Source organism: Aplidium turbinatum, chromosome 5, assembly GCF_918807975.1.
Source record: "Aplidium turbinatum chromosome 5, kaAplTurb1.1, whole genome shotgun sequence".
In the NCBI taxonomy this organism is placed as follows: Eukaryota; Metazoa; Chordata; class Ascidiacea; order Aplousobranchia; family Polyclinidae; genus Aplidium; species Aplidium turbinatum.
This window is the reverse complement of record NC_137476.1, coordinates 31,410,010-31,462,868: the sequence shown is the minus strand read 5'-3', so window position 1 is coordinate 31,462,868 and position 52,859 is coordinate 31,410,010. Positions and strand designations below refer to the sequence as shown.

General features: G+C 37.7%; 2 protein-coding genes across 2 annotated transcripts; one reads left to right on the top strand and one right to left on the bottom strand.

The window, feature by feature from the left end:
• The first annotated feature begins 22,845 nt into the window (after positions 1–22,845).
• On the top strand, positions 22,846–31,637 carry LOC145770721 (tetratricopeptide repeat protein 22-like). The gene is made up of 11 exons (XM_082582418.1): positions 22,846–23,044; positions 23,182–23,302; positions 23,863–24,018; positions 24,330–24,520; positions 24,764–24,960; positions 25,521–25,669; positions 26,444–26,578; positions 27,588–27,716; positions 28,391–28,552; positions 29,940–30,049; positions 30,883–31,637. The coding sequence occupies exons 1-11, from the start codon at positions 22,905–22,907 to the stop codon at positions 31,139–31,141; spliced, it is 1,749 nt and encodes a 582-aa protein (XP_082438544.1). The 5' UTR covers positions 22,846–22,904; the 3' UTR covers positions 31,142–31,637.
• LOC145770722 (uncharacterized) lies at positions 31,623–46,231 on the bottom strand. Its single transcript, XM_082582420.1, has 3 exons — positions 45,765–46,231; positions 32,846–33,438; positions 31,623–32,531 (listed from the first exon to the last, which is right to left on the bottom strand). The coding sequence occupies exons 1-3, from the start codon at positions 46,164–46,166 to the stop codon at positions 31,802–31,804; spliced, it is 1,725 nt and encodes a 574-aa protein (XP_082438546.1). The 5' UTR covers positions 46,167–46,231; the 3' UTR covers positions 31,623–31,801.
• Between the last annotated feature and the right edge of the window lie 6,628 nt (positions 46,232–52,859).

The following is a 52,859-nucleotide window of genomic DNA, read 5'->3' as shown; positions in this document are numbered from 1 at the left end:
CCAACGTATTGTGACTTGTGAATAAGTTCAAGTTTAGAGTTTTCAGTAAGAATATAATGAAGTGCAAAATTCACCTCGGCAGCAGTGGCCGAGTGGTTAGCGCGTTCGGCTCGCAGTCGAGAGCCTGCATGTTCGACTCCAGCCACCCGCACTTGCTGTTGTTTCTCTGGGCAAGAAACTTTGCGATAATTGCCTCTACCCAGTGATCGATTTCGAGTAATGGGTAGTACCAAATTTAAGTCATAAGTAGATTAGACAACCGGAAACAGACATTGTCGTCAGCTGCAGCGTGGGTCAGGTGTACGTCGGAAGGCGTACACCGATGCATAGCGCTCAAGTCCGCTTTCCCGCAATGCAGGATAAAGATAAAACAAACAAACAAAACCTCAAAAACTAGATTTGTTAAACGATTAGCATTTTAAAAAATAAGATGAAAATTAATCTAAGTTTGTGTTGGCAGAATTAACACATTTTTCATGATGGCAATTGACCTACATGTCCATTGTCCAATAGATGTATTTTCAGAAACATCTTCCATATGAATATTGGCAATTGGCATAGTATATAAAATTAAAATAGTAATGAAATGCCATATAAATATACTTACAATCATTTATTTCATCAGACATGCCCAAAATATGCTATAATATTAATAACAGAGCTTTCCGCACAATTATATGATGGCAAAAATTTGCAGTCTAATGCAAAGAAAACTTAGACAGTATACACGCTTGTATTTCTTGCAGTCATTAAACTAGATTGGATTTGTCCATTTGATCATGTGGCTTGGTAATCTGCATCCAAAACACATTGTAAAGTCAATATTAAACAGCTATCCATCACATTCTGTGCGTAAGTTCCTTTTCAAACTGTTCAGCAGTAAATGTACCATCCAGTTTTTTAAAGTGTTTGTTGAAAACTGAATAAGCGCTCATTTCATTCTTCGAACGGCGTTTTGTTGAAGTGTTGATATAAATTAGTAAAAATGAAGATGCAATAATGTAAACTATTCCAAACTCCAATTCCACAAATAATCCAAACAATATCAACCAAAGTAAAAGTTTTAATACAAACGGCTTTCCAAAAACTGGAACATTCACCAAGGTATTACTGATAAAATGAAATAGCCAACTTTCTGTTATATAGGTCTGCACAGCTTTTATCCAGATCAGTAAAATATGTGAACGATTTGAAACAGGAGGACGAGTGAAATTAGACGTGGCAGTTGTAACTTTCGTTTTTTTGTTTTCTCTGTATTCCAACAAACGTTTTTCCATGTTTAGGATAAACCAAACTTTTCAAAAGCAATCAGTTACTCAATTAAAATAAATTAAAAGTCAGAATGATACTAAAAAAATGTTAGCATCAATTTTCCAGATCTTTAAAATAGAAACATGATGTGTGTGAAAACCATGTATTATATGTACTATATAATGCATATTTTCAGTATTAAGAGAAAAATAGTTGACACCATGTAATTCGATACACTATTCCATTGAAAGCCTTGTGGATCTATATATACTGTGGAAATCATCACACCAGCTGAGGGAACAGCGAACAGTATGGGGGTGCAACCTAGTTCGTACCCTGAACAGTTCGTACCCTCAGGTCCTACCCTGAAAAGATCGAGAGAAAAAATTCAAAAAAGCCGAAGTTGCTGTTTGGAGTTTCCGCCAACAAACAAACAAACTGAAAAGATCGATAAAAAAATAGAACAAAGCCGAAGTTGCTGATCGCAGTTTCCGTTTTTCTGAAGTTTCCGCAAACATTTTAAAATTCCCGGTAATGATCCTAAGAGTTTGCCGAAGTCGCTGATCGCAGTTTCCGCAAACATTTTAAAAGAGTTAGGGTTAGGAAAAGATAGAGAGAAAAAATTAAAAAAGCCGAAGTTGCTGATCGGAGTTTTCGCAAACAAACAAACTGAAAAGATCGAGAGAAAAAAATAGAACAAAGCCTAAGTCGCTGATCGCAGTTTCCGTTTTACTGCAAACATTTTAAAATTTCCGAAGTCGCTGATCACAGTTTCCGCAAACATTTTAAAAGGGTTAGGGTTGAGATCGGAGTTTCCGCAAACATTTTAAAATTTTCGGTAATGACCTTGAAAGTTTTTGTTTGTTTGCGGAAACTGCAATCAGCGACTTCGGCTTTTTTTAATTTTTTTTCTTGATCTTTTCAGGGTACGAACTGAGGGTACAAAGTGTTCAGGGTACAAACTAGGTTGCATCCACAGTATGGTACTGTACATATTAATCATTGAAGGAAATATTTAAACAAAACAATTACCAACTTAAGTAACGTGCTTGTGGACTCATTCAGAACATTTGAAAAAATCAAACTGAATGTTGAGAAACACTGTGCATTGTGCAAGTATGCAAAAATGTTGACTACCAAGGCCCTACTCTCTAAATCAACTTCAGAAACCAGCACATTCTCATTCAGAATATAACATGAGAAAATTCATAACGCGTATTACGTTAAGAACATTACCTATACTGTACAGTGTACACTGCTATGATAACTTTGCAACTGAATGGCTTTTCATGTGTGCAGAAGTGGAGACGATTTTATATTTAGATTTTGCTAGTATATCGTTTTGTATTCGTTTTTAATGAATGCTTTTAAGACGTTCATTGGTCTAATTCTATGTCTACAGTAATTGTCTATTGCACACAACTCATCAAAAGAGATGCTTTGGTGACAAGTGCTGACTGCTGAAGTTTGCATGTCAGCAGTTTTAATAGCAAAAATCTAGAAAGTCTGATGTGATAAGCACATGCGAATGTACATAAGAACATGAAATACCAGTTTTTTCTAACTATCTAAATAAATATATTACTTATATACAAAGAAAAGTTGTTTTAGGACAGATAGAATTATGACTATTCTACATCATTTGAGTGTAAGAACAGCTTTCTACCACAAGCAGTTCTCGAGTTACAGCATTTTCATGAAATTTGACTCCCGCATGACCTTGATGGGGGAGTTGGAGACTGGTTTTTGCCCCCAACTCCCCAAAAAACTTTTTGGGATGTTTTTGGATCATTTGCCAGGCATTAGGACCCCCCCATTCGTAATTTAAAAAAAAAAGTTTTTTCAGCCCACCCTAACGCGTAACCTGGAAAAATTATTAACCACGATTAATCGTGTTTTTGATAGATTGAATCTTTATCCTCAAACTGGGAAAGCTTCTTGCAGAGCTTAAACCTGGCAGTTCCGCATACTTGTAGAGGCTTTGAATCACTGACACAGGCCCGGTAACCGAGATTGACAAAGTGAAGTTTTCGATTGTTGAAGTCTAGTTGCGGGGAACTATTCCATCCATTAGATGTCGCTAAATGGAGAGCAGTCCTTAACGTACGTTGCTAAAGCGCACACCCCGAGAGTGGAACCAGCGCCGTTTGATCTTGAAGATTCTTTGTTCCAGAAGTCATACCAGTAAACATCCTTGTTTTTGTTTTATTATCTTTATCCTGCATTGCGGGAAAGCGGACTTGAGCGCTATGCATCGGTGTACGCCTTCCGACGTACACCTGACCCACGCTGCAGCCGACGGCAATGTCTGTTTCCGGTTGTCTACTCTATTTATAACTAGAGCTCGACCGATATATCGGTCAGCCGATATGTATCGGCCGATATCAGGTGTAGCCGATATATTGTATCAGCTATTTTTCGCCGATAAACATCGGCCAGCAAAAGCACACTTAAAACTAGCCATATATACATGCCTTTAGAAGAAACACAAGTTGCTCAAACGTGCTTGCATAGCACGAACAATTGTTGCAAGAATATAATTTCTGCATTCTAGTGCGCGCATCTAAAAAATGTTAATACTGTATCCCTTAGCTTCCATTCAAGCAGGAAAATTTTCAAGTTTTACGTTGCTTCAACGATTGATGACATTGAATCAACGTAACAAAGGTGAATTCTTTGCTAAGAATCGATGGGAGCACGTGCAACTTAGTTCAAGTCTTACGTCACAATGTCTGGCTTTGATCGAGTAATATTGATAAGGCAAGGTTGATTACAAAATTAGATTATACAAGTAGGCTATTACAGCAAGATGAAGCAAAATTTGTTAAGTTTTGGTATTACAGTAAGAAAGAAAAGGAAAATTTACTTTTGCTCACATAACACGCAAAAATATACCTAAAAAAAAATGCCCAGTGAAACTTTGCACAGCAGAAAATAGTAGCGGTAGTGTAGAAGTTTTCCGACTCATGCCCAGAGCATTGTGACGCAAAAATCCACACGACCTCGTTCGGTGGAAGTTAATCAGTTATGCGGCGTATTGCAGCTACACGGCGCTTTGACTCTCCAAGCGCACCTCGTTGGTCTGATGAAAGCCTTTGCTAAAATTTTAAAAAGCCTTCCAAACCGTAGCCATAGCTCTTAAATGGCAAAGAATTCAGACCGGACAGTCGGACACGTTTGTCCGCCGTCAGCAAAAACGAATTTTGAGGCCTGGGTTGTTTCTTTTTTGTTTGGTGTTTTTTTGTGATTAGTGTTAAGAACGATTTTTCCATTACAGCAACTAATGCATAAACTTTCTTGGACTGGTTTGTTGCTTAATAACTTTGTTGGTAACGAATTTTTCATAGCTGATATATACGGTATCGGCCGATATATATCGGTATCGGCCTAAAAATTTCATAAATATCGGTATCGGCCTGAAAAAGTGATATCGGTCGAGCTCTACTTATAACTTAAATTTGGTACTACCCATTACTCGAAATCGATCACTGGGTGGAGGCAATTATCGTAAAGTTTCTTGGCCAGAGAAACAACAGCAAGTGCGGGTAGCTGGAGTCGAACATTAACCAATCAACCAACATGGGCTTACCAAGAAAATCAGCTACGCCATCAGCAAAATTTGCAATGACAGTGACAGTTGTGTCAAAAAACTAATTCATCTACTTGTTTTAAAGTATCAGGTTTGGTGGCCGTGCTTAACTATATTTATCGATGCATACCGGTATACCGCAATATTAGATCTTTTCATGCACATTTTAAACCATTAAGGTTTTGCCACTTTTTCCTTTTGTTGGTTTTATTACTGTATTTCTTCTTCACGATATTATTTCTTTTGCATCCTGACAAAGAAAAATAAATTGAATTGAATTTGGGAAGAATTGCCACTTCAACCCTCCCTGCTTCAACCTTACTTTTTTTTATAAATATTGCAAATAAATAAAACAAGGTTTTTAAAACTTTAATTTAAAATCCTAAAAAATAATTAGAAGAAAGACGCTCAAAAAATGCCAAAACACAAAACCAAAAATTTCCTGCTGGAAGAAACACCTAAATTTTCGAATTTGTCAGTAAAACGTACATATGGCAACTTTACAATTTCAGTGTTGCCAAATTTTTAAAATTGCCAGATTTTTTTTTATTTTTGTCCTTTTCTATTTTTTTAAAATTTAATAAACTTTTCCGTAGCCAACCAATGAAGCGTGACGTTGAAAACAAACCAGTTCAAGAACTGAAATCGCAGTAGTGAAGCACAGTTTTTGAACGTTTTGATCGAACAATCGCGCATTTTAGTCGTACATTTTGTACTAAAATTACTTTTTTGACTGAGTATTACAATTAAGTTATTTATTTTTAGAAAAAATTTGAGTTTGCTACAGGGCCTTACAGTGCCGGATTAACCATTTGGCAAAGTAGGCACGTGCCTACAGGCCAGTCAAAAATCCAGGCCACTTTCTTGGATGAGTGTAGAGAGAATTTTGACTGTTATGAGCAGCAGGCACGTGATCGCAGTGGCAGCAGCATACTGTATATAAATCTGAAAGTCGGCGAGCACCAAAGCGGCAGAAGCATGTCAGTGATGGCGCTGCTACAGATGATGTGGAAGGGATGTCGGACCAGCAAAAATTTTAAAGCAACACGTTTTATGTGATCATCGACCAACTGAAGAGTGCACTACAGAAACGTATCGATGCATATTCCATGATGTTGCAGAGGTTTGGGGCTTTAATTGAGTAGCCTACGATTCCATGTCTATTAAAGACATCGATGTTGCTGTTGCAGGTCTGGTTGGTGTGTATTCAAAGGACCTGTCTTCCGACTTTCCATCAGAATTTCGTCAGTTTATGTGCTGGTATAAAGACTAGAAAGAGCAAAGACGCGATGAAACAACGGCAACAGGAAGTGCCCAGAAGATGTTTAAAATGCTGCACACTACTGGTGTTTATAATGCATTTCCGAACACTGAAATAGCACTTAGAATATGCTTGTCTCTAATGGCTACGAATTGCTCGGGGGAACGCTCGTTTTCACAACCGAAACGAATTAAAGACGTTAAACGATCAACAATCTGTCAACAACGTCTTGGTACACTGGCACTTTTGTGTATTGAAAGTCATCTAGGCCTACTCCGTAAAATTGACCTCCAAAAACTAGTTAACGCGTTTTTAATCGCAAAAACGGCAAAGTTTTTATTTAGTTAGGCACATGACCAAGTTTTTGCACGGTTCCCTGTGTTATAGTTGCAACAACGATCTTTGTGACAATGATTTGGCAACATTGATAATTCCAATTTTTTAGTTGGCAACCCTGATTTTTGGGCCCCTTATAAAATGTGCCTACAGGCCAGAAGACCCTTAATCCAGCACTGGGGCCTTAGCGCATGGGCCTAACTACCGCCGGCACAGCGCTATAGCCTACTGCACGGGACTACAACGAAATGACCTCGCATTGATAAATTTTATTTCAAAAATATTTGAGTTAACAACTAAAGTAGGTAGCCTAAACGTGTTATCATTTCATTTAGAATCTACACTTATATTTTTTTCGTGCAGCTTTTCCGTTTACTTGATGTTTTTGTCCTAGCTTACCCTATGTTTTTGGTCACTCCAGGTTTCTAGCCACTTAATGTTTGTGTTTGGTTCGGCTTCTTTTATTCTTATGGAATTAATATATTGACACAGAATTAGGCCTACTATATTTTCATCACCCAAAAAGAGGACATGGTTAGTAAGCAAGTAAAATGCCAGTGGATTTTTACGTTGAAACGATTTTTACATCTTCTTAAGATGATTATAAATGTATGCAGCAAACTGGACAAAAAAAAACATAACATATTTATTTGTTAGATTCAGTCAATGAACATTTTGCTGTTCATTTGATTTTTTCCACAGAAAAGATGCGATTTACATTTGCATTTTGAGCCATAGCTTATTGTAGATAAAGAATTGTTCGATTTTTAACAATTCATTAAAGAAATCTATAGTTCTGCAATGTTTGAACTATTCTGTCCATTTTCTAATGTGCCATCATTTAAAGCTAATGCAAGCTAGCTATCAGGTTTAAGACGCCTTTACACTATAGCTTTAGTACAGGGGTGGGGAACCTTTTTAGTATTGCGGGCCACATAAAATGAGAAATAACACAGGCGGGCCACTAAAAATTTCGAAATTTTATTTACAGATAAAAAATGCAGCGAAGTGATTTATTTCACTTTCACAGCTAGTGGGATGGCTGAAAGTTTTTATTTTGGTGAGGCGTGTGATGTCTGCTGACACGGAAGATGTTGCAACTTGCAACTCTTAACTGCATCTCCACGTTTTTATCAGTCAGTCTGGAGCGAAACCGATTTTTGTTAGATTCAATTTGGAAAAAAAATGCTCGCAACGGTAGGTGCTTCCAAACAGAGACACATATTTCAAAGCATGTTTCCGCATCACTGGAAAATCATCAGCATTTATGCAGCGTTGATAAAAGTTGAACAGTGGAATGATTTTGTACATCGCTTTCACGTAGCGTCACTCTGGAGCTCTACTATTTCATGTTGGAAGTTACTAGGAACATGTTCTGAAACATTCTGCTTTCATCATCAATCTATCTTTTCTTTCCAGAAGCCAGTATACAGCGTAAAATTTTGCTGATTTGAGAAGTAGGCTACTCTACAAAACACTTTTCACGAATAACATAACTGACCGATTAACAATAACTGGTCACATTGTGACGTACACATTGTTGATACAAATAGCCTTCTATGATGGATCAACTAGTAGAAGGCCATTCGTAATATACAGAGAATGCAGAGCCTACTCTTTTTTGAGCTGTAGTTTCAATATATTTTGGGTAAAGAAATTTTGACGCGGGCCACATGGAACAGTCACGCGGGCCGCATTCGGCCCGCGGGCCGCAGGTTCCCCACCCCTGCTTTAGTATATAGAGCAGCGTGGTCCTACAGGCCCGCGAGCTCCTTTTTTTGGGTTTTCGAACTGATAGTCAGCTTTGCTTTAATCCAGCAACATCACTTCAATTTTTGTTTCTTTGTTATCGTAATTGACCTAAAAACTTTGCGAATGATCCTTTGTGATGCATAACAATACCACTTTGTTCAATTTGTTTCCCCATGGGCGTGAGAGTTAGTACACAGACCCCAAAGCTTCAACTCCAATTACTGTATGTGAACTTCAGAGCGATCCGTTTTTGCTGTCAAAAAAAAGAAAAATCCCATGAGCTTTTGGAAGTTAGTGTCAAAGGAAAAGTTTACCCTTTTAAAAGATGCTGTTCTGAACCTGTAGGCCACTCGATGTTTGGAAGTAGGCTACATACATTAGCGAATGTAGGCTACGTTTTCGCAATGAACAATATTAAAACCAAAAATCGAAATCAACTTGGAAACGAGGCTCTTTAAGCCTGCGTTCTCATGGCCACAACTACGATTCTCGTGGATAGCCTACCAAGGCTATTGTCTAAAATTAAAATCTAAAGTTGATATAGTTAAAGATGATCCCCTTTTTGGGGTGAAACAAGCTGTAGAGGTTTTGGAAAGTAATAACTATTTGCCATAGGCTATGTATAATTTGCCAGTAATAAGCCTATGAATGGCTATTTAAAAACATTGGCCCGCAAGATAAAAAAATGTTTTTGGCCCGCGATGAAAAGAAGTTGGACCACGCTGGATAGATCGAACAGTTCAGCATCATCAATGCCAACATTTTTCTCTGACAGATACTTCCACACACCGCTGAAAAGCGTTATCCTATTCTTTGGTGTAAGACAGCATAAGCAATAAGCATTCAATCAAAGGATGTGACCTCGAAAAATGAAATTAGTGGTCTATTCAACCATAAAGGGAACACAAGAGTCGAACAATAGAAATACATCTGACATGGTCATCGAGTAACACTGCCTTCGTTTGCCACAGAAATAAATATAGCCTATCAACCATATCCACAGCAAGCAATGTATTGTCAACCTCAAAGTCAATAAACACTTTTCTTACACAAGGATAGCCTACTTCTGCCACAGCTCACAGAAAACATACTTTTTTGGTACGGTATCCTTGCTTAGCCTTATTTAGCTTTCGCCAAGGTCACATCAAAATAAAACCTTGTTGAAAATGATAGAAATGCAAAAAAGAGCACATTTGAGCATTTTCAAGTGTCTTCGGAAGACAATTCATTTTTTATGAAAAAAGAGGACAAATCCTCCTAAAAGAGAACATATGGTAGCCCTACACAGAATGAGACAGCATAGACCTATGTATTTTTGGCAATTATTACTTTCTGTCGAAATAGGAATAATCACACCACAAGTTTGCAACACACACGCATTAATTTTAAATTGGACTACAACGCAAGTGGAATCCCCAATAGGCCTATCATACTTTTTGGTTAGGCTAGTACAATTTTATTAAATTATTAGCCTACCGTACTAACTGTTGTCTAAAATTTTAGTAAACTTTTTAACATTATAAAACTCTAATTAAGTACAAACAATTTATAGTAATGTAGCAACTGCATGATTGGGTAGTGAAAACGTTTGCGCGACGTTCGTAAAGGACTTCGGTTCGACACCGCTCCAGGGTTTGTGTTCAATATCAAATCTATAAAATATTCAATTACTTCCCAGTCATTATCTGTACATCAAATCAATCTGCTACAGGCCCCGCACTTGGTTAATCCGCCACTGCTGGCAAGCGCGACTCATCCGCTTTCTCGTTGGTTGGAATGGTTACCTGGAGTACAAGCGGAAGACGTTCGTCAAATGGTGATCACTCATAGCGTGAGCAGTATCGAAAAAGCGAAAAATCAATGAATGTCATCGCGAAGGTTGGATACTTTATTTCAAGAGCTCTATGCCCCTGAAAAGAGCGATGCTAGTGCAGTAGACCTCGTTAAAAGATTTATATATGCTAAGCCACTGTAGCGCACCCAGCATGGGGTTAAGGGGGCTCAAGCCTCCCCAAACCCGCCGCTAAAAATAAAGTTTTTGTATGCTCCTCATTTATACAATTTGCTTACAGGTTAGGTATGAATAATAAGGCGATGTGAAAATCAAAAAATTTTAAAAAATCAAAAATCGAATTATCACACAGGGTGACTATTGCTATGTAGAGTATTTCAGTAAAATTTCACGCAAAAATATTCAGTAACCTTAAACATGTAGTCGATTTTGTCTTTGGCATTTGTTGCCAGCACAGAGTTGCCAGGTACAAATTTTTTGAAGAAAAAACTTTGTTTATCTTTTTTAAATTGTAAAAATTTCCAACTTTAACAACCACAACAACAATTACATATGATGCGACTGCTAGTTGCCCTTTTAGGTAAAGGCTGACGGTGTACGGTAAGATGTTAAACAATCACCTGGCAACCCTATTTTTGCTTGGTCAGCAAAAACTGATGATATTAAAGCCTTTTTCACTTCTATGGCAAGAGTAGGAATGCACTGTGCATAAGATGACACTTTGGTTTTGTTGTAATAATATGTATTACATAATCACACAACGCACTGCATTAATATTCGATTGTTTTCGCCGATTTACATTTGTTTTTTGACAGATATAGTAACTGCAACTCTCCAATGGTAGCTTACACATCAACCAACCAACTTTATATGTGCTTGTAAAACGTGCACAAACGAATGAAGAATAAAGACAATGAACAAGAAACAATGGTGAATATCAAAACATTGTACTGCAGCCAATGAAAGAAAGTCAGATTTCGTGTCTGCTTTCGGCAAGACCCTACGCGAAGCAATTCTCGCCCGAATGAAACCATCCCGTCGTTGATGGCCAGCAACACTTCCACAGTCGTTAGTGACTTCCCAAATGATACGCTGCACAGCCTGAGTATGGGCAGGAAAATGAGGGCATTCAAACTTTGTGTTTATCAAACCCTTTAGTTCATCTATGGTCAAGTCAAGTGTGAAGTAAGGATAGACTCAGTAAGCGTGGCATGGTCCCAATCAAAGAAAACAGTGAGTTGGCATCCAAATTTAATTTTGGTTGGGTAAAAGTGCGGACAGAAACATCACAAGAGTTACTGCCTTTGCGAATATTTTCTAATATGTTCACAGAAAAAGATCGCAGAGCAGGATCATCACTGGATACCGGGGCATTGTCACATTCAGATGTACCAGGTGCAGCTGGTTCGAAAGGAGAGTCAATTTCTTCATCAATTGCTGCAGAAAACTGCTGTTTTTATCCAGTTTTCTTCCTCTATCACTTGTGACTTCTTTGCTGCAGCGAAATCATCTCCTCGCTGTTGTTTGAGGCTCTTGAAAAACAACTTTTTGTGTGAATGATAAATGTAAAGAACACAAAATAATCCATGTAAATCAGTTCAGTTTGTTTTTATTTCTGACTATCACAACGAAAAACAATATATGCCAAACATAACAAATAATACTCTTTCGGACAAATGACAGCAAAAATCAGTGATAGTCAAGAAAAATCTTCTCGCCATAGCACGACTAGCTTTAGTGAAAGCACAAGCTGCATGCCTTTACAGACATAGAAATCAGAACATCTGAATCACTTTCCCACGAGGAAATGCTTTAGGAAAGCGAAAAATCCTTAAACCACCTACTATCTAGAGTTGGTTGCACTACATCTGCAATGGTGAAGTGGGGTTGTAGGATTGGCAGTAACCCATTCTCCTTCTCATATGGCTCCATTCAACAAATGTTGTTAGAAGAGCCATGTCAATGACAACAACTGACCAACCCCAGTACACAACATGGGACATGTCTATGCATGACCCAATGACCCTGTTATCAAAGAATATACTTATAAAAGCCTTACATTTCATAGAAAATTACTAGACAAAAAAGTTTGAAAAGATACCGTATGTAAGAACTTACCTTTTGTTAACTGTCTTTTGAAGCGTTTTCGTTGTCCTTTTGTCAAGAGGCCCAATTTGGTATAACGGTGCTTCTACTCCACGATAACGTTGGGAGAGGAGAAACCTCAATTGTTTTAGGAATGCAATCTTCATTTGAAAAGAGAATAGTTAGCTTTTTTTCCAGCTTCCTGAAAAATTAATTCCTTATGAGTGCTCTGTCTCTGCAAACGTGCAATTCATTATTTCAACACATTAAGGTTTTGAAAAGTGTCTGCTAGTTGGTTATTGTAGCCTACGTGTACTGTTCATTCATGCAAGCTATATGTTAGTATTTTTAACAACTACCCTTCATCCATACGAATATATACGAGTTGGTCTATGTTTTATGTCACTACCAAGCTTAATTAAAACCGGTCAGAGAAAAAGTTGCAGTAATAAAGTACTTGAGTATCACCTTTAACAAAGTACAGAATGCAAGAACATATCGTAGTGTTGGTAAATCAGCAGTGGGACGCTCCTTGGAGGGTCCAATGACAGAAGAGCTTTCCATGCTTCTTATTCTCTTTTTAGAACTTTTAGGCATGATTTAACAGTTAACAATGCTACCCACAACAAGGTCAGCTTTATGAACTAAAGATAATATGTGAAGAGATTAATGTATTTTTTGAAAAATAAACATAGCCCACTTACAGTACACAGAACTAAGAATTTAAGTGCTGAAAACTTAGTTGTCTGAGCCTTCCGTAATACTATGAACTTTATTAGTGTCATTCTAAAAGCTACATATAAAAAATGCAGAACCACAAACAGCAACTTCACCTGAATAAGCAGTTCTTATTCCAGAAGACCTGATAATTACAGACACTGCCTCTTAGGCCTACTTTACACAATTTGGAAAACCTAGCCTAAACTAACTTTGAACCGAAGCCTGAATGATTATTTAACAACCAAGCATAAAATCATGGCAAACATTTCGGCTGAACACAACTTCTTATCTGAATTTTGCAGCCTTATCTTCAATAATAATCAGCAATTCAGCATCTCAAGGCTCAAGCTATAAATCTCTCAGCAGCAGACAGCAATCGCTCGCGCGCGCGTGTGTGCGGCACACAACGCGTTTTCCCTAACTAGCCATTCAGAGCGCGCTATCTGGGTCACGTGGATTGATGCGTTGTGATAGCATTTTTTGTGGAATCACCTTGCAAGAATTAGAAAATACTAACCTTAAAACGCTTACATGTTTACGGATACTGGATTCTATTGCATAAAACTTCACAAAAATACTCTACACAACAGTAGTCACCCTGTGTGATAATTCGATTTTGTCCATTCAAATTTCACATCGCCTTAATGAATAAGACAGAACGATACAACAGGGCTAAGCATTATAACAATATAGGCTATTTTAGCCTACATATTTAACTTACAAATAGTTTTAACAGTTGAACGTTTCAACAGTTGAACGAAGGCCTCATCAGGAATCTGAAAATATTTATAAAAATGCAATAAATTTCAACTTCTTGAAGGTAAAATTATATTAGGAAAAGGCAACTAGGCCCACATAAATAACTACAAAAAAATTTGCTCCACAGGGAAGGTGATACATCAAGTAAATGTTGAAGAGAATGGACTCGCCTCCAGCAAATAATTGTTTGTTTAAATTTGAGTTATAGCGTTTGATTAACAGTGCTTCCTAAAATTTTGGTGTCAAAGTGGGATTTGTCTTTGCGTAAAATTTTAAATGAGTCGGCAGAGAATTTTTGATCAGAGCAAAACGAACACTCCATGATATCTTTAATGGCACTTTCTTTGCTCCTGTAGGCTACTCTCGTGGTCAAATGTCTGGTGGACATAGCCTACGTACCGACTACCGATGTATCGTACGTCAATGTCGAATCACACGGACATGTAAAACTGTAGTATACGACGTTTGAGCAGAGAGACGAAGGCGTCTGGGCTTTAATTGCAAATACGAACTAAATTTGAATGTTTTGTAAGTAGAAAAAACGTCCACATCAAATTTATTGTTTACAAAATTAATGTTTGTTTCAAACTGTTTTTGTGCTAGTAGTTATTTTCGCACTTATTTGTGTTGGCAAACAAAAAGCTAATTCTATTTTGTCATACATGACGAAAAAGTCAAGATCTATAGAAGATTGCAAGAGTGGACGTAGGGATGAGGATGCTGCATTGCTGATGGTGCTAGTAGCATGGGGTTCACTAGCCCAACTTCTAATCTGATTAAAAGAAGGAATCCTGATGTATCGGCAACCGGTGGGTTGTGAGCAGTGGCATAGCCAAGGGGGGGTTGGGGGTTTCAACCCTCCCCTTTGGCACGCATGTTACGTCACGATATTGAGAATGATGCTTTCAGTTTCTTTATGTCTTTAAAACAAAGTTTGTCTAATTTTAAGCGAAACTGCATTAAAAGAGCGAGTTTTGCCAATACCAAACATTCAAATATCTCATCCAGGAATTAGCAACAAGAAAGCATGGAAACTTAGCTTTATTTCCGAAAAATGCCGAAGAAAACATGATCTTATCCTTTTTCTATGCCACCGGATAGCACAATTGTACAGGAATATTCATACCACATATTTGTTGAAAATGCTCTCAGAATGCACCAAATTCAAAGTAATTTTTCAAAATTTTCTGCGGGAGGCCCCCCAGACCTCCCGCCGCTGGGTGTCGTCTTAGGCGAACACACTGTCAGGCTTTGCCTCCCCCCTTTCAAAATTCCTGTTTACTCCACTGGCTGTGAGTGCCTTTAAATATTAATCAAAGGGATGGGCATTGACCTATTGTCACTGTCACTATTGTTGCAAATCACTCGAATTAGCCCCCCCCTAACTTTTTTTCTAGGTGCGCTACTGCTAAGCCATCACAGTACGCTTGGAACAGTGATACCTTTACGAATAAACGTTTTCAAGGCTTTTTTTGAAGTACAACGCACCAATACCATCCAGCGCTGCTGTGGAACGCATGTTTTCACTTGGAGAGGACATTATGCGTCCCAAACGCAGCAGATTGTCTGACAAACGTTTTGAAATGCTTGTGTTTCTACAAGGAAATAACTAATTATAGGCTAAGCTGCTAATTACAATACAATCTCAAAACATAATACCTGCTCTTTGTTCATAGCTATTGTTAGCCTACACTTGGTTGAAATGCTTCTTGGCAAAAATAGCGCTAGAAATTTGCGCTGACGCTAACGCCGTCAATTTCTTTAAGAGCTGACGCAATACTTTACGCCGTAAAGTTTTTAGGCAGCTCGCGCTGACGCTAACGCCGTCAATTTATTTCGTTGACGCGTACAACACCGATAATAATATATGCGGGTGTATGGGCTAATAATATTATTGCATTTTAGCTTTCGAAGGAAAAATGTGTTTCAGTTTTAAATTTTTATTTTATTTCGACGTATTTTGCAAGGATTTAGATTGACTTGCAAAAGTAGCAGTTTAGAGCATTGTGGCCAGTGCTGGATTTACCACTAGACTGGAAAGGCTGAAGCCAAGAGCTTTAAGATGTAGGAGCCTCAAAGCAGGGCCGTAGCAACAAAGAACGTGGCCCCCTCCGAACATAAGTCCAGGGCCCCTTCCAACGCAGAAACTAGAATGTGGTATTTATTTTACACAACATGCAGGGTTTATATTATGTATACACAGTAGAGGGCACAGTTCCGCTAATCGTTAATTAGCGAAGCTAACGCTTTGGTTAACGGATTAGTATTTTCGCTAATATTTAGAAATTTTAGCGGACTTATTAGCGAAAGTAAATTTATTGGAAATCCGCTGATTTGTTTGTTGAAAGCTAACTTTTACATTAGCTGCGCCCACCACTGTGTATACTTAGGTTTATAGTGACAGTGTAGACATATATTCCATAATTACGCAAAGCGCTTCTTTCGAGCCTTGTTCAGCGCAAATTGTAATGGGTCACAGTCCAGGGATCTGGCAATATTGTTTTCGATGGTAATTACAAGAGCATAAAGCCTGTCATCTGTTATGGTTGAGCTCAGGATATTCTTAATCAGTTTCATTCTGCTGATGGTCCTTTTAACATTGGTGACAGTATGCATAACTGGTATGGTCGGTCAGAAGAATTCTGGTGCAAATGCAAAGATTCGGATATATCTCTGTTACGACAATTTTCATATCAAACGTCATATAAAACCGTTCAGGTCTACTGAATCTTAGCGTATTAGGTAATAATGGGATATTTCTAAAAAATGAGCAGATTGCAGAATCGTTAATTGCAAGACCTGTAAAACATTGCAGCTGCAGTATAACATAACATCATCATTAAATCTTTAATCACTTGAACAGGTGTAAGCCAAACTTGAACAGGTGTAAGCCAAACTTGAACAGGTGCTTGAATAACTGATCATTGCTTATCATTATTACGTCACAGTAACTGCTTACGTGCGTTTGAAATATCGTAATTTATTCTCGTCATTTTAAAATTGTTGCTTGAAGAAGTTGGTCGCATATTTAACTGTTTTGCTTAGTGCTTGCCAGCTGGACGAAATTTCCGTCTTTTATCCAAGTAATTTGCATTGCAGTGACAAGTTTAGTGGTGTATCGCGTTGCACCCCAATTTCGACAGCCTTGGGCTATTTTTACAGAAATACAATTCTCAAATAGACGTTTTCGGAAGAGTGTTTCTTTTCGGTCATTACATACCAGTGACGTGCGGTGAGGTTCCTAGATGGTGAGGCACTACTTTTTTCAAGTCACTTTTACAATAAATTTTTTTAACAACAAAAACGGTGTCATAACTTACTAATCAAAAAAATTAGCAGCATGCTTTCACATTTATTAAAAATAAAATCCATGCGCCTATCCTTTTGGACTAAAACATCTGTGACTTTGTTGTAGAGACCCTTCTTTACTCCAAACATTATCACTAGATATTGAAAATAAGAGACGGGAAAGCAGAAAAGGCAAATTTTAAAGCATAGCCACACAGCCACTTCTTTTTTGAGTACCAATCTCTTTGAAAGTTGCAAGTTATTTTTTTTTTGTTCAGTCGTCTGATGCAAACCTTATAAATTTGGAACAGGTCTTCCTTTATTTATGACTTCAACTTTGGATTGAAAGTTTAGTTTTTAAAAATCTCTCAGATTTGATACTAAATCTTCCTCCATTTTATTTACATTTTATAAGAAACGATCCTTTACGCTGCAAGAAGTTACATACCACGTAGGCTCGCGGGCACTCCAGCTTGACGAAAAAGGTTTCATAGCTGTGACGTCACATTTGAGGCGCGCCTCAAATCGTAGCTAAATCGTTCATGATGATTTCTGACGACTTTGCGAAAGAAAAAGGCACGCATAGTGCAGTGTATGGAAGTTTTCTGATCTGAAGTGAGGCAAAGCTGGCGTTGCCAACAACAAGTATGAAAACTACCAGGAATAACCAATCAAGGCTTTGTCAGCCCGAGGAAAAGATTCAAAACCAACCAACCGGGCCATTTTCTCTGAGATACTTCTTCAGGCTGCTAGCGTTGTACAGAAATTCAAACAACTTGTACCACTTCCTGCTCCACGAGTTGGTCAAAGCGCGAAGAAACAGAAGACATGGCTTGATCCGTGAGAACAAGAAAAAATTGCGATTTCAATTTTTCTTCAGCACAAAGACGACTCGAATCATCAGCACATTCGTAACCAAACATTCTCTTCCTACGTCGCACCGTGTTTTTTTTTAAAACACCTGCTCAATACCAATAAGCTCCGCTATTTCGCGTGCATTTGTGACCACGTGGTTATATCCTGGATTTCGATAGTCTTTCAAAAACTTCGGCGGAGGGGCCTCATTCCTTGCGGGGCCCCCTCCGATCGGAGGGTTTGGAGGGCGGTTGCTACACCTCTGCCTCAAAGTTTAAAAAAGTATCACGTAGGCTTATAATTAAAAATGTATAAATATAGGCTATAGCCTATTTGTAGAAAGAAAATATATTTCACCTGGTAATAACGTAAATTTTTGGCAACCAGTTTTGGTAAGGTATAACTGTGTTTCTCCATCACTAATAATTCACTATGGTATCACTGGTTGTTTGAAATACTCGTCTGTATGGCTGTTAGGGCCAGAGGCGGATCCAGAGGGGGGCGATTGGGGCGATCGCTCCCCCTAAAACCCAAGAAAGTAGCTTTATTCTTCATTTATATGTAGGCTATACGATTTGGAAAACAACATATCGAAAGCAATGCTGAATAAGTTAAGTCTTTCGCCATGTTCAAAGATTAGGTTAGGCTAGGCTATAATAATAACATAGTATAAGGCTATTATTTCGTCGCAGAGTCTAATTACCGAACGAAATTACTAAAATTTAAAAAGTTTCTAAACTTTTTGCCGGCACTGTAGAGCATAGCGATAAATCCCTTAGCCTAGATAAGTTGGTTGACAGAGCAGGTTATTGGCAACTTTGACGATCAGACGTGGAACTAAAACCATTGAAATTCTACCTTGAAATTGCATCTAGAAACAGCAAAGCTCAATTTTTTTTAATGAGACTTTAGCATCTTGACACCTAACATCATCGCTACCACGAAATTGCTCAAGTATCGACCCGATAGCATTGACAAAAGTCATTTGCAATGCCTACAACGGCTTGTTACGTCATATATATAGTGTGGAATCTGCTCTAGGTTCAGAGACCCAACTATGGAAGGAGAAGTGGGAAAATAAAACTGTTCCGGCGACGGCTGCAGTTTTACCGATGACTGCGGAAGAAGCTTTACAACCGTGTGATGAAAATGTGTACACAATCGTACACTCTCTTCTAAAAATACTATTAACCTTGCCAGTCAGCGTAGCATCAGCCAAAAGAAGCTTTTCATCTCTTCCGTCATTGAAAACCTGGCTGAGGAACAACATCGGCGAGGAAAGACTGAATGGATTGGCCTTACGATACCAGCATCGGGACATTTTAATTGACACAGACTCCGTGATAAATCGATTTGCCAACAGTAGAAACCGCAAACTTGACTTAGTGTTGTAGTCAAAGGTACGACACCTGTTAGTATTACCCGTACCGGCAAAGTAGCTTTTTATTTTCGTTTTATTTGTGAAGTCTACAGAAATAGTTGTTTCTGTTATTGTTAGTTTCTTTTTTTGTCTGGTGCAGCGACCGTGTATGACACGTTTTAAGGAGGACTATATCTTTTGGTCGTCATTTAGCTATGTTTAAATGCCATTCTATTGCACAAATTGTAGTGTTTTGCTGGTCCAAAATAAAAATTTACAATCTATACCTAGCCTATAGTGGCGATTAGGGGCCTATAGGGGGTGGAGCATAACTCAGTGTTTTGACCTGGCTCCCACTTTTGTTGCTCATTATGTTGAATGTATGCATAACCTTTCCTCATTGCTCTTTGTAACAATTCAAAACTTGTCAGAAGAATAAAACCTCAAAGTTATACAGTAAGTCTATAACCTCAATGTTTGCATCAATATTGGGAAGACAGAATTACCTGTTATTATCTTTCCGAGGTCAATTTTTAAATTGCCGTGAAACAATCAAGAGTGAAACCTTCAGTCTCAACTGTAAATGCGGCTAGGTTGCTCAGGCTTCAACTTGACATGGCAAGGGCATATCAGCTCTTCATCCCTCCCTTTGTTAAACAACAGTATTGTTGAAGGTTTTTTAAGTTATAGAATTTCATTTCTCATAATTTGTGTTCGAAATGCTCTCAACGCATCAAACTCGATCTAAATTTTCTAGGGGAGACCCCGTCGTTGTTTGTGCTGGCTGATCACTTGCCTGAATGTCAATGACATCGCCCCCCCTAACGTGAATACCTGGATCCGCCCCTGGTTAGGGCAGTAGTTAAAGGCCTCAAAAAGGAAAGTACCAAGGCCTTTTGTCTGTATCTAAGTCCGACCCTGATTGTGGCATACTTTATGCGGTGCGATAACATTCGTAATTTGTTCAGTTCACAAAAGCAAATGATATTCCCTTTTCCCTTCCGCTTGCACGCAATTCAGCTCAACCTATGACCACTAATTGAGCTATTACACTTAGGCTACTGTTTCTTTCTAGTTCGCTTTCCTTTATTAACCGTTACGTCATACGCACGAAAATACACGATCTGTGCAAATGGTGAGCGATGGTATTGAAATGCCAACTAGATTGACATCAACAGGCAGACCAACGCAAAACAAATTTGACATTACTTTAACGTCCCATAACGGTATTGTAGTAATACCTTTCATTGTTAATGTGACCTGCCTCAGGCCAGCAATCTGATTTTCATGAAGTTGTGAGGAATGTGGTTTTAGGAGGTGAACCGGTGCGGAAAGTTATGCTTGAAAAACTCTTCACAAAAGTAAGAAGCTCATTTTCAAGTGCACCTGAAATAAAGAAATTGCAAATAGTCATTTAGGTTACTAGATTTGTTACCACGCAAGGCCTATCGATTTAAAGTTTGAGAAGTTTTTTGAGGTTGCATCAAAGTAATTTCTCAAATGTCGAATGGAGCAAGGTTTGACAGCGATAGACAGATCAACGCTAAACACCTTTTGCTGTATTTGTTGTCACCAGCACATAATGAGGGCAGAGGCAGAGCTGTGAGTTTAGAAGGGTTTACCAAATACGTTGTTGAGTGCTGGTTAATTGCTTACAGTAGCCGTACATATTGACAAGTCATAAAACCATTGAGTCGTTAGGTCATAAAATAAATTGAAGACATTCTCTAAGAATGCGAGTGTTTCGCAAAAGAGTGGAGAAAGTCAAAGGTTGAAATACGAAGTTATTCCAGCAGGTTGATGAAAATACTTTGAAAAAATGACAGTTCAAGATCACCGGTAGGGCTATTGGAAGCAAACATGTTTTCAAACGTTGAAACGGTGTCAAATCCCAATGCACGAAGACCTCCAAATGCAAAAAGTACCAAAAGTTTATGGTACATAAGTTTACGTCGTGTTATTTTAATATTTGCTTACAATTTTAGATTAGAATGGCACCACTGGTAAGACATAAACAGCAGAATAGTAACTTCATAATTCATAAGTCGTGCTTCATAAGTCATCACAAACACCTGTTCATCAGTCAATTTCACACTGGTGGAAGTAAGCTATATAACTTCATTTTTTGTGGTAGTTGAACATAACATTTTCAAAATATCGATAGACACGTTACAGTCGTGATGACATTAGTGTTGACATCATTAGAGCGGAAATATAAATAACAAACACGACCTATTCATACTTCATAGCAGTAAGTTTAATGCAAAATAGATTAACGCAGTAAAGCAGGCCTACTGTTAGATGAAGTAGACACTTGCAATGTCAGCTGCAATTGTTAGAACCACTTTTGTTTCATTTAGATGTAACGTTTTTGCGTTCGTTTTAAATAATTTTTTGTGAAGTAGCCTATTCCGTTTCGATTTTCGAACCACACTCCATAGAGTAAATTGTCGACCAAGTAAAATTTGTATCCGACACTTCTGGCGTTAGTGAAAGCAAGCAAATAAAGCTTGAGACGTAAACTGGATCAGTAGGTCTGTTGGTGGTGTAAGCGGAATTTTCTTGAGTGGAGTAGCCCTGTTTTTTCTTTATTTTATGAAAAATGTGTATTTACTGATATCAGCTATAACAGTGCTACCATACCCAATCCATCCTAAGTATTTTAGCCGCTGGTATGACATCTATGCTTTGGCATTTCATTACATCATGGCCTTTAGGAGATGTTGTAAACATTTCTATGACATGCCAGTGCGATGAACAGCGTGATGTCGCAGTTGTTTTCAGAATTAGTTCTACTGTACCTTATCAACTTTTCAAATACGTCAATCAAGCACATGTTTTTATTAAACTAACTAATGTTGATTCTAGATAGTTTAACATCACTGTGATGTTGACTTAAATTAAGTTCTTACTAAAAGATACTGTGTCACACAGAGTGATCGTTTTTGAGCGATTGTTCTTGTTTCAAAGACAACCTCGGCTGCATAGCCTAGTGGTGAGAGCCTTGGAACGGCAATCGAAAGGGCGCCGGTTCGACACCGCTTAAGAGCATGCGGCTGTGTCTTTGGCAGGACACTTAAAGGCATGCTTGAAGGTGGACACAAAGATTGGCTTCCTTGCCTTCCGGTCCACTTAATCTAAATTTTCAACCACCAGGTGTAAGCCTGGATACGACAAAAAAAAAAAGAAGGACAACCTGTCAAATTGCTATTCGTCGAAACAGCAAATCTTCATTTTAATGTTAGTGATTTGTTCATCAATCGCTCTATTGGGAAATATTTCTAATTGTTTGTCAATCGAACTCGGCGACGGAATTTTGCTGGTGAATTACACGTCTGCTAACCTAACAATTGGTTAGCGAAAATTTGTGTAGAAATCTTGTTTTGAGAATTCTAATTGTGTCCTGCAGTTCCTTGGGTCGGAAGTCCCACAATAATTAACTCGTCTAGAGATAGGCTACACAAAACTTTTAACAAATCTTATTTCACTTTTAAATTGGAAGTTGGAAACAACCTGCTTTTGGTCAAAATAAATAAATTGATTTTGCTTCTATGAACAGCAATTTGAAATGAAACGAAGAAACTCTTGACTGAAGAAATTAATCTTTCCTGTAAGAAAACGATATATGGACAAAGTGAAAACATTTTAAGGCAAAATAAGACAGTATTTTGAAACATGATTGTAAACTGCAGACTGCAGTTACACCTACATCTACTGTAGTTCTCCATCAGGTAGAGATGCCATAATTAATGCTAAGAATAATAATTCTCTTTGTTTCTTTGTTCAAAGGTAATACTTCCAAAAATTAAGTTTATGTCATTTCTAGTAGGCCGTTTATAAATGAACAGCTGGCACAATGGATGATAACGTTGATTATGCTGAATACCAACCGGGTCACTTGCATTTGAGGCTGAACATCAACAAATATGAAAACGATGACGTATTTGATGACGAAATCATTCAAGACAGAAGACTTAGTCCAGAAGAAATTCACAGGTAAAGAAGTTACGTAATTGCCATTCAAACAGGGAGAAAGAGAGAAGGGAGAGGTTGAGATGGTTGAGATTGAGATGCTACCTATGGTATGTGGTTTCATTTAGATTCTACAAGGTAACGTTAGCTTGATGTTTCAGACGCGAAGAAAACCTTAGAAACACAAGGATACGAGATCTTACATTCCGCTACAATTCCGTCACAACGGCATTGCATGAAGAGGACATTCCGGATGTCCCAGCCGCTCTGAACTTGCTAGGGGTAGGTGTCTTTGATTGCATGCTTATGGTTTTATTTGTTAATATATTATGTTATTCTATAAACCTTAGCATTAGCCTAAAACAGTTACTTTATTAGGCTTCAAAGAGAAGCTCATAAATCGTCGAATTTTAAAACTTAGTAAACTACAAAGGTTACTTTGCAGGGCCGTAGACAGACCGCAGAGCAAGGGGGGCCAAATTTTTTTAGGGGGGGGCCGAAAAAATTGAATCATTATAATTGTAGCTGTTGCTCGAGAATGTTGGGATTTTACCAGGGGAAGCAAATTTATTTTTCAGGGGGGCGAGGCCCCCCTGGCCCTCGGCTGGCTACGGGCCTGTTACTTTGTTATATCATAAACATATAAAACTGAGTGATCCGACAGGCATTAACTTCATACTTGACAATATTTATTTGTAGGCTACATTATATCAACCGATTTTTTACAAACCTACGGTCTCTATCAGATCCTTTCAACTTGTTATAAAGTATTTTTACTAATTTAATGTGTGAATCAGTGGAAAAATTGCTTTTCTCAAATCACCGATGGTAGTCACTTTCAGGTATTGGCCTACAGGCTTGGCAAGCTAAATGATGCCACCGAGCATTTTGAAGCTGCACTGAAAAAAGACGATGGGAATGTAAACGCCATTCAAAACCTGGCAAAGACTTACTCAGGTTTGAACGAACCTGAAAAGGCTGGAACTTGGAGCAATAAGGTAAGTTTCCACATGAGTTGAATTATGATGTTGTTTGTGTGTTTGTGGCTTCTTCCCAGGGTCTAACGTTGAATGTTTTCGAAGGAGTCCTCCTTGTTGTCCGAACGCAATTCGCTCAGCCCGTAAGGTATAATGAGCTTATCAAACAATTACGTTGTTTAAGTTGATTATATACAATATACAATATTATGATTATATACAATATTATGCAAAAACATATTACTCATCAATAGAAATGGTGGCCACTTTTTTAGTTTAATTGCAAAGAAAGCGTTGATTTAAAAGTAGAAATTGCAATCTTATATTTAAAGGTTCAAAAGTTGCTTGGGCGTTCCACACAAAATATATCAGACAAGCAAGTTAACCACAGGATGGCGTGTAGCTTGGCTGAGCAAGCTTATGCGCATGCTTATGACGTCAGTCTTATGCACTACCATGAAAGGAAACAGAAGTTGGACACTGCCATTCGAATGTACGACCGTGCTATCAATATTGGAGCCAGGTAGGAAATTTGATCTGTTATTAAAAATGTGAGGTTGTACAGTAGTCGATGTGGTAATGCAGCTGGGATTGGTAACGCAAATTTGCTATTATTTTAAGGTTTGGATGCTCCGAAAACGGATTTTTAATGGCCGATTAAACTACTTGTCTGATTTGTAAATCAGCTCCTGCAATAGTCTCAAGAATTTTTTTACCTCGCATATTCATGTTGTTGTATCCGTTATTGCTAAAAAGTTCGTTTCAGCTCTATCACTCTCCCTGAAAGGCGAAGATGGTACTTTGTCATGGCCACCATTTTTGTACGTATTGATACCCTTATGTCATGGTCACGTGAGCCGGAGAAAGCGAGGTTACCTGGGTTCAATCGAGCTGTCAATCTTCTGAAGGAAGTTGCCAAATCCGAATTGTTGTATCATAAAGCCTTAGCTTGGGCCTATATAGGTAATTAGACACAATAACTCAGTTATGACGTTTGTACTGTCACACTACATCTAGTGTATGATGGGCTTAATCCTAAGCTACTCTGCATCTGTAGCCTCAACAACTAAACTGCATAATGTGCTTTAAATTCTAAGGCAGTCTTGATTTCAGGCCCAAGACTGTATTCTTATTAACAAAATTGCAGTTTATCATTTTTTTCCTTGTTGGGCTAGGTTTACAAAATAGTTAAACTTAAAAGTGAAAATCCTGGTTTGAATGGAACAGAAAATTGCGTGTTTTTTTGCACTAGTTTGCAAAGTTGAATTGAATTTTTTTTGCCAGCTTAAAGCAAATGACTGTAAAGTCATGTCGACTTATGACGTGCAACTCTGTTGTGTAATTTAGTTCAATAGAGTTTCATATTTAAGTTAACAATAGATGGAGAAAGTTAATAGACTTGACAATGTTTTTATCACTGTTAACATGTTAGTGACGTTGCAAGCAACCAATTATTCACCCTCCGGCTGTAAAATTATATTTAGAAACTCTACTTGGATTTAGTATGATGTCATTTCTTGTAGGCATTTTACTGGAACGCCAGACATCTTTTGAAACTACACCAATGGCAATTCACGACTGCGGATTTACAGGCACGGAACCATTAGACAGTTACAGCAAAGCGATACAACTGGCAGAAAATCAACCGAATGTTCTTAATCGCTTGGCAAAGGTTTGGTTCTTCATAAAATTTATCAGTATTCTTCATTATTTTCGTCATCATCATCATCAATTCATCATTATCTTTGTTTCTAGAAGGGCATATTCCATGATAGAAAACACCAAACAAAAAACTAAAAGTACAAAACGATGGAATAAAGCTGCAGTGCTCAACTTGGGGTTCTCTTGGGACCCAATAAAAGTTTTAATGAGATTTATAAACTCATCTTAAGAAAATGCACCGCAACTTAAAAACCAATTGCTCTTTCTGCAATTTTGGGAGTTTGCTCAGACATGATACGTTTTGAAGTAGGTCCTTGACACTAAAAACATTGGAAGCACTAGATTAAGATTTTAGTTCCGTTCCAGCTCTGGCAAACGTTACACAAAATTTGAATATCACAAAAATCAAAACTAACAGAAACCCATTTGTTGTCAAACAGAACCCATTTGTTGTCAAACTGTTATTTTGCTTAAACTTTTATTGTAGTTGTTATTTTGCATTTTTGTGTTTATCTGAAACAGGGGTCACCAACTGGCGGCTCGCGGGCCGCATGCGGCCCGCCACGCTGTATCGCTGCGGCCCGCGGAAGGCATCAGCGTACAAGTATAACCAAAAATACTTTTCTTGAGGAGTTAAAGAGCACGAAGGCAAAAAATACTTTCCGGAAAGCATATTTTCGCCACAGCTCTCCTTAGTGCCAAAGTGGCACGCATGCAAAAAAGGTTGGTGAGCCCTGATCTAAAGCATTGTTTACTCCTGGAACTTAAAGTTTCTCTCACCCAGGTGTTTCTGCTACTAAAAAAACACGAGTTGGCAATTGGGACAATCACTATGGCTGTGGATATGAGCGACAACCAGGCAATGAAAGTAGCATCTTGCCATTCAAGAGCAAAAATCCACGCCTCTGTTTACATAAAGGTGAAATAAGCTCAGATTTTACTGAGAGAGAAGTTGTGGCAAATTATTTGTTGCTTTGATTAGTTTTTAATTTCGATCAAATCATTTCAGTAGTTTTTTGGTCAACCTCTTTTGCACTTAAACAAGGTTGAATTGTTGATTACTGATTAGATGTACTACGATTGTTGATTACTGATTAGATTTATGATGACTACTAGTAGCCTACGACTGTTACACAGGCCCGGATTTAGGGGGCAGAGAGTGCAGGTGCCCCGGGCCCCCGACTTTTGAAGGGCCCCCTACGTGGAAAAAATGTGTGTTTTGTGTTGTTATTTTTCCTTTCAGTCTTCAAAGTTTCTGCAAAATGCTGTGCAGTGCTGGATTAATGCTACTGTAGACGTAGCGGTGGTTTTTAGGCGCGAAAAATTTTTTTGCACGGGGGCCCCCCGATCTAAAAGTGCCCCGGGGCCCCCCATCAGCTAAATCCGGCCCTGCTGTTACATACCAATTTGTGCAAGTCGGAGTACTTTCAGCATCAGCAAGAAGAATCCTACTATCTTTTCATAGTTTTAACTCAATCGAACTCAGCTTAAGCAGCAGCAGTGGCGAAGATACAAACCCTCAAGCAAATGCCCAATCGGTTCATGTGGCGATACCGGAGACTATTTCCTAATAAATAATAATCACGAGATGTCGCAAAAGGGTTTTTACATTGACATTCAAAAGCAGAGCAAATTTTCTGGGGCAGAGGCTATTGAGATAATTAATTAATTTAACGGATTGTTCGTTAAATCTCTTGACTAAATTTGTATTTTTGTTCAGAATACCAAAATAGAATGATGAAACAATCTCTAACGTTTGACAATATTCACCCTGACTACAAATTCAGACCTTTTTACAATAATTTAATGTTCACAAAAATTGTATCTTAGTAGCTCAGGTAGCAGTATTCACTTTGTGATTTCTGTGGCCTACTTGCGACAAATATATATTGACCCCGAGTTACCTCAGAAAATATTTGTTTGTTCAGGATTTGACTTTGAGTAAAATGGGGTCAAGCACAATGCCAGACCGAACTCTTCTTGAAAAAGCAAAACAAGACTTGGAGCGGGTATCAAATTTTGCTCCAAGTCTCAGGACATTTATGGACTTGGGCCAAGTAAGTTTATGTAAAAGCAAAATGATCTAACAGTTTTTGCGACATTGTCGTTAATAAATTGCCATAAAAATGCAATTTAGTCGTATAAGTCAATAGGAAACGATATATGGAGTGAAAAACTTTCCAAAATCACCACAATTCTCATTTTTAATCATTTTTGCCTCTCTTCTGCATTGGTAATGTCTTTTCAGTGACAAAACTTTGAGTGGTTTTGTTACCGCAATGAATGTTTCGCAACATTTTAGGCTAAACATTAGATTGGTATAAACTTAAATGCAACAGAATATTTTAGATGAGAGACGACAAGAGATCTGTAGGCTGAAAATCTCAAATTGCTTCCCGACAGGAATTTTCCAGCGCTTTTTCACCGATAAAACAATTTACCACAGTGAAACATTTTATAATGATGAAATAGCATAGTTGGTTGGTTCTAACTTAACCATTACTTATAATCAGTAACGTGGACAAGGGGGTTCAGGGGGTACTTTTGGACCTGAGCTTGGGATGATTTTAGGGGCCCAGAACCTTTCCAAGGGACCTGGGAACTTGAAGAAACCACCGCGTATTCTTTAGATCTTGTGCATTTTATTTAGAAGTATCTTGAATTGAGACCCGAAGGTTTCATTGGTACCGGGCCTAAATTATTCTCTCAACGGCCCTGCTTATAATGACAGGTTTGCTATTACATGGGAGTAGATGCCATCAAAGAATCATTCGTGGTTAATGAGGATTATGTCAACAAAGCCTTGAATTACTTTGCCAAAGCATTAGATTGCGAAATGGGAGAAGGACTGCCAGAACTTCAACTGCTGCGTGGGAAGTGCCTTCGAGTCAAGGTGAGTTGTATTGGTGTTGTTATCGAGATTCGACATGATCCAATAAACCTAGTTTATAATAAAATTATCCTATTATCAAATTCAAAACTGATCAAAGGCAAACAAAACCAAGGAAGACCAGCACAAACTTTTATACGAAGGATTCGATCTCTGACAGACAGGAAGAACTGTGACAGTTGGCTGAAAATCGCCAAATATGGAGATTTTTTATGGACGCTATTTTGCACCCAACTAGTGTAACATAAACTATACCGATATTCGAATTCGTTTCTCTGTGAAACCCGCAAAGTTGTGAATTGATGACGGAGATTTTGTGTTTATTAAAACACGAATTGTGTCATGGTGAACTAATCACGATGATGGTTTTATGATTCACCCATCTTTGCATCATTGATCATAAACCGCCTCAGGTTTGCTTAAAACTTACATGTCTGCCATTATTTCATCAAGGGAACAAAAATGTTTTAAACGTACCTGTGTTACGGTCACGTGATGGAGACGTGGGCGCTGCCTGGCTTTATAAAACTTCTGTCGCCCGGCCCGTCGTGAGCTGACCTTTTTGCGTTTGCAGAAAGCAAAGCCCGTCTACTTGGCCCGTTCCGCCATTTTAACTTTTGCGGACGAGTCGCACAAAATTCTCGATCCACACTTTCCTTCCACAGGTACCTAGACTCCCCAGCCTGGCCCCCGCGACCTAAGCTGGTGGACTTCCCTTCCGGGTGCATCGCCACCCCATAATCACGCCGCTCCACGCCTCCACGGGGCGTGGCAGGCCGGTTCTTTAAAGTCTCTGACCTGGCTATGTTTATTGTGTTCTTCTCGCCGTGTCAATTATTTTGTACTCGTGCGTCGTTGATCAAAATAAAACAGTTCATCATCTCTTATCCCCACAACAGCCTTACATCAGATTTTTATGTACGTAGAGATGTGATTTCATGTGTCAAGTAAAATTTATGATAGACTTGGAAGGATTACAAAACTCTATTTTATTTTAGGGATTCACAAATTTACCTAACCCTGAAACTGCAATATTCATAAAATTGGCGATCGTTGAAATTTTTGTATCAGCAAGGTATTTTTTATTAAGTTGGTCAGAAGGGCATAACGACCCCTTAACAATAACATCGCACAAAATAAATTACAATATATACAGTATAATAAAATTTAAAGGTGCTTCAACAGCACCAAAAAATTGTTCCCTTTGTGGAACAATGATAAGAAAAAGGTTAAAAGTCTGTCGGGCAATTTATTTATCACAATAAAAGGTCCGTTTATGTACAACGTTTAAAAAACATCCTTTACATATTTAAAGTAAATGTATTGCTGTCATTTAAGTTTTTTTCCTACAGTTTCTTTATCTACACAACTCTATTTTGTCGCTATTCAGGGAGAAGAAAGAAATGCGTTGGAATGTTTCAAGCGGGCCATTGAAATGGACAGGGAAGGGTCGAGAAATACACAGGCTTTTCGGTGTCTTCTGGAAACGTTGGTGGTGTGGTAAGTGCTAAGATAAGCTACAACGTTTGACTTTGTGTAATGCATACAAGCATAATTTGAAAGAAGAACTACTACGACATGCCATGTAGAAGTAAAATTGGAAAACAACATATCTTTTATTAATTATGTATTTGGTGTGCGAGTGAGATTTTGGCTGTTTAGTTCAGAATCACATATTAGCTAACTAATTTTTCTCTGGTAGTCATAACCAGACTTACACCTGGCGATTGAACGTTTAGATTAAGTAAGGGGGAAAGCCAATATTGATGTTACTTTTTCAGGCATGTCATTAAATGTCTTGCCAAAGCTGAGTGAAATTGAGCAGTGTCGAACTCATGTCCTTTCAAACGTCGAACAAGGACTTTTTTATCACTCGGCGAAGCAGCCGGCAACATGGTTACTGTCATTGTCACTAACATTAATTTCCTCAACTGTAGTACATTGAACAAAGAACTGTTTCAGAGCTTCCCTACTCCGAAAGAAACAATTTTTATATGACGTTCATCCCAACTTCGCTTTGGTTTTGCTTTTAACTGCTTATTTTAATAAAAAACCTCTAACAAAGTGTTTTTCTTTTCAAAAATCTAGCCTCGCGCAAAACCTTGATGGCATAGATGTTATTTCTATGCAACGATTTTAATGCTCTTGTAGCGTGAATGGACTTGAATCTCCACGATGAACTTAATGCAGCAAAAAAAATTTTTTTTTTCTTTAAAATTTTAATTCTCTACGTCTGCAGACGTAGAGTTAATGTAAAAAAATCAAATCTCACCAGTTGTTTGTAACCAATGTTTCAAAACTATTTTAAGTTGATCTTTTGGGAATTATTTCAGGTATTCCCAAGGTGGTGAATCGAGACGTGATGTCATCATCAATGACGTCGACAAATGGCTTCGGCTGGCGTTAGAAAAGTTCAATCATGACGTAATCGTTTCGGAACTCCGTTCGTTGTTGCACATTTACACACATGAGACGCTGGAATTGTGCAAAGGGACCATCAAAGTTGGAAAAATGACTTTGGCAAAGCTGTATTTTTCTATTTTTCCGCCTTCAGCGCCAAATAACAGCCCAGAATTAGAGACACACAGCTGACCCCTTCACTGTCGCAATCGTTGATCTAATTTTACCTGCTGCCGTTTAAACAACCACTGCCTTAGCGTTATCTTGAGTTCCAAAATCCAACAATTTCCAAACAATTGTTGAGAACAATCTGTTGGCTTTCCAAACAGATTTTTGTTTACGAAAGCGAAGAAATGTTTTTGCAGCCAGATATTCAGCTTAAAAAGAGAATCATTTTATATCGAATCAATATCTTGTGTGAAAATCAGCTTGAGTAAATCTTTAGAAACGAATTGCTTCACTCGCGCTTTAGTGGAATGACTGTAAATGACACCATTGCAAGCTCGTCGTCGTGTGAGCCTCTGGGGCCGAGGGTCTATCCTTTCACCACCCCAGATTCACAATGTTCCCGGATGCAAGACCGTGATCACTTGTTTCTGCGATAGCATGGATTGTTAAATATTACCGTACTCAAATACGTCTAATAAACGTTGCTTGACATTAGCCACCCGGGTTCTATGTTTAAAAAGTTTTATTCAAGGCTATACGCAAAGAGATGCAAATAGGGTAATTCTCATTAAAAAAAGACAATGCTTGAGAAACACAATTACATAAAGCTGACGAAAATAAATATGAAATAAACGGAGCTTCGGCAGGCAGCTGACGATTGCATTGTTGAGTTGATAAAACAGCTTATAAAAACGTGACATCATCTTGGCTTTGCACCCACTTATAAACGTCAGATGACGTACGCTGCTTGTATGACGTAGATCTGACGTCACTAGAACATGTTGGTTCCGCTCGGTTGGGTTTGTAGTTGTTGTTGACGATGACAATCCCAGTGTTGTTGTTAGCGTTAACGTTGATGGACTTTGAAGAACGACGAAGGCCAAATCGATTCCATTTGCTGGTGATACTGTTGCTCCTGGCAACTAGATTGCGAGTTGGCGACGTCATTGACGATGACGAGTTTGATGACGTCAGCGACGAAGACGAATTTAAAGATCCAGCAGAGTCTGACGGTTTGGAGAAAGATTTTTGACGACCGACCTGGGCAGAATGGCCGCTCACACGAGATAAACCAATGAGATTCTTATAATCTCTTTGTTTTTGAAATTCCGATGTGTTATCTTCTTTCTTTTCTAAGACAGGCCAGTGAGAACGAACTCCCATACGGGTCTTCCCTTCAACTTTTGTTCTCGAGGAGGAGTTTGGATTTTTTATCGCATTTTGTTGCTGCTGGATTCGATCATTGTACTTTCTGGCCAGATTGTTTGCGGACTTCGGACGGCGAGATCGATCTATTTCTAAAGAGGGACGAGGAGCACGATCCTGTGGTGCTCTGGTTGCATCTTTCTTCACCCAGATGTCTGTAACTGAAGCAACAGGAGCAACTGCAGGAGAAGGATGAGGAGATTTGAATCTGAAATGTCAAAAAATAAAGTTATAACTAAATGATTATAAACGAATGCTTTGTTACTGCAGAAAAACATATTTTAGTTTTCACAAACGGTAGTTAATTAGAAACCGACCAGAACAAGTGCGAACATTTGACTGAAACGCTAGTTTGACAGCATGTAGCTGTGGCCTGGCATGACACTTCTCATTTTCTTAAAGGTAGACGTAAAAATCGGCTGTTTGCTTGCCATTCCAATAATTTTATATCTCCAACCATGAATGAACAACGAAAAATACACTTAACATTCCTCGCACAGTACCTGTGCAGTACTTGTTTACCTGTAATAGTTTGTTGAGCTCAATTTTTCAAGATCAATTATCCTAGCTGGGCTTTCTCCATGGTGAGTGATGGTTTGTTTTCGTTTTTCCGGTTGAGCTTGAGAAGGAGTCATATTTCCTTCCCCATCCACATAACCGTAGGAGGCGTTCGAATACGACAATAACTTATCTGGTGACCCCTCACTAAGTCGAGTCTGGTCAGTTTGAGGAGACTTCGGGAGTTCAACGGAATTTTTATGCGTAAATGACGTATTTTTAGAAGGCGGTAAAACCGGAGATGTGAGTGGTGTAACTTTGGGGGTTTTGGAGCTTTTAACGTAGGCCACGGATGAAATGGGGGTTGAGGAATTGGTAGCTTGAATGATTGAACTCAAATCGTCCTTTTTGTGTGTGTCAGTGACGTCAAGGTCATTCCACTCTTTTAATCTGCTCTCTGATAACGTCATGATGACGTCATCGTCCACGCCGCCGTCAGCGAGATTTTGCCTCAAAGCAGCCTCGCTTTCAGCAAGCTGCCATCGCATTTCATCGACGCCTCCATTTATGTCGATGAATTTCCGCAAGATGTCGCGGTCGAGATCTCGAAGCTTTTTCTGAAAAGGAAATGCGTGTGTTTTATCCCTGCGTGTCAAAAACAAGTTTGACGAAAAGATAATAACGCCCAATTAAAATCCAAGAATTTTAATGAATGGTTAGGCTAAATGGAAATAAAAACTAGGTTTTCATCACAAAATTTGTGGCTTTAATAACGTACTGTATTTCCTTTTGGTGGTTTTGAACAGACAACCCTTATCATAAGCAAACAAAAGTTGTTCCTCTAAGCAAAATATCAAATATGCTTTACACTTGACCTGGTCGATTGTGTTTACATGCAATTGAGCACCTGCCAAGCCATAAACAGTCATAGTAAGTACTGTACTGAGTTTCATAGACGTTGCATGTTGCAACTATTTGGTTTCAACTATTTGGTTTCAAACGCGAACTAGAAATCATCTCTATCCTCTCTCAACCCACTTGGGTACGAATCTCTTACTGCATCACCTTTTTATATTGCTAGTTTGGGTTGTGTTGTGTAAGGCAGATTGGAGAAGTACTCATGCCAAGAAGCACAAAACTCATTACTTATAGCTTTGGTATGTTTTAAAACCACAGCAAACGAATCCCCAGCTGACGAAATTAAGCCTTTTCACTTTGAATCAATGTCTGCAGATGTGAATTCAATGTATAAAGAACTGATTTTGATCACCAGAAAACACTCCAATGACAACACTCTTTATACTATCGTCTGACGATTTGATGTTTATTGCCAGACAGACCATGTGAAAAGATCACCCTTCTCAAGCTCGAACAAACTCAATTGGCAAATTCATTGAAGTTGTTTACTGCTTTGAACAGATCTTAAATCTGTTTTCTCTCGGCTAACCCATTTTGGATTTCTAAATAAAATATCTGGGTTTCATAAAGGCGATAACAAACATTTGAAAAAAGAGAAAATAAGTCAAAAACAAGCGTTCTTTGAAAGCTCGCTCTAATGATAGCCTTTTCAAGTGAAAGATGAGAGTTGATTAAACTGGAATTGAGTTTTAGAGTTTACAGGTCACGTGCAAGTAAACTTTTGTTCAAAAAGGATTTAGTTTATTTTCTGTGAAAAAAACGCGGTATTGATTACGTTGCTGTAACATTCCATAACGTTAAAACAGTTCAGTTCTAGTGATTTCTGACAACAAAAACTAATGACCAAGCACTTGCCAACCACTCTTGCCATTCAAATTAATATTACATCTCGAGTGCCTGACCGCCTAGTTTGACATAATAGTGTGAAGACAACATGTGTTGTTTTTTTAAATACACAAAAGCAACAATGATAAACGTCTAATTCATTGAACTCGGCAAGCACACATGACAAAAGCCTTACAGACTAGAATCAACAGTATCTTTGCTAATCTTTAACTAATTCCACGACCTTTGCACACTGGCCCAACAAAAGTGGGCCACGGGTTACACCCATCCAATGTTTTGGGGACCAACAATTCTCATTAGTAAAAATCACACTTACATTTTCTTTATAGTTGCTAGTGTTTATGATGTAATTAAGTTCGGTACAACATGCTCTCACTAGGTTGAGAAACAAACCTGATTAAGTACTGCTAAACCTTGCACTAAAGCACAATACAATGATTAGTTATGTTTATGTTGGAAAGAGAACTACCATGATGGTAATTTATGCAAAAAATCAAATTTGTTAGTGCTTTCGTGGAAGCAAACAAAAAGCATCTCTTCATTACAAACGTTTTTAGAGTGACAGTCGGTTTTAATGTCAACACATGTCACGACCGGTTAACACGTGCAGTATTGCAAAAATGGCTAAACCTTCTCTGATAATAATTAGATTTCGTGCTCGCGATGCAACACTAAACTAATTAGACACAGAAGCTCAAAAATAATTCAAATTTTAAACGATGTAAGACAAAACTACATTTTAAAGATACATCAATTTTTGGACGAATTTACGCAGTCCATTAAATGTGATGAAAAACTAAACGCACTGAAATATTTATGATTCCAATATCTATTTAGAAAGTGCAATGCCATTGCATCCAATGACGCTGCTCAGCATATTGCAAGTAAAACGACACTCGACATTTTAACCCTGCAAATGTTAATGGAAAATAACAGATCTCCGAGACTCGGCATGAAATACTGGTATGTCGTTTTTCTTTTCGGACGATCTTTCCGAGAAGAGCTATGTATGCAGATTCATAAATATATCCCCAAATAGCACTATAAGCAACTTAGGCTACTTACATGTAAATGCATTACACTATCAAAACAATGAAACCTCTCACATAACAATATACTTTTTGGTGAAGAACATTTTTCTTCTTGATGTGCTTTCGTGTCTCTTGGCACACAAGTCACAAGGCAAGACTAAAGCTAACCTAAACGTAAATCTCACAAGCTCCTGGAGAGGCAGACGAAAAGCAATGCAGCTTTGAGCAAAGATAAAACCTTCTCCTCGCCATATTTAAGTTCTTTACCACAAACCAACTCTTCCATCTAAACAGACGATTAGCTTAATATGCCACTCAAACGATCCGCTATTGGCACATCCAACCACAAGCCACAACATTCAATTTTTTAAGTTTTCTATCTCCGGTCTTTATCTCCGGTCTCTTTTGTTCCGACGGTACGCAATGCTTCAAAGACTTTGCTTTAATATACCAACTAAGGCAATCAGTTGAGAAGGAGCGATCTTTCTGACGTCAGTACTACCTGACTACTCACTGCAGAACAGCGAGCTTTGTGTTTCGCTAACCATACCGGTGTAGCCTCCACACTAGCCATCAAAACTTTTCCCAAAACATGTGTTAATCGGCAGTCGAGTGTTGTGAACTAGGCATGAATTAGTGGTGCGATAGTGATGAGCCCAGCCTCATGGGCGAAACACGTGTCTATCGCTGTCAATTCTTGCTACTCTCGACTGTCAAGAAATATAAGGTAATCAAAGAATTCATAGGCTACAGTTTTGAAGCCACTTCGATGAACGGTGTTAATGACTGGATTAGCGATAAAATCCCAGTATTGTGTTTTAACGAGAACAAAAACCTGATTTTCTCAGTTAAAAATTATCACAGTGGGATTAACTATGATTCGAATCATAGTTATCTTACCATTATTGTAAAACGCCGCACAAGGAGTAATGCAAGATTCTACTTAGTTATAGTCTCAGCTAGTTCAAATAGCTTGTAATTAACAGCATCTTACTGTCTGGCTTGAGTGCAATGACAGGCAATTTTCGCAGCACTTTTTCACAGTGTGGCTGCCAAAAGCAGTGGCAGAACCATTATGTTATTAGTTCTCTGGAGATTTTGATCGATCAAGTCTGTTAGTGAAGTATCCTTCAGTGTTTTCTAAAATTATGGTTTCCTTACCTTTGTTCATAGATTTGGGCGATCAAACATGTCTGATTTCTAACCAGCAAAAACAAGACAAAAATAAGCGACCACAAAAATCGACTCATCCGATATTATCAATTGTTAGAAGGCTCAAATTGACAAGAAATGCTAAGCCCAATAACAAATTTCATAGAAGGTCTTTGCATTATTCAAACACCAAAACATCTATTGCCGCAGTGATTTGCATTACCACCATTTAACATTTAAAAAAAATCAAACGTTGTATGATACAGTTTCATGATAAAACCCTTGTTAGGAATCCAAATACACAAATTTAAACAAACAGAAAGCGTTGAATGGATCTCTTGAATGGCGAGTGTTGTGTTGACGACATTTTAAGGTGCATTTGTAATACGTGATGTCTTTGATATTCAGATTGGACTTTTAAAACAGTCCGTGGAGCTTTGAATTTTATGTTGTTTTAATGGCTTCTGATGTTGCAGCAACCAAAAAGCAAGATGTGAGCTCACAAAATCAGCTATTTTTTTATCGGTTTTATGGCCTGGCTTGTTTTATTGATCAGAACAACAATTGCATTCCACTATCGTGACTAGACGGCAAAGATAACACAAGATAGCTTGGTATTTCTGACACAATCATAACAGAATATTTGAGATCTGGCAGACTTGCAAAGATTTTGAAGTCAACCTACATTGTCCATTATGCCCATTACATACGTGGCAACGTTAAAGCGACCCCAAACACAATAGCTTCGACTCATGCAGGAAACCTTCAGGAACCCAAGCCAGTGGTTTGATAACCTTGGTAAAGAACGTGTGACAACATTCCCTTTTGTAGCCTTAAACGAACTGAAACGGTTACAGAATGAACAGTTCAAACGAAATAAAATACTCAGATCCAGACTTAAGTTAGTTAATGCAGATTTAATGTTAAGAGAACAGAAAGTCGACCTTTTATAGTTTGAGTGTGTTCTACAAGGATTGCAAACTTAGTCCTTTTTACACTGATTCAACGTCTGCAGAATCGATATACAAAGAGCAGACGACATTCTAAAAATGTTTGTTACACAGCACGACAGGCCACCGTTCAACTGGTACTTTGGGTAAGACCCGAGACCAATGTTTTCTGTAAAACAAAATACTTTTCAGCCAAGTTTTGACCCTGACCGTCACGCGTCACTGCGTTCAGCAAACTGGCTTTTGATAGACAATAAAGAGCATGACGAAGCTCGTTGTATTAGGTTCTCTCCTGTCAAAAACAAGCGTTCGTTTAACTGACTTAAAGTTTACTAGCAAAACACCTATACACCAGAATAAATCAGCAATATTTTGGCAATGCTGTGATATTGCAGTGAATTGCATATGAATGTGTTACCGTTTAAAAATCTTTCAAAACTTAGTATTTCTCCTTAAAGTAGCTACATTGAGGACCATGTGCTGTATGCATCACGTTGAGTTCAACCAACCAACTTGAGTTCAACTAACATTAAAAAGTCACTTTGTTTAAATCTAAGAATCCTGAAAACCGTAAAAGCTGTGACAAATACAACAATTTGATTTGGTTAAGTGACATAATAACAACACGAAACGCAGCCTCAATCAAGTAAAGCACCAACGGAAACAGCTGGTGGCCTTTGTGTTCAGCTCAGCCTTTTCCATCTGCTTTGTTCCAGGCTTAAAAGAGTAATGAGAGACACTTCAAAAAGCACCCCTTGACAATTTAACTGGATATTTACAAATGGAGGACATCTACTCTTAAAAAAAACTGGTTCCCATCGGTAGGCTGCAAAGTGCTACCAACAATTTAACAGAAAAAAAAATGGAAAAAATGAGCAATGATGCTTTGAAATCCCATTTGTTTCTTCACTTACTTGTCAGTTTCCTCAGACCAAATGGAAACTCATTACATATTTTGTGGACAATTGTGGATCATACTGATACTTCTATATGCAGGTGCATTCAGATATCTTCTTCTCTTAAGTAAACAATCAAAGATGGCGGAAATATTTTTATTCTGGTGAAATTAGCCACTTGTGCAAGTAGAGCCGACTGTTTTTTTAATGTATGATGCAAAGTCTATGGCTCCAAGTACAAAAGATGCATTTTCCACATCAGCCCTACGTCTGCAAGTCTCGAAGTAACTTCACATAACTTGCCAGTCAAGACGATATCTCAAAGGTAAAAAACTGTAATTCACAAAAAGTCAAATTCAACGATTTTATTCACTAAAACAATTTATTAAGACCTTGTCAGTCATCTGCAGCCATTACCAGCCATCAGAAAGTCAAATTTATTCCCAGCCAGCAATTCAGTTCTTTTCATATTGATTCCGTTTGCAGACGTTGAATAAATACAACAAAGGCTAACATGCTGGCTGGGGTGTCATTCTCTTCTGCATCCATCTTTTTATTTGCAGATGGAGTAGTGTATTTAATAATTGTCAGATTCATTCAGTTTTCAATCAGATTTTAATGGATTTTGAAGTCACATGTCATTAGGATATTAGCAAAGTTAACAATTTTCTTGAACTCTAAAAGAACAATCAAATTCTTTCAAATCCCCAAAACATTTCAACCAATTGGGTTTTATAATGAACAATGTCCCAATTCAGTGAGTGAACAGTTCAATGGAATTTTGCTCTTATTATCTTATTTTTGACAATTTCAATTGTCAGATTATAGTATAAAAACAATGTTCTCGTCACCACAAACTCCATTCATAAACTAGACTCAGTTGACCCACAATAACTTACACGCGATCTACCGATCTATCATTATTTCACGCCCATGATGTCACTATCGATGACAGATCCAAAGTGAAAACGAAATAGGTTGGTTATTCACAAACCGACATTTTTTGTGGGCCAAAAATGTCCGAATTTGTGAAACGTTACCAGTTTAAACTTGTAAACAGGAGATCAGCACAAAGCAGTCCATTGGTGATATTTTCCCGGAACTTTTGAGTAATAAAATTTGGCCATAAAGCCTAAAAAACCTTCTGACGTCCGATTTCTTTATCAACTCAAATGACTCATTCAATTCACTGAGTAGTTGAAATCTAAGAACAAAGAACTCCATTTGAAATTGAATGCTCCAAGAAAATTGGTTGCCGTCAAATGTTTGCCTTTAATTTTCATACAAGGGATACCTTTGAAGCATTAAAATTAAAATGGACACTTTGCTATTGAACAAGATGTCTCGAAAAGTGATAAATTAACGTCTGACAATTGTAATCTGAGCAAACGCTTTCAACAGATCGAGGAGTGTGAGTCAATATTTATCAGAACAGTGACAAGTTCGGGAACAAGTGAGACTGCCCTTCACCGGAACGGCAGAATTAGCTATTTTTTTACACTGCTTCAATGTAGCCAGACGCGGAAGCTGAAAATGATTGCCTATGTTGGCTGGACGTTTGAATGGACAAGTAAATCTGCTTTCGTTTGGAGACTTGGGCAATGAAAAGTAAGACATCACAAAAACGCCACAAACACTACTTTTGGATGGAGATTTTTCTTTTGTGACATCAGATGCCTATCAGGTATCAAGCGTATTCAAGCGACTTAATTAACTATCACTGTTTTTAAATAAGGATTCAAAGACCAAAACCGACACTTAGAAAAATTAAAGCTTCAATTCGCGCCTGTTAAACGGAAAACCGCAATTTTTTTCCAACTTTTAATGTATGATCCTTGCTCAGTCGTTGATAACCTATTAACTTTAGGCTTGTCTCACAGCAACCAAAGTACCCAATCAGTTTATCGCCCACGCTAATAAGTGGAGGAGATTTGTCAAAGACAAAAAAATTTGAATGACTTTGCAATGTTCTGGCCATCACTCTGTCTCGTCTCTTCCTACAAATTTTTGATCCACATTATGCTGAATAAGGCTCCCAAACTATTCAAAAACTCCTTTGTTTTAGTATAATTTCAATTTAATTTGAATTAAATTTCTTGCCAAGATTTTTGTTTAGATTAAGTTTAAGATTCAATTTATTTGACTAGTCCTCGTGCTGGCATTGTTGCAACGTCACGCGTTCACAGCAAATTTGGTTGACGTCATATTGTGGGAAAAAACGTTTGCTGTTAAGTAAATTTCACCATTTTTAAGACGTGCATTAGGCACGCATGTCTGAGAGACGAATTAAAAGCTACCATTTCTAGCTAATTCGAAACGTTGCTGCGAGCTGTGGTCTTTATAGCTTGTTCTCCTCAAGCCTCACAACACTGCCCCAAACACTTTGATGGATGAACACTGCCCCAAACACTTTGATAGATGAACTTTAGGCAAAGGGTAAAACTAATACACACACAAGTAAAAAAGGATAAATTTAACCCAGCGGTAATCTACCACACTAAAACACCAATTTCTTAGTCTTGATGATGTCCTTTGCCGATGAATAATGATCCTGATGAACACCCAATTTTTTTGGATTCAAACCAATGTCGAACGTTGCAAATATTTTGAGGTTTGTTGGCAACTAAAACTGGCGACAAGCACATAGTCCTTTCACAATGTATAAACATTCACTGTTAGTTAACGTTAATTTAATGTAAAATTACCAGCTTTCGGCAACTGGCACAAAATCAAAAAATAGAACTAGAATAACTTTATGTCCACACGATTTTCAATAAAGCTATTCAGAGTAACAAGCAACACTCGATTGGTCCAACAAAAGCGTGCGGAAGCAGTTGCAGTGTAATTTCCTGCAGCAGAACAATGAATTCTTCCATCGTCGTCAACTGATTATGTGCAATTGGCAATTACACAACCAACAATAGGTTATGGTGAAGTCGAATTATTGCCATGCAATTTGTAGCCTACAATTAGATCAGACACCTTGGTCAACAAACGTTTTCAACATTTTCGTTGACACACGTTTTTTAAAATTGTTGCTGCGCCAGAGGAGAAATTCCCACTCTACACAGCACCTTAATGATTATAATTGATTATAATCTTACTACAGAGAACACCCTAAGCCCATTGGGTGAAATATTTTTGTACTGAATTCATCTCCAGTGCAATATTCGACCAGAACAATGACCTGAGTCATTTTTTTTTCCGAGAACCTTTCATATTTAATGGATTAGGCGTTTCTTCGAAGTAATTTTTAAATAAATACTTCATGTAGACGATGAAGAACAAATTATGCTCACTGTTATAACAATAGTTTCTTATGGACTTATTTTAGCTGAAATGCAGCAATTATTGCAGCTTTTTCAAGCTGCAGGCTAAACCGGGAACATCCTCTTAACTCATGACATTACGCATACATTTAAGCTCAAATAGTGTCCTTTCTACGTAGCTGACAGCCATCAATTTTCCATCATGTACGATTGTAGGCGTCATGTTTGATTAATGCTTTTTATGAAGCATGTTTTCCGCACGAAATGTCACAGTAAACAGTGACCCCCAAGCAGTAATTATACTGATGGCATTATATTAGTAACAAAAAACTACCTACTGTATTCATATATGTTACTTTAAAGTTTAAATATACTGCTGTATAGAACTTATACACACTAGATTGGTTTGGCGGCACAAGCCCTATGCCAAAACACCACAACATCGGCAATTTATTTGAATTGGTTAAAATTTAGGCGACTTGGTTGAGCACGAGGTTTGCCCGACATGGGTTTTTACGACGTTCGGAAGTATAATGAAATTAACTCATTACTCTTTATTTAGGTTTGAGCAGGTACGTATTAGGAAAATTTGACATATTCTTAGAAGTCTAGGTTGTTTTTTACTTTGGCAGCTCACACTCCCACGAGTTATGACGTCATTTTTACAAGCCTCAAAGGAATTCGATGAGAACCATGGTGAGAACAGTGTTCTAAATTTCACAACGCAATAAAATGTTTATTATACCTGTTTTCAACAACATCTAACGTTAATGAATAATAAAACACAATGTAAATGACACAATTCGACTGAATCTTTGTAGATTTTTCAGCTTCAACCGTCATAAAAGTTGGAATCTTACGCAATCTAGTTGTCATGTGAAGGGCCACTTAAACCGTAGGCCACAGAACAGATTTAACCAGTGAAAAGGAAAAAAAAACGTCACTAAATTTGGTTGCGTCAGACTGTCAGAACATTCTGTCCATTTCAAAGTACATAAGTGACATATGCACTAGAATCAAAGAAGAAATGTTAAAAACATTTTACTTTACAACCACCACAAAACTTTGAGACAAAATTCACTGATAAAGTAATCACGCAAGCAAACAACTTAACCACACCTCAAGCAAAAGCCCGACCAGTAGGGTAATTCAAAACAGGTCACCCTGGAAGCTTAATAATTTATCGCATGAAATATTAATCGCACTTCCTCTTTGTGCGTAGGTGGTTCAATTTCTTTTGGAAGAAAGGCTCTGAAGTCTCAAATCAACAGGTCCTATCACACACATTACGTCATCGAATAACTGCGTGTTGGTGGCGGGGGTGAAGATTTTATGAATTGTTCCAGCGTAATCCAAGCAGATTTACGACTGCTGTACTTACTGTATTTGTACTTATGCGTTGCTTATGGTCTGGAACTGATAACATCTGTGGACGTTGGAACAACGAAAAAATGACAACTTTTAACAATCGAGTGCATGTTGTACTTGCGCTGAGAAAGGTCCATATACGGGCATTCGTTTCGGTATGCGCTATTTTTGAACTTCTATTTCGAGTTTATTGTTTTGTATATTTTAAGCTTTAGAATCTATTAAATTTTGCGTCAATATTTCGTATAAAATATCAAAACCAAACTCTACTTTATGATGTTTTGGCAAATGGCTTGCAAACCAAGCAGCAAAGAGTGAAAAACATATAAACGCAAAACAACTGAATCGAATCACTTCCAGCAAGGGAAATCTTCCAAAAAGCATTCTCTTGGGTGTTTAGTACAAAACCATGAAGTAGCAATCAATCCATGTTTTGATCAAGAAATCCAACAGAGAAAAAGGTAGTTTTTTCATGTTCCAAGTTGTCAAGTTAAATGCTTTCAAGTTCGTTTCATAGTAACCACAGCCGGAGAAAATTCCACTCAAACTGATTCCCATAAAAAAATAAAATGCACTCCCCTTTTGCCTGAATGTTCGACCATGGTTCGACATATCCTTATCATCTCATAAAATCCCTTTGCATCAATCAAACTCATTTTATCGTTTGCCCTAATCCGAGTTGTATGGACATGGGAAGATAATGTCAGTTTATCTGACCACGGAAGTGACCAACGCTGCTTTGAACTTAAAATTTATTAGATCAACAAATAAACGAATCGTTAAAGTCAGCAAGAAAACATTTCTACGGAGATCTACAAATTATGAAGCTTTTCGTACAAGAAAGAAGAAACATCCGCTCTTTTCACATGTATAGAAGTAAAGGTGAGTCCCATACTGGATCCAAGCATCGGGAAATAAGATGTTCTCATTATGCTAAGCCATCGGCACTAATGAGAGTGAGGTGGCCATTTTTTTTCTCGGCCGCCTTTCCTTCAGCAACTACCCCCACCAAATTTATTACACTCTGACTACAAGTAAGCGGTGTTTTTCAAAAACCAGTTGGAGCTGGGAGTCGAACCAGGATTGTACAATTTAGAAAACGACAAAGCGAACTCAGAAATAAGGTCCCATGCTTCGTTCTTCATTAACGTGTACCGGATAAAGCGATGCAGGTCAATGAACAGAAAATGTGGCAAGACCTTATAAGGTTTAGCTGTAGAGTGTAGATTATAGAACAACAAGTATAAGCGGCTGTTTGGGCAATGAGGGACACGTCTGTAGATAACACAGCCACAACGAATGCTGCTTAAAAAGCAGACATAAACATAGTAATCGCCGAGATTAAAAGTTTTCTTCGCAACTCAATTCCACGAAGCGAATAAGGCAACATCTCAACTTCAAACCTCACCTCACAGCAATAATTCTTTATATAGAAATGCAAACGTTAAGATGCGTTTGCAAACAAAATTAATCGCTCATTACTAAGGATGTTATTTTCATTGAAATGTAGTCACTGGATGTTGAAAAAGCGTAAAATATCAACATTAGTTTGAGTCGATGTTTCTCTGCAAATGAGTTCTTCGAATGACGTAATGTTTCTTGAAGTTGAGGGAGTTGTCTTGTTCAAACACTGTCGAGACGGAAAGTAGTCGTTCTTACATCGCTTCAACATCACCCAGTGTTGAAACAATGTAAAAACATAAAAAGGGGCTTTTGAGAAAGTTGTTTCACTACATGTCTACACATGACTACAACGTTTGTATGCGTTTAACTAACAACTACGATTCTACGAACTCAATCAACATCATCATAGCCATTGGCCAGTCTACATAATCTCAGCTACAAAATCTACAAGGAGGAACGTTTACAGGCAGCAAATCAGAACTATGTTTGCATTTAATTTAACGTTTGCTGACTGATTTTCTTAAATGGTAAACATCAACTTTGCTACCTGCAGTAAGTAACAAAACAATTGGGCTTCAAATAAACAGTAAGAGTGAAATTCGTTGTTTTACGATAAACTCAGAAAGCTTTCTAACCTCACATGTTGTGTCATTCATTGAAATTACTTCGCCGTACCACATTCGTCTTACTTTATCAACAAATTGATAAACGAAACTATTTGATGAAAGAAACAATTACACTTTCGGCTGAACTTTTACGAAACGTGTTGTGACCAGCAATAGCAGATAAGAGGACACCTTTCACTCCCTCAAAAGTAAGACAAAGTGCAAACTTTCTGAAGAACATACACCCCCAGACCCCCAAACTAAAGTTGAGCTTTCTTATATACCGTATTTACGTTTTTCTTAGTTGCCATGCTTATTTGGAAATTCAAGCTTTGGTGAACGGCAGCTTTTATTGGTTCATAATTTTATACAGGGCACCAGGGTTTAATTTAATTGTACATATTCTTGGAAGCACGTAGGCCACAATACAGAGGAGGTAAACAGCAGCACATGAACATACTTTAATCAAACTATCTCAAAGTAATTGTTAAATGTAACACTTACCATTTCCGTGAGTAGATGCTGAAGTTTGGACTCCAAAGCCGACATATTTTGTTGTCCTTTTGCTTGAGATTTCGTGTTTTCAGAAATGGTATTATTTTGAACTGTGGCAGCAGGTAATATTCTGATCACACGCTTTGACTTGTTATTGTTGTGTGAAGATTTTCGAGTCCTTTTGCAATTCTGCAAGCTTTCTTCTGAGTCCTTCAGCAAGCAATCAGGAATTTTCACACCAACTTTAGAAGCGAGATCGGCATGTGGCTCTATTTGCAAATCATCGACATCGTCTGATATAGATGATTTTCTCCGGGAATTAGTGCTTTCTTCCCCCGCGGAATTATTCGCAGAATCACCGATGGCACTGTCATCATCTCGCTTGGAACAGAATTCGGATTCTTTCCACATGTTTTCAGGCAAAATTAAAATAAACAACCACCTTAGGAACACAATGTCACAAAATCCTAGTTAACTTAAAATCTGAACAGTATTCAATTTAATAGCTGAAGAGTCGAATTCTTCCAAAGAAACCTCGAATTTTCAAAACATTTGCAGATGTCTAACACAGATGAGAAGCTTCAAACAACAATCCACAGCAACCACTTCGCGGGTTGTGAGCTATTCAGCGGAAATCGTGTCTGGCTGATGCAACTAGTCAAGCGAGACGGATTCTCTGTCACTGGTAGCTCCTTTTTCAAAATTTGCGCCTTCTCGAAATTGAGTTCAAACATTTAAAATTCAAACCTTGAACCAAACTCACTTTTAATACTTCACTCATTAAAACATACATTTTTTCCGACTTTGATTTATGCTGTAATGTTGTGAATGCCTTTCAATCGACAACTCACGCCTATCACTGTTGACCATTGTACATTTTTGATGAGCTGACAAACAATCTGTTACCAGTTGCCTACAATAGGCTCATTAGAGCTCAAAGCAAAACATCTAGACTTCTATAGCAAGTTGAACCATAGAGAAATAAAACAGAGTAACCTTACTGCAATTTGCAGATTTAATTCCTGATGAGGACACACGTAGGCTACATGTCGAAAACGTTTGAGTTTATTTTAATTATGTTATATTTTTTGTGTATAAAAAAGTATGTTAAATCCGCTAAGGTTACTCTGTTTTATTTCTCTATGGTTCAACAAAGCAAACTCTCTACCAAAACTTCTATAGCATGTGCACTACAAAAAAACACACTTTTGTCTTCTCTAAACGGATTTTATTTTTATGCTGAACGCTGTGCAATTCGAATAAAACGAAATTTCGTTTTGGCATGGAGTAATTTCAAACATATAATATCTGTGCATCGTAAAAGCATATTTAGTGACTGCAGAACTAAAAATGGCGTTGTCTGAACTCGGAAAGTCGGAATTTATTGTCATTGTCCTAGGTTCGTACAGCGTTGGCTCTTGATTGTTGTTTCGAGTGACCAGTCTCAAGTGGTCCAGATGAGGTGCAACAACACTTCTGATTGTGGCAGCAAAACATCTTTCAACGAACAGCAAGCAAATCACTTCCTTTTTGCATTGATTCAACGTCTGCTGATATCAAACCAACGTCTGCACAAGGATAGATCTCTTTACTCCTCTTTTCGCTTCGGCATTAGTTGAACATCAGAGAATGGTAAATTAACGCGCAAAATAACATTGCAAAGCAGCAACTAAACTTAATATTTCTCCCATGCCTCTGTTGAATTTTGCAGCAAAGAGTCCTTTTTAACTCGTCTCTGAGGCTGATTAATTATTTAAAACTTCAAGTTTTCTTCGCCAGCAGCTTTTCTCTTTGGCAGTAAATAGATGTCAAACCGACAAACCACTAACCAAAGTATAGAATTAGCTTAAGCTTTTGTGTTGTGCCATTTGTTGCTGCAAGGTTGTGTTTACCTGCTCTGCCCCCTTGATAAAGTCAGTCGTGCTGACTGACGAAACGTCGGTTATAAAAAGTAGGCATCACCCTAAACATCAGAAGGTAACCTAGTAGCCTATAGTAACCAGAAGAACGCAAGTCACTTTATTTCTTAGCTTTTTAGTTGCCGATATTCCTTGTAGAAAAAGTTTTATCTATCAAAAACTACAAATCTACGACTGAACAAAGATCTGTTAATCACCAATTCTATGTTTTTAATTCTGTGTAGTTCTTATGACGCCAATTAAGCCCTGCTATTGCGTATATTTTGCATCAAGATAAAGGTCCAAAACGAAAAATGTGCGCAGAAGCCTCATTTCAGCTCTGGTTGTGCTTCTTCAATAACTTATAGTGTTAGAACCTACACAGGAACAACAATACGAGCCTAGGATTTAAATTGTTGTCTGTTTCAAGTGGAAAAAGTAAAGCTCGTTTTTGGGTGGCATCAATTGAAAGCGTTGTTGAATTTGCCACCAAAGAGCACTCAACTCTCTCCACATAAGCAAAAATAAACAACCTGTGCAAATTTGGCGCCTTTAGCTATTTAAAAACCGCCTGAACGACGAATAATGTTTTAATGTCCTGTGGTTAAAAAATAGCAGCGTCTTGGAACAGTAGCGGGTCTTGGGGGTGCACTTGATTACGTGCTCCGAAACAGTTAATCAAAGTTAAGATGTTCTCTGACAAATCAAGACACGGTTGACATTTGAAACGGTCGTAAGGATCTCAAGTTATCTAGCAAATCATACATCACAGTTTTTACAAACTTGCTAGTATTTCAATAAATCCAAAACTCTTTCGTACTTCACAGTATTTTATCAGTATCACGAATACTTTGTCCTAAGCCTACGAAAGCTCAAAGTATTTTAATCTTGGAAACTGTTGACGAAATTTGTTGGATTCACACATCAGCAACTATGTGTTTAATTTTTGAACAGCGTTAAATTCTTATGGTTGATTGTCTCTTTGCTTTATCCAATTCCAAAGTAGATGAGCAGAAAGCGGCTGTTGAAACGTCATAATCTTCAATGCAAACTTTGCTTTTCTTCCCAATCACAAAGTCACATTTCTAGTTTGCACGTTTGATTTCATGTGCTTAGTTGTTAAAACACTGACTGTCTCAGCTATGCAATATTGATGTTATTTAACTCCAGGGGTCATCAAACGTTGAAATAACGTAGTTTAACCAACCTTTTCCAACTGATAGCGTTTTGAAGCGAATTTACCATAATATTAAAACACCTTGTTTAATGTATGAATTCTGTAAAAGTTGACTAACACGATTTTGCTTACAAACCGACTGGCCCTGTCATCTATACACATGATGTCTGCCATATGGCGTAATGTGAACAGTACACTTCAAAGACAATTGTTTGAATCATGTTACTTCCTAAGCCAGCATTACAAATTTAATAGCAAAGTAAATTCGGAAAAGAGGAAGAATTACTCACAACAGCCTATCAATGAATGAACTGGCGGCTTGGAGGTGTAAGACTAGATTATAACAAGCTATATCATAGCAAGCACCGAGTGACGAACCAGTCGTTTTATGTTGACTGAACGTACACTGACGTAATGCGATGCAAAAAAGGAGTGATTCTCTGGAAGGGTTTCCAAGTAATAAATACAGCATGTTTTAAGTTGATTTCTGCTCCCAGAATTTTAAAGCATGACAATTGTGTCAACAAGCTGCCACTTGGTTGAACCAAAAACGCTAACCAAGTAAGTTATTTTTTGCATCGAGTCAACGTCTGCAGACATGCGTTAGTTGCATTTACAATTAGTTAAAAATTCTGAACTTTTCCTTCTTGTTGATACCTTGTCGACAAGTTGAGGATAAATTTACGCCCATCAGTTATTTTCTTACCAGAAGTTGGGTATTTACCCTGCAAACTACATTTTCTGATCAAGTAAATTTCTGTAAAAATTTAAAAAGATGATTTATTGCCAACGCAATAGATAAAATTTATCTCAGAAAATAAATTTAACCCCGTTGGAACTTCTTGCTTGTTATAATCCTCCTCCTTGCCAAAAAGCCAGTTGTTTCCCGACGTTGAATCAATGTCGACAAAGAAACATTTGGTGGCAGAGATTTGTACGTTTGGGAAACATGTTACATCTCACAAACATTTTGAAGTTTCTAGTTGATTATATTTGATTATTCTATTTATTTGTCTATTCCATTTTGTTTGCTTCTGTCTTAGTTTGCTGAAGGGATTCCTGCAAAACACGTAAGAAACAAAGCTGTGGGAATCTTTCAATCTTGATCTAGAAAGGCTCTCTGGATCCTTAATCTTGTCAGTTTTTCATTCCATACTGTGAGATACTGTTTATTTACGTCAATTGATTGTAAACAAATACAAGTACAAGTGATCTTGTTTTGTCTTTTTCCAACGAATTTTTTCTAAGCTTTTAAAGTACTGCGCTGAAATATCTTTATCAAAACGTTTTTTAGCATCATCAATAGCCATCTCTAGTCTCTCGCATGCTTGTGTACTTTCTTTCTCTTGTTGAGCTGGAAGGCGCCTCTGAGTGCTTTGTCGTTGTTAAGTAAACGTACTTACAAAAAAAAATGTTTAAAAATGTGTGGGAGAGGTAGCCTACTCCTTCGATAACAGAATAAAATTACAAAAACCACTCGAAAAGGAAAATCTTTAGCATCACAGACAAAATGGCTTTCTTTGGCAGTCTTTTAGAATGAAAAACAATCATTTTTTTGTTTAAGAATCACTGCGCAACAAACGTCAATTACGGAGCATCTTTCCTTATTATGGCTAAATTGTTTATATTATTAACGTTATATACACTGATAGAGTACAATTAAAATGCTTAAATATACGCCTCACCAAAAAAACTCGAGTGCAGCTCAAAAGTTCGTTAAAATCATTTGCAGCTGAAAGTGTATCTGCTGTATCAGATCCAGAATTAGACCGGTAGTCGCAGTTACAGTAGATTGACCGCTTCAAAACTTATCGACACTTGAATAGAGTAGCCTACGTACTTTTGTTTTTATAAAATTCTCAAACGGCGAAATCAAAATGTTAAGTTGTACAAATGTAAAAGCTCGAAGTCCCTTTTGACTTTCTTCAATATTGATCGACACGCCTTAACTTTCAGCAAAGAGTCTCGATCAACAATGAGACCTCCTTTAAAAGTTTCCACCTTTTGCTGAGAGTTTGTAAGTATGTTTGCTCTCTTCAAACAAGCTTCATAAAACAAAATTAAAATAGAAAGTTGGCAAACTGCTTTTCAACGTCACGATTAGTAGTTTCGGAGACGCAAAGCACAGAAGTAAAATTACGTGAAAGGAAGTAAAAGCTAAAAATACAAAAAACCAAATGGACAACAACAAGAACGAAACCGGAAGTTAAAGTTAAATTAAAATAAACTTTAGCCTGTCCCCAACTGATACAATGAGAATAGGAGCTAAGTGTAAAAACCGGACCTTTCTTTGCTCAAATTGAGCCTCAGAAATACAGTTGTACCACCAAGAAGACTGGTGAATAGATCAACTATAAATGATAACTGCCTACATCGAGCTACATCTTTTCCATGAACACATACAACACATGCTGTTACTGCCATGCATTAATTGGAACTTGACAACCCCTTTCTGGCTCTACCTTACCCTAAACATAGGTTTTCTGCAAATTTGTCGCTTTTTAAAGAAACAAAGGCTTTGTAAACAAGCAACACAAAGCACTGAAAGCCGTATCCAATTTCAAACAGTCAACAGGGGCTCTTTCTCACGCACCCAATTCAGCTTTGATCGTCTACAGTTGAAACACAGACATAGAGGAGCAGCGATTTCGGGGAATACGGTCATTAGGCGATAAAGCAATAAAGACAATGATACTGTAAACAAACACAAACAAAGACTAAAGAACAAGTGATTGTTATTGGTGTCAAACAGATCAGAAAATATGTTCCTTTAATGTATCTTTACCAAAAGGAGACTTTATGTAACAGGACGTTTTTCTGATCAAATAAAAATTCCATTTTGTGATGAAGAACAAGATTTGTGCGTTTATGGACATCAGATCGATGTAATAAATACTTCTTAAAAAATAAACAAAGTTTTATGCATTGAAAGAAAGACCCAGTTTTATGTATTTGGAGTTCAACAACCATAAAGAATCCGACGCAATAAAAGCTTTCCTAATGAAAATTCCAGACGAATACATTCGATGAACTACGTGACCTTGGTCGAAAAATAGTTGCCATAGTTTAGAAATGGAAGTAATATCAAGAAAGAGAATGTAATTAGCTAAAAGCAAATGAACCCTAGAGTTGTGAAAATTAATTGGGCAAACAAATTGAAGCAGAAAATATGAAGCAAAAAGAATTCACAAAGTAACTTTTTTTTTAATTTGAAAAGTTAATAAACATGTGAAATTACTTTTAATGTGTCATAACAATTTAATCTTAATAATTTAAACCATAGAAGTTAGAAATATAACCGGATAATGATTTTGTGCATTTTGTTATGAGACAAGGACTTCAAAGAATTAATCAAAATCGCTTTTCTTACGATTTCACCAACCAGCTAATTAGATTGCAGTTCTAGGTGGGGGTCGAGTAAAGTTATTCCCATGCGATGTCCAACCACACTGTCCCAGTGGTTGATTAAAACGTCTGTTTTCGAATTTTGAAATTGTCTATCAGTATGGGGTTGCTTATTTTAAGTTTATAAATTTCATGTAAACATTAGTGTGCGTTTCACCGTTAATGTGTTTCATGAGCAGTGTTCCCTTTATGCAAGTTTTTGTTGGCAAAATAGGTCGGTGTGCCAACTCAATTTATAATAAATTGGCAAAACATTACATATAAATTTAAAGACTTTTTCTGGTTGTAATATGAAAATATTTAGCTTAGTACTGCAAAATGTTGTTAATCAACAATTCTTGCCATGCTGATAAGCACCGCAAGTGACAGTTGTCTAAAAATCAAAGACAGACGGTTTTATAGACTCTCACAAACAAGATGAAAAACCAATTCATTGCTTTTTTTAGAGGGAACACTGTTCATGAGTTACGATAGAAACGTTTTTTTTTTGGTGATTTCCACAAGCGTTTGTTTCATGGTGCCTGGTTTCTTTCTCCCTGTTATTGGAGCCTATTTTTCACTGATATGTTTGCAGGTCACTATTGTCGCCTGTATTGAGATGTGTCAAACATTTCCTTGTTTACT

Bases quoted from the DNA above. Each gene is read 5' to 3' on its own strand.
- LOC145770721 (XM_082582418.1), top strand. From the start codon at position 22,905: ATGGATGATAACGTTGATTATGCTGAATACCAACCGGGTCACTTGCAT. The intron at 23,303-23,862 runs GTAGGTGTCTTT...AGTCACTTTCAG, and splicing joins CCGCTCTGAACTTGCTAGGG to GTATTGGCCTACAGGCTTGG. The intron at 24,961-25,520 runs GTAATTAGACAC...CATTTCTTGTAG, and splicing joins CTTAGCTTGGGCCTATATAG to GCATTTTACTGGAACGCCAG.
- LOC145770722 (XM_082582420.1), bottom strand. From the start codon at position 46,166: ATGTGGAAAGAATCCGAATTCTGTTCCAAGCGAGATGATGACAGTGCC. The intron at 33,439-45,764 runs GTAAGTGTTACA...TTTCCTTTTCAG, and splicing joins AGCATCTACTCACGGAAATG to AAAAAGCTTCGAGATCTCGA. The intron at 32,532-32,845 runs GTAAACAAGTAC...TTGACATTTCAG, and splicing joins AGCTCAACAAACTATTACAG to ATTCAAATCTCCTCATCCTT.